Below are 72,089 nucleotides of genomic sequence, written 5' to 3' on the forward strand. Positions count from 1 at the left end.
AGTTTTGGTGAGTCATGGTTCAGCTAGTTATTATTTCACGATCTTTAATTTGAATTTCCTTCAACTTGAGCAGCCGTGTAGTTTGTTTGTGATCCCACGTTTAGATTACGTTAAACAAAAAAATTGTCTTGGAAGGAAAATCATCTTTTTTGTCATTATACAACTGAGATTTCAAGGTTAGATGGACGGAATCGAAACCCAGCACCACCTTGCTCTGAGGCAACAGTGCTAACCAGTGTGCCACCTGTGCCAAACACCTCCAGGCATGCACAGAAGTCCAGGTATTTTTGTTGAAAGGCGACAAAAGGCGACTGTTTGTCGGAACGGAAATGGACATAAAAGTTCCTGTGGACATTTTCCAGAATTTTTCCTCCAGGTTCCTCGTAAAATTTTACTATATTGACGGAGTGAGACCAAGTAAAAACAACAGGAAAAGCCTCTCAGACACTGTGATCTCTCGTGCTGCATCCGTTTCTCAATGTACGTCAAACTCTGGAAAGTGTCCACACCTAATTATCCCTGATTTTCTTTCATTCATTCATTCATTCATTCATTCATTCATCCATTGTCTACCTCTTTATCCTCCTCATGAGGTGTCCACACATTTTGTCCAAACGAGGGCCAGATTTCATAATGTGAAGATTTCCAGGAGCCAATGGTCCCTTCAGACCAGTAAAAGTTACGCACTGTTTTATAATATTTTAATTTTCATGGTCACAACATCATTTTTAAATGGCAATCTAACCAATTCTAAGTCACGCAGGAGTGGAACAAATGGAATTGGCCTTTCTTTCATATCTGGAGTCCAAATAACTTAACAGAACTTGAGGTGAATGCATGAATCTGTCTGTCGCAGTTGGGATTCAAACTCAGGACTGCGGGCCGTAAAAAATCTGACCGAGGGCCGCAATTGGTCCGCGGGCCAGACTTTTGGACATGCCGGGTTTAGAGTGTTCACTTGTGTGGACTGTGGGGAGGAAACTGCATGGCGAAAGACCCTCAGTTGGACCGGGATCACGAAACCTGGGTCTTTTTTGCTGTAAGGCAACAGCGTGAGCCACTATGCCAACGTGTGGCATATACCTGTGTGGATTTATACACAGGATACAAACATGGGTCAGAAAAGCTTCATGTTCTTGGTCAGAATTATTAACCGAAAAAAGGTGATTTAAATGTTATTTAACCATATTGTTTTTCCCCATTCATCCCAAACACGTAGTCTCTATACTCTTTTAATTCCTCAATTTGTCTTTTTTCAGCAGGAAAATCTCATAAAACCTGAGCGAGTTAATTCTTGACCTTGACAAAAAAGTTTCCAAAGTCGTTCATGTGGAAATGAAGGGGCGTAAATATCAAGTTTGTGGTTTTTATTTCTTTATTTACACAACGGCATTTTGTATCAATAAAAAACACACACACACTGTCATCTGAATACAACGACTTTTCAAGTCGCAGTAATCGATGAATATTTATACACATGACACTGGATCTCATGACTGTAGAGAATTGATGCGGGACACCTCTTAACCTCATTTAAACTTGTACTAGGATGATGTTTTAGGCTCCATTTTCACACATTTTTATGCAAACTTTTAATACTCAATCACTTTGATGAAATCAATCAACATTGCCTGTGCAAATAAAACAAAAACCATGTTAAAAGGTGGACAAAATTAAGTTTCTACATAAATTCAGCCTGTAAAACAACTCATCTGCGTTACCACGTCAAACCCGACCAAACTGTTCTTCTAAAAACCACTGCAGCACTTGCCCTTGTCCTCATCCATGTGGGGTGATCGATCGATGGATGCAGCTTCCTCTTCACCAACGCTGCTGCTGCTGCTGCTGCTGCTGCTGCTGCTGCTGTCGTCCCTGCTGCGGCTCCAATAGAACCTCATCTCCTGTTGTGGGCCGATCCAGACTCCACCAATGAGAGGCCAGCGTGACGCTCCTGCTCACGCACGGATGTGAATGTTTCATGATGTTATGATGCCGGGCGGGCGAGTGCGGTTGAAGGCGGGGGGTGGGACAGTTTCTTTTCCCCCCTCCCCGACTCCCACGGGTGTCCACGGCCCGGCACTAATGGGACCGTCCGTTGTCAGAAAGGCCGGATCGACTTACACAGCTGAGTGGAAGTGGTGCAGGAGACAGAAAAGGGAGCTACATTAATGTACGAGTGGCTATTAAACCACATTCAGCCTCGTTTCATCTCTACTTTTATAGAGGAGTTGTGTGTGTGTGCTTGTGTGTGTGTTGTTGTTGGTGCTAACGTGTGTTTTTGTTGAACATCATTAAAGTTGCCGACTGTCACGTAGAAAAGAGGCTCGTACCTGTTTCAACACGAACCTCACCTCAACCCATTCCAGCGCCTTTTGAAATGAACTGGAATTTTTAAAATGTGAGCCAGGCCGAGCTCGACCGAGCTCGACCACACTCAGTGGCGTCGCAACAGGGGCCCTGAGCTGAGAGTGCCCCCCCCCCCCCCCCGAACGTTAGAGCACAGCTACAACACGTGTTATGTTGTTATGATCATTATTTGGAGGAGATTGCAACAACACCGTTACACTATCTTGATTTGTTTGAGTTAAATGTAGGGCCCCATGTGTCCCAATTGTCTGGGGGCCCCTGTAGTCTCTTGGTACGCCCCTGTGTGGAGCAAAATCCTTCAACCAGGTTCCGACAATCTTGTGTAAATCCTCCAATAAGAGCAAAGGTTGTTTTAACAGTATAGCAACATGCTTTTAATTTGAAATTTGAAATACAGCTGCTGTATGAGTCTAACCTTCTAAATAATTAGGTTTAGAACATAAAAACTATGTCTTTAGTAAAGATATTTTTGACTTTTGTTTGTTTTAATCATTCGAAGGTTGTCCCACAACATCTTAGACCTTTATTTATCAGCATGACGTGGAGCAAATTGTCTTGTGAAATGGAAAAGTCAAGTTAATTTTAAGCATGTCTATTGTGAGACATGGTGTGTGTGTCACCCATACGTTGAACTAAACCCTATTTTTTTTTCCCGTCATAAGTCAGTCCGGGTTAAAGAAATTGAAATGTACAGTAAGGTGTTGGTGTTGATGATGTTGTTGTTGTTGTACTTCCTCTGGCAGGCAAAACAAAAATATTTATTTATTAGCTGTCACAGTAGTGATGCCAAGTTTCCTTTGGGTCTGTCAGCATCAGTGCTCACACACACACACACACACACACACACACACAGAGCAGACTACATCAGTAAACTGACACCAGATTCCAAAAGTGGCTCCTTAGAAGAGCCAAGACAACGGCCAAGGACATTTGTGAAGACGTAAGAGCAAGATGGCCGAAAGATCGCACAGGAAAAGTCTAACAGAAGCTTCTTTATTTATCTTTAAATGTATTAAACACACACACACACACACACACACGCACTCTGTGTGTGTTCCGCTCCCTGTGTCTGTCTGTGCATCTGTTGACGTGGGACCATCTGACAGTGGAGGCAGCTGGGTGACAGGATTTTGAGGCTAAGCCCCATCGTCCCCTTCAAACACACACACACACACACACACACACACACACACACACAGACTATATCACACGTACACAAACAAACGTGGTCCAAGCTGGCACACGCGGGTGGACAGCGGGCTGCAGCTGGCACTGCAGGCTGACCGAGGCAGGGAAACAAACACTGTGTTCACTGCAGCTCTGTTTTGCCACTGCACTAAACCCCACATGCACCCTCTGCACCGGGGGTGGGGGGAGGATACGGGAGGGCACTGAGTTGGCAGACATGAGGGAGCGTGTGTGTGTGTGTGTGTGTGTGTGTGTGTAGGGGGGAGTGAAACAGAGTGTGTTGCAGTGCCACAGCAGCTTTTCTGGGACAACTGTTTCTGTGTGTGTATGTGTGTGTGTGTGTGTGTCTCTTGTATTTATTTAGTGTAGTGTAGTCCTCATAGAGACCAGAACCTGGTCCTAATGAGGCAGAACCTAATTTCTGAGGAACTTGTTGAGATAGATAGATAGATAGATAGATAGATATAAAGAAGCTTATGGGTGTTATTTTTAAAATAGAAATTAAATTACATGTATATATACAGTTTTCAAGAAGTGTGCAAAGGCACGTACAAATTGACAAAACACTGGTACTGGATGCTGTCCAGGATTAAACACTGCTGCTCGGTAATGAAAGGTTATTTAAAAACAAATGTCGTGTGGAAACATTTGATTTTTTCTTGTATTATACAGTGGCAGAATCAGGGGAGATAAGATAAGTTAAGATAATATTAAGTTGTCACAGCAGCGAAGACAGTAAAGATAAAGGTAATAAATAATAAACCAAATGTGAAAGTACAATATAGAAAGATATTAACAATACGACTATAAAAAGTTAAAATAATACATTATAAACAGTTGGGCTTGATATTTTATTTATCTTATCTTATTTTAACATGAGATATTATATTGCACTTATGTAAAGTATATTATTATCAGGTAATTCATCCATTCATTCAGTCTTTTTTGGCAGTTACAATCATTGCTACACAGCTGTGTTTTCTCTCTTGTTATTCTCATAGTATCTTTGATGCACACATACATACAGTATATGTTGACACGTGAATACAGTTTGTCTATCTTGAAGAAGTACTTTGGTTCAAACCTGTTTGCTAATAACGTTCTAAATAAATCAATTACATTTGAAACTTGAAATTCCAAAAGGTCAGTGAAGGTCAAACAAGGTGTGAGCTCACTTCTGCTTCCATACCTCACTCAGGATCCCTCGCACACACACACACACACACATACTCATGCGCCCATATTCATGCAGGGTATACGTGATGTGTGCACTCGCTGTCGGTTGGAATATTCGCTGAGAATCTGGCCTTCGTTCAGCAATTAGTGGTTGGAAAACAAAGCCCCGGCCTAAATATCCAGAACATATACAGTACAACATACTGTACATAGCCCGTGTTTACATGAACGGACAGATGGTGCATTTGAGAGCGGTGCTTTTTTGAGATCCCCGTCTCTATGTTTGGTTACACATATTCCATGCGTGTCTGTTTGTACACGCTCGAGTGTGCAGTGTGCGGTGCAACCCAACACCCGGTACAGTGATATGCAAGGTCAATTTGCACCTCTCCCACTGCCCGAGTGACACTGGGGACTGTCGTGTGCCTCCACAAGCTTCTCTGAGGCGACTGCAGAATGTACACTTACTGCTAAATTAAAAGCTACATGTGCAGAGTTGAAGGCTGTCTTAATGAGCCCATATTTGGGGACGGAACGTAACGCTGCAAAATGACAATTCAGCATACACTTTATTTGTAGAAATGTTCCCGTAAGAGTATGTCTTCATCAACATGTGTGAAAACAAAAGGAAACGTAAGTATATTTCAATTTCAGGCCACATTACAGAGGTAATATTATACTTTTTTACTCTACTATGGTATTCAATTAGTATGTGATGTAAAATCAGGTGTTATTAATCACATTAATGAGGAACTTTGATTAATACCAATATTCTTATGTCAAGAAATGGAGATGATTAATAGGAGCGGGACACACACATAACCCCAATTTTATCTACTCTACACTGGCTACCAGTCCAATTTTGTATTGATTTTTAATTTTTTAGTTTTGACTTTTAGGAGCAATTCATGGACAAGCCCCACAATACATCTGTGATCTTTTAACCCCATACTCATCGGGTCGATCACGCAGGTCTTCAGGTCAGAATCTTCTGTCAGTTAAAAAATACGATATATAAAACCAGACGTGACCTTTTTGTTCTGTCGCTCGTTTGTGGAAGGATGTACCGGACAGACTCTTTTAAAAAAACGGCTGGAGACATTTCAGTTGACTTTTTATTATTTTAATGGTATGTTTTTATGTTTGTATTTCATCTGATGTCTTTGAATAGTTGTGTTATTTTCATTGTCTTGTCTTATGCCACTCTGCACTTTCATTGTTAAAGCACTTTATGATTTTATCTGTGAAAATGTGCTATATAGATAAAGTTTACTCACTTAATTACTTACTTAAAATAGCTGCTGTGAAGGTCTTCTATTGTTTAACTTAAATTAATCAATAGGGGTCGAGTGGCTCAGTGGTTAAGACGGGTACCCCTGTGTGCGAAAGACATCATAGTCGCAATGGTCGCAAGTTCGACTCCACCCCTGGCTGATTGTACTCAATTCCATTGTAAGTCGCTTTGGATAAAAGCGTCTGCTAAATGACATGTAATGTAAAAAAATTAACAAGCTGAAAAGAAGAGAATTATTTAAAAAAAAAATTATTTGGGGCGGTTTCTCTTTTATTTTTCTCTTTTATTTTTCCATTTAATAATTAATGCAAACTATGAAAATATAAAGTAGTAGTAAAAACTAGCTCCACCTATTGGTCAAACACGACATTAAAATTGTCGTGTCAGTAATAATGCTACATAAATGTAATTTTAATTTTGATACTTCAAGTTTGTTGGTAATATTCCAATAACTTTGACTAAATAGAATGGAATTTTACTTTAAATAGTCATGTTCTCGCCGTGTGATTTAAGTTATTTCACCACTTCCGCCATTTTGCAAGTGACAGTGAACACACCCTTTTAAAAATGGCCGGCCAGTTAAACTTTGCTACACCCACTGTTCGCTCTTAAGTTCTGCCACTTCCTGCTGCTACACACCTTATTATCTCATCTTCATGCCCTAATAATTAAATTAAAACGTGCTCCCAGCGTTTATGAAGCAATTTACTGTAAAAATAGTGGTTAAATAGCCAATTAGGAGACATGTTGCTTAAGGGCAGCTTTAGTGCAGTTGCTACACTTAGCGTGCTAGCTAGCTAGCGAGCTGTGAAAATAATAATTTTTTGGTGCTTGTCCTTGTTACATCTCTCCCCAAACATCTCTTCTTTCTGCTGGGATTCAGAGGAAAATCTTCTCTTTCTCTTCACCAACTGTAAGTACCTGCAGCTTGTGTCGACATGTCTGATCTAAGTTGGTGTTTTGGTTCTGTTCAGTCATGTTATTGGGGGCTACCTTTTTGTGCTGCCGGTTGTATGTGTGTGTGTGTGTGTGTTTGAAGTTTTGTTGCTAGTTTTGGGCGGTGTTTTGGTTTAACTTGTGAAATAATATTTAATTTGTGGAGACTTGGAGAACTTATTTATCTTCTGGCTATGGTTTCGTGTTCATTATTACACCATGGTTGTGGTTTTGCCTAGTGTTGCAAAATGAATATTAAGCTGCTACTTGTCTTTTCTTTCACATTGAGCACTCTGTAAACTTAAATTTGTAGAAATGTGAAGTAGGGCTGCAATAATTATTCGATTAATTGATTACTAAATTCATAATCAACTATTTTTTAATCAGTTTAAGGTGGACAAAATAAGACATCTGACCACATCGTTGCGAGGTTTGGAAAACACCAAGAAACGTTTTCTGTCATTTTATGGTCCAAACAAATACTCAAGATTAATTGATTATGAAAATAATCGTTAATTGCAGCCCTGCAAATAAACATCAGCGCTCACAGACTGGACAGTCAGGTCTCATGAACTAGTGCTACTATATGAATGAGATTTGCTTATGAGATTTGTTCTGTGGTAAAGACTTGCTTAAACTGTTCTGTTCCATTTTAGCAACAGAAACAGTTTGAACCACCTTTGAAAACATGGATCCAAGAGAAACTTCCAGTTTAATACGATTCATATTGCATGCTTTGAGAGTCTCCTTTTGATGTGATATCTATTGAGCTTCTTAAATGTCAAACTTGTTTTACACAGTGGTGCTATGGTTAATGTAGTAATACTGCAGTGCACAAATAATGTAATGTAATGGTGTGTGTGTTTGAGTCATTTTGGCAGAAATCAAATATACTTTTTTCAGTTTTTCAATCAATTTTTATGGACTTCAGGCAAAGGCCTTGCTTTACAGATGCCACCGTCTTGCAGCGACATGTTTCAGCAGCAGCACAAAATGGACTAGAGTTCTGAAATGGGAGCTTACTATGCAAATAAAGAAAAAGAAAATCCTTTCTGGTATTTGAAAGCCACTGTAGTTCCCTGATGTGCTTGGGTAATGGAGGGAATCTGTCGCCTGTTACAATCTGCATTCTCACCATGAGATAGCAGACGTTTTTGTACACATTACTGCACTTGTAGGGCTGTAAATCAATTGCCATTCATAATCTGTTAATCAACAGTGCATTTTTTTTCGGTGGTGATGTTTTTCTTATTTTTGTGGGATATTTGTGGCTCTCATCATTATGAAATCTAGGAAAACCCAAACATAGACATTTTAAAACCCAAATAACCAACCAAGTGTACAGGTGACACTAATTGCAACCACTTTAGTAATTAATAGTAATTTATCAATGCATATACATATACTTCTACATTAATTATTTTATTTGAAAAGTTGATACTACCTGTTAAATATTCAACACCACAGCCCAACAAATCTTTCAAATACATTTTATTGGGAACAGGACAATTCACATCCTTTTTATTGCACTTGGTGTGGTCTGAGGAAACAATTTGAGTTTTACACCTTTTCTTTTAGAACAGCTTGTACCTTAACACTGATTATAGCTTTACACCCCCTCCCTCTATATTGGCACTCCTTCTGTGACTCAACCTTGACTTACTTTCATGGTGAATAAGGAAATAATGGCTGAGTGATTTTGAAATATCACACATTCCTCGATTGGTTTGGGCATGTCACAGAAATATGTTGCCTTGAGTCATGTCAGGCGTAGGTGAGCCGGGCGGCGTGTTTGAGAAAGTGATTGAATTGATGAAACAAAAGGGGAAACTATGATCCATAGCTTAAAAATGTACGTGTACTGATCCTTTTATTCCAATGGAGCAGAGCGTATGGACACGTGTTTTACTGTAGAACCTTTCATCACACTTTTACGTTTTTAATGCGGACATTATATAATTTTTGAATGGGGTTTTATGCAATAACTTGAACCGTCAATCCAAAACTTAAGACTCCTGTTTTAAAAAGCAAGTGAGATTTCAGTTTCGGACGTTAACCGGTTGATCGATTAATGTTTAAGTGTCTCTCCTTACCGCATGGACGTAAATAAGGTGAAAGGGGCACAAAAATCAATTAATCAGAAACCCGTTCGATCCTTTTAATCGATTCTCTCAACTTGACACTCGACAGACGTGCGACCTTTACGGCAGCTGATCAGAGGTCAACTCCATCTGTGCTCAATCAATTCAATTACTACGACTGAATGAAAGGACAATTTATGCACTGGAAGATAATTAATTGCACTCTTTCAGGCCATTGATCCCTTTTCGATTATTAAGACGGTAAAATCATGTGCAGAAGCGACATTCGGCTGCGTCTGTTGTCATCCGTTCATGTAAGACAAGCATGGATGCACCATAATTAGACTTCCCCCCCCCACGCCCTTAACATTGATTAGTTAACATTTTTAGGTGTAGATGAGGAAAAGCTATTTGAACACATGTGTTATTAATGCTGGAGGTGGTGGAGGGGATGAGATTGTGGAGAAATATAATGAGGTTAGAAAAAGGAGGAGGTTGTGTGAGGTCATGCTAGGATCCGGCAGTTGGCGTAGAGAAATAAGGGCACAGCTGGGAATAGCAAGTGGATGGATGTGCCGCTTGGCAAGGTGCCCGATGTGACAGCTGACTTAATAAGGAGGGCCTTTTATCCTGCAGACGAACATGTCCCTGATGCTGCAGCAGCCTTTCTAACAGACGAGCGGGGACGGGGGTGGAGTCAGACCCACTTAAAGATCACTCCCTGTCAGTGAAGCTGATTGTGAAAAGAAAAAAAAAAAAAAAATCATTTCACACATTTTTATTCCAAAAGAAAAAAGGTGCTAATGATCAATCTGGTGGACTTTTTTCCCCTCTCAAGTAAGTCATTAATGCATTAGTCTAAGAAGTTTGTTTTGGCTTAACCTTAAATATATTCCAATTACTTTGAGTAATGACAGAGGAGACACCACATAATGGGTTTTCAGACAGGAATTATTTTAATATTTTAATGATTAGGTATTTTCCCAAATAATGGTGATTAAGTTTGTATCAGTCAAGTTAAGCTAATTATTTAAATCTCAATTAGGGCTGCAACGATTAATTGATTAGTAAATTAATCCTTTAGCAATTTTTAAAAGTGATTAATTAGTTTGAGTGTATTTTTTTAGTTATTGAATCTATAAAGTGTGAATCTTTTCTCGTTTATTTGCTCTATATAACAAAGAAATCATTCAAAGGGATTCATTTTGTTGTTTGGACAAAACAAGACATTCATCAATCATCGTTTTTGAAGTTTGGGAACCACCGATCAACATTTTTTCACATTTTCTGGTTCTGGAACAAATCGATTGATCGTGAAAATAATTGACAGATGAATTGATGTGAAAATAATTGTTAGCACCAGCCCTACTTTCAATTATTATTCAAAGCAAGGGTGAAGGTGAGAGCATCACAAAACAATAAAACCTCCACAAAATGTAATATTGATGTCCTGTTGATGTTTTCAAAGCAGTATTAAGTATTTCCCCCCCCCCATTAACCTCTTCATTACATTCATTTCCTTCACCCTTAATCAATTTCTTATTCACATCCTGTTTGTAAACATGAACTAGACCCATGACAATATGTGCATTTGCTGGCCCGACTAAAATCATTGCAATGTTATCGCAAATATTCAAAAAAATAAGCTTTAATATTAGATGAACATACTGTAAGTGGGCGGCTCCTACTGTCCATAATCTGCTTTAATTTGGTTTGTATCTGCTGATTTAGGTATGCATATGCACAAATACAGATACAAAGGAAACAGGTCAGGAACTGGTTGGAATTATAGTTTCCCCATTTGTGGTGGCACTTTATAGATTGGCTTACTTGAAGCACTTACTTACTTCTAGCACTTTTTTGTACCCAAATGTTTAAATGCACTTATTGTAAGTTGCTTTGGATAAAAGCGTCTGCCAAATGACATGTAACGTAATGTGATTCAAAATAAATCACCAAGACTGTATGTTGGCAAGCTGGACAACATTAAGTCACTCAAGTGAAATATTAACAATTTTCTCCATTCATTAATCCCAATTATCCATTCAGGATTATGCCAATAATGGTAATTCATTACTTATTCTGGGTGCTTTTTTTATTTTTTTATTTATTTTTTATTTATTTATTTAATTAATGTAATTTAATAAATAAAACCATGTATTATAAAGTCCTGGTCCCAAACAAGGTAATAAATAGATGAAGGCCGACTAAGTGTCCTCACTCAGGAGGATTTATCTCCTCTTTTTTTTATCATGAGGACAACAAACACACATGCAAACATCCTCCAGAGTCAAGTGAATTATCCACTCACCCTCTGTCTCCCCCTCCTCCCTCCGCTCCTCCCTCCCTCCCTCCTGTCTGTCTGTCTGAGTTCCCAGAGAGCCCTGGCCACTAGAGATGTAGAGAGGAGGAAAACACACTTTGTTTTTGACGACATTAAAGGCAGGCATCCTTGTCACAGCGTGGTTGTGTGTGTGTGTGTGTGTGTGTGTGTGTGTGTGCTACCTTGTTTCATAGGGAAATTGGATCTGGACTTGAGAGGGGGGAATGTAATGCGGTTAAAGGCATCATGAAAAGCCAGCTGTAACAGGATTTCACTCTCTGTGTGTGCGTGGAGCTCACACTGACTGCTGCCGTGAGGCGAGTCATTAGGGAGAATCCGTGTGTCGCATAATGTGTAAAGGGCTGTGCTGCGCGTGTTTGTGTGCAGATACTGTAAATAGGCTGGTGCATAATTCTCCCAGGAGTCGCGAGTAAAGCCCGGGGTCTGTTGTGCAGTTATTCAACCTTGGTCGTGGCAAAGGGTAAAAAATGTCAGAACAAGTCATATCACACCTGTACTGTGGTTGACGGGAGTCTGGGAATATGAATTATGAGCTGAATGATGGATGTTATATGAAAGGTATGACACACGGGTGAAAATTCATTAGAGTATGATATTATCTGGCTGATCACATTGCTGGAGGGTGTTCACGTTGTGATTATTTTCATCTCTCAATAATTTGCTTGTTTTTGTGTAGTGACTTTTTAATTACTTTTTTGGGTTATGACACTATATCACTTTCCTAAGGCCATGTCAACAAATGTCAAAGACCTACAGAAATGTTTAAATTAAAGCTGAAATACACACTTAAACTTGTCGTTATGGTACTAAAACTCAACACACGTCCCCGTTTACATTGGTGTCCATAAGTTAGCATAGAGTAACAGTATTATTGAGGGTTAGGGCTGTTTTCATACTCAATTAATCTAACTTTTCTTTTTTTTTTATCTTAATCAATTAGTTGTTTGGTCCATAAAGTGTTAGTGAATTTTAAAAAATGTCTTTGCGGTATGTCCCGAACCTCAAAATAGTGGTGTTCTCAAATGTCTTTGTTTTGTCTACAAACCAAAATTATTCAATTCCAATTATCTCTTTTTTTAGTGGAGTAAAGAAAACAGAAAATATTCTCATTTAATAATAATAAGCCCTAAAGGTTATATTAAATATTATAAAAACAAGTATATGTGTACTTACAAGCTTCTTGCTGCTGCAGCATTTTTATGACAGTGACTAAACATGAGCTTCAAGGGAGCCAAAAGTTGGTTGTTTATCTTTTGAAACAAAAAACATTAAAACCACATAAATGTGACAATTCTCGCATTAGATAAGCTGCAGGAAAGTCAAATATTCGGTCATTAAAACAGCTGCTAAACATCTTTCTGTCAAAACAACCAACCAATCAGTTAATTGACACTCTTGTTCTATAGATGATTGATTTTTTTTCCCCGTATGATTGATAATTGTGTTATTGGTACAAATGGATTATGTGGATCAATGCAGTGGATGAGATAACAAGTTAATACTAACATGATAGATATGATGAATATGGGCGGGGTCATCATAGTGGTTGCACGAAATCGCCGTGACATTGTTTTATACGCGTCCAGCTCTATGAGGATCCAAACACAGGAACGTCTGAGAAAGTATCTTTTATTTTGAAGGCTGTCTCTTGATACTGAATGAATACAGTACATTTCTGCTTTATGCTACACTGCTGCTTTAACTCGTATTTAAACTCACTTTTACTCCTTTGGCTTTTAACCTAGCGTGAGAATCGTGTTGTCACGGTCTTGTCTTTTCGTATCTTCTAATCTTTTTATGTCTTTTAGCGTATTTTAGTCTTCTATTTCTCCATCTATTCCTTTGGCAACCTTGTGTTTTTTCAAATGTGCTATATTAATAAAGTGGATTGGATTAGATTTAACCTTGTGAAAGATGAGGACACAAATTGCGGTGGTTCTGGTGCTCAGGAATGAAAGAATGAATGCAACTATAACTGCACATATTGAAGAACTAGAAAAATATTTGGCAACTTAAACATCAATGATTATTTTTTTCTGTGATTTATTTTTTAATAAAAAATGCCGACAGTGTGCAGTCATGGCAATGAAAAGCATGATACATGTGGTGTTACACGTACAGTTTTACTGTATTGTTTTGGATAAATTAAAGCACTTAAACAACAATGGCATGCTCTGGGGAATTACTGTGGCACTTGTCATTGTTTTCTGACATTCAGACAAAGCACTTGTCTGTTATTTGTGGAAGTACTGTAGCAGATAAATGAATGATGGAAAAATACTCTGTACTGCACTGTATATACCATAATGTGTTGCTGTAGGTCAAGGTGAGTGACAGAGGCATACGTACTGTACTATAGAAAATGTGCCTCTGCTGTCAGTCTTTCCACTGAAATTTGTTTTCAAAGCCGTTTAGTAAAACATGTTTTTCTTGTGTGTGTGTTTTTGTGAGCCAAGGTGAGCGCACATACGTGTGCTCAGTGGAGAACAATTTTAATAGCTCCTGTCCAAGGTCAGCGCCTCCGCCGTGCTATGTGCGGAATGAGCAAAGGCCTTCACTTGCAGTGCCTTCAGCTGACTCCAGAAAGTCGCGCTCATTGTGTGGCAGACGAGGGGGAACAAAGACATTTCCACTGGAGGAACTTTGGGTTCCTGTCGATAAGGAGGGCAGCGTTGTGCACCCAGGCCCTGTTTATGTGCTTGTGTACAGTGGGGATCTCGCTGCAGCAGAGGCTCGCACTTTCCAGACAACAAGTGTTGGCTGTATAAATAGTCACTCTTGGACAAACATCAAAGGGAGGGAGAAAATTCCACCCGATGATCAAGATTCCCGGTCGTGTTTATTGGAGTTTGGGAGCTTAGAATTGTTTTCTAACAAAACCTGCAGTCAAAGTTTCCTCTGAAACCTTTTTAAAACCTTCAATTATTCACAAGTTTTGCTGATATTGTTGAAGCTATTTGTTTGTTTTGGTGTTCAGTTGTTAGTAAATAGTGCTATTTTATTTAGGTTTTTACATTCTGTGAATAAATAAATAAATGGGATGTTTGATGTGTATTAGATCTGTATTTTTTTTTTTCGAAAAATATATAATATTTTTTGTTAATTTAATTGCTAGTTTAGTTTAGCAAGTTTTTTTATTTAGTATGAGGGGTTTGGGCATAGTGCGAACATCACGTAAGTTATCTACTGTAGGTCAGTCAGTAAGAATGCACCTGTTTGGGTCTGTTTTTTTTTTTGTTTGCCTACTTTTAAGATATTTTTTAGACTTTGAGCTGGAAATTAAATTTGCCTGCATAAGATTCATACCCATGATGCAGTGATGGTCTTTTGATTAAGTTTAGTCTGATTTAAATTTGGATTTAAGACACTACAGCGATGTCAAATCATCAATTACAGTATCTACAGGAATGCGAAACCAAATTAGGACTGCAGCGAAGCATCATTTTCATAATCTGTGTGTGGATTATTTTCTCAATTAATCAATGACTTGCTTTGTCCTTAAAATGTCACAAAATGTTGAAACATTCGATTTGTCAACCAACCAAAATCAGTTTTAATGTTTATATTGAAAAACCAATTAGTCGATTATAAAAGTAGTTGACAATTAATTAATTAAAAATCGGTTTATCATTGTGGCACTTAACCAAATCGATAAACTAGCCCATGTAGCAGGAAACTGAAATCACTGCCGTTACTGTTGGTTTGTAAATCTCTTCATCTTCCAGACCATCATGTTAAATCTTAGCCCTGTGACTGCATCCACACACTGTTCACACACTGCTGCTTTTCCTGTTCACTTATCAGCCACTAATTGCCAATAATGTGGAGGAGACAGCGTTGCATCGAAACTGTTCATTCACTTATCGTGGTGTTGAGCCACCAAGACTTTCATGTCTTGTGTTCCCACGGTCCAGACCGCACTCGGGACTTTCCGGAATTCTGCAGACGGGACATTCTGCACATTTTGCATTAGTGAAGCTCCGCTGTTGCTTCAAACGCATTGCAGTGTTTAGTTTCCGCTATAGCAGTGCTTTGTTTGTAAGGTTTTTTTTTTATCACAACTGTGAACTGAGATGCACATTTGTGCTCCATAAATTGATTAGCAGGTCAAATTCAGGACCTTCTCTTGCACGTCAGTCACGTGGCAAAAGTGGCAAAAGTGAGTGTGGGTACATATGTATGTGTTTTCATTGAGTCCAGTGTTTTCTTGAGTTGTTTTACTGCCTCAGTAGTCAATTATCCTATCATTTTAGTTATTGTTCATCTGTAAATGTTTTGCCGTTAGTTTCCTCAGGATCATTTAAATGATTAATCAACCATTAGTGCTTAACGCTCCATCATGATCCCAAACACTAGCCTCCAATTATCACTTCCCCTGCACTGGAAAGTGATGAGTGGCATGCCTTTGTTTGGTGACCGGCTCTGTGTAACAAAGCTCAAAAAAGCAGGGTGTGAAGGGAAATGGACAAGACCTCAGTGACACCAAAGCCACATCTGACACCTGATAAGGAGCCTGAGCGTGGGCATGGACACCAGAGCAGGCATGGAGCCAAAGATACTCCACCATGGTGGCAGGACAAATTCATGATGAGAGCCGAGAGTGCTGAGAGGTGACAGACGTGTGTTTGTGTGCTTGCATTTGTTGCTTTTCTGGCACAAACACGGATTTTTGTCAGGACCAGTTGGACCAAAACCTGGTTCTAATGAGGGTAGGACCTTGTTTCTGAGATACTGAGACTGTCCAAATGAAAATAAATCACTGTCGAGTCCTAAGAAGATTAGCTGTGTAAACCTGTGTGTGTATACTTGTATTTATATCTTTGTGAGGTCCAAAAATACTTATAAACCTATCTCTGTGAAGACATGTTGACCTTTGTAGGGACATTGCGTCTGGGCCCCTCAACTTTAATGGGCTTTTGCAGGGTTAGACACTTAGTTGTGATGGTAAAGTTAAGGGTAAGGGGTGAGTGAATGCATTATATCTATGATGTGTACTCACCAAGACATAAAAACAAGTTTCTGTGTGTCTGTGAGGACAAATTATGATTCAATCAGATTATTATGGAGATGTTTTGATCTTGCCTGGTCCTCGCAATTAAGGGTTTTTGAGGGTTAGGTTTAGGTTAAGGGTTAGACATTAATTTGTGATAGTTAGGGTCAGAGTAAGGGGCTAAGGAACGCATTATGTCCTCACTAAGAATGCTGTAGATGAATAAGGTTTGCATTTGTTACCTCTTTAGGACCTTTACTAGCATAAACACTGACCTTGTCAGGACCAGTAGTCCTCATGGAGACCAAAACGTGTCCTAATGTAATGATGCAGAACATCATCAAGGGCAAAGATTTGAACGGTGGTTAAGTTATGGTTAGGGTTAGGTATTAACTGGTAATACTGGTTAGATTAGGGTGTCCAAATGAATGGAAGACAATGCAGTGCTCTAAGAAAAAAAAGACCTTGTGACCTTGTGAGAACATCTTCGCTGGTCCTCACAACCTTTAAGATTTTTTTGAGGTTTTGGTTAAGGGTTGGGGTTAGACATTTAGGTGTGTTGGTCAAGGTAAGGGTAAGGGACTTTGGAACTCTTTTATATCTATGGGTATCCTTACTAAGAATACTGTACATCGATGCATGTGTGTGTACTTGTATTCATTACCTCTTTAGGACCTTTTGTGGCGTTAACACTGACCTTGTCAGGACCAGTAGACCAAAACCTGGTCCCTATGAGTAGGCATTGACTGGTTAAGGTTAGGGATAAGGCTGTTAACATTAATAATAGTCAACGTTAAGTCCTTAGAAGAATAGCTGTGCAGAACTGTGTGTGTTGGAAGGAGAAAAGTCTCATGTCTTCATGTCTTATCAGAGTTTGCGGATGTGTTTGAATCTGCAATGTTCAACATGTTTCTTAAGACTTTACTGTTTTTAATACTCAAAATAATAATAATCCTTATCATTTAAACTAACCCTGCAGGAAATCTGGCAGCTAATAGAAGAGAGAGCGAGTGTACATATAAACATTGTACAGAGATTAGAGTAGAAATGTGGACCATGGTTGCATCCTGGATAAATCCTGTGCTGATGGTTTTATAGTGTTACCAGTACTCTTTCCTTCAGTGGCTGTTTTGACCCGTGCTTATTGATTTTCTCCACAAAGGGAGTCGATGCGGAGATGAGCTCTACTGCTGCAGCAAAGAGGGTCAGTAAGTTTATTGCCGAAGGAGGGAGGGAAGGATTTCTACTTCACACACACACACACACACACGAAGAGGGAAGACAAGAAAGAAGAAGAAGAAGAAGTGGAGGGAGGAAGAAATGTTTGTCTTTCATGGAGATCTGGTTTATTTTTAAAATGTGGCCTGGGAAAACATTTTAGAATATGATAATATCAGTGCTTTTGGGTCGCAGCGAAGAAATCAATGTTGTGTTGTGCACAGCACATGTGATTAACACAAAAAGGCATTTAGACTTTCTCCTGTTGGTGGAAATGCACACTCTCACACACAGTGGATTAGTTACTGCCTTTTAGAGGGGAAAAGGCCATAAAAACTAAACGTAGGACAATAATTAGTCTTTAATTATCTCTTGTAGGTGTAGGATATATAGTTTGTGTGCAGAATTAAATCACTGTCTCTATACAGTTTGGCTTATTTGGACTGTACATGTGAATTATATTATATATGTGAAATGGAATTCACAATTTGATGCAGCATGTGTGGATTTATTTCAAGAAGCACATCGCTTCACATCTTGTAAGATGGAAGAAAAAACAGTAGTGTTACGGCCTACAGATTCATGAATTCATGAATTTGAACTGTGTTCCCTTAGACACACAGGAGTTTCTGTAATCTACTTCACACTATTTACATCAAATATTGCAGAATTATTTAGCAAAACTGTGTGACCTCCATTAATGCAGGACAATCACAGGGTGTGTTGTCGTAAAATAAACTGGCATCTGAGGCTACACTGACACTGATACTTGCCTTCCTTGCACAGAGAAGAGTGTGTAAATAAGATTTTAATGTATGACTCCGTGGGTGGAACTGATCATTCATTAATCACAAGGTTGTCAGCTCATTTCCCAGCACAACATGTGCCCACACGGTAATGAAAGAGTCTTTAGTCTGTAATTACATTTACTGTATAATCTCAATGTACAGATGCAGTACAGCCATTTAATCAAAGAAAACGGGTTAATAAAATTTGTTTTCCCCCTTTTACAATACATTTTCCCATGTATTTGTTTAGTTACTGTTACATACAGTATGAAGGTGCATGTGTTGAGGCTGATTAAGATTAATGAAGATTAAGAAAACAGATTAATGTGATGATAAAAAGCACTGCCAACACACAGACATGATGGTAATAATAAAACTAATAATAATGATGAAAGTGTTTGTAGAGGCATTAGATTACATGTATTATGGTCCTGTACCTGCACATGATTATACTGACCTCTACTGTTGGACTATGGCTCCTACAACTGCACAATGTTTTTAAATCGTCATGAGAAGCATTAGTTACAGGAGGTTATTCCTGAAAAATGAATGAAGAAGATAGTTTAATAATAGATGAGCTATGACTCATGTCATTGCATTATTTTGATGAAATAACTTGCTGAACTGACTATAAAGCAGTTCATATTTGCTCCATTTCTACTTGCTTTTACTTTGAAATTCAGGTTAGCCTGTTGTTTTAACTTCACCCTTTTTTCCAAATATTTTTCCCACCTAAACAACCTTGTTTAAAGGTACACTATGTTAAATTGAGCAGCATTTATTGGTGACATTCAATCTGAATATCCCTCAGAACCTTTAGTTAGAAAGATGGTTAGTTTGTCCACTGTGGGCTACCGTAAAAACTTTGTTTTCCAATATACATTTATATTAAATATAAAAGGCTCATTCATATAATCACTTGATTCTGCACATGTTTTATCTTAAAGTTCTGCCAAAATAAGATAATTTCACCCACTTTTTTACGCACTGAACCTTAATTTTGGATTTTTGAGTTAGATTCTAACCTCTTTCATTTCCTAGGAATCCACTGATAAGTATATTGTGTAAGATGCCGTGTCTCTGCAACACTTGTGCTTAATCATTACAACACACTGCCTAATTAATGGAGCGTTCAGCATTCCTGCCTTTTATACCGGACCACAAAGGCATCCCTTTCTGTGTCTGCAGCTATAAATCAGAGCCCGCAGTCAGTCAGTGACACACACACACACACACACACACACACAGACAATGTGAGCGTGATGTTTCTGCAGTGGCCACAGCCACGGAGGAGGCGTCTCCAGCAGCACACATTTTCTGACCTCTCTAGTGAATTTGCTATTTTTAGTAAATTGGCACTAACTATGAAATCGAGTGCGGAAAAGAGGTTAACTGTTAACCAGGAGCAGTTTACTCATCAAACAATCCAGAGAAGCCGTTTGCTCCTGGTTACTCCTGGTTACTCCTGGTGATTATTTTAGTTTTTGAGACACGTCAGACTCGCTGAATTCTGTTAATCTGTGTTTTGAAGCTATATTTAATTAGCTTTCAAGATAAGTGCACCTGCAGTTTAAGCCTCAGAGTCAGGCACATTCATGGACTCACTTTGTGCCAAATATGTCAACTCACTGAAAAGCAGAACAGGCAGCTGGTTAGAAACAGCGGATCAGGAAGGTTATGACAAATGTCAAATACATTCAAAGTCATAATAATTTATAAATGAGTGTTAATCAGATTTAATGTCATCTCCATTGCCTTAAATCTGTTGGCAGCTCAACCACCTGTTCACTATAATAAAAAATATAGTCAAAACATATGAATTACAAGATTAGGGCCACTAACAGCCAACAAGAATTCTGAGATTGAGAAGATGAATTAATAAATGCATGCACGAATGACAAGTCAGAATTCTGAGATTTAAAAGTCTGGATTCTGAGATTTAAAAGTCTGAATATTGAGATTAAAGAGTCTGAATTCTGAGATTTAAAAAAAGTCTGAATTCTGAAATTAAATAGTCTGAATTCTGAGATAAAAAAAATCTGAATTCTGAGATAAAAAAAAGTCTGAATTCTGAGATTAAAAAATCTGAATTCTGAAGGGAAAAAATTTCTGAATTCTGAGATTAAAAAGTCTACATTCTGAGGGAAAAAAATCTGGGGTTTTTCCCCTTTTTACTTGTGGCCCTAATCATCTTTGGTAGATAAGCAATTAGAGAGACATTTCAAAGAAAAGAACAGATACTAGATATTTATATTCTACTTTTACCCTCTTCTGAATACCTCTGTCCAAAAGAAGTAGCACTGTTGATATACACTAGGTTTCGTTTGGTTATTTATATATATGTAGCTTTTAGAAACAAGGTCTTTGGAGATTTTTATCAAGAATAAATGATTAATTAAAGATTTAGTGTAGCAGGATTTTTGGGGTAGTGAGGAGCAGCAGATGTGAGGGAGGAGGAGGAGGAGAAGGAGGCAGATGAAGATGAGTGCGGGTGTCTGGTGACAGAGTGCTGTTGTTTCCATCAGCCTCATTAGTTAATTATATTGTCAGGGATCCCATTAGTGTTTTCACAGTTCACCGAACTCCTTCCCTTTGTATCAACATCCAGCGTGTGCGTATGTGCGTCTATTTGAACATCTTATTTACAAGCTTCTTTTTTAAAATGTGATGGCTCTCTTTTCACAGTGAGATTGATTATCTGCCCTTCAGCTCTTTTCTGAGGTTTGTTTGTCTGTTTGTTTGTTTTTTTCACTAGTGTTACTCAGACACTACTGCGCAGATTTCCAAGAAATGTTGTGGAGAAAAACATGAATGCACGTGCATCTGTTTCTGTTCTTTCACCTGCCTGTACGTAAACATAAAAGCAGTGACTGAAAGTAGTAAATATTGAATTTAATCATTTACTTTACGTATCATGTAAAGGTGTATTGTCTATAAAATCACATCAAATCAGTCCAAAATGAAAACCACTTCACACAATTAATAATATTCACTACAAAACTGATAAATTAATTCATTTTTTTGAAGCAGAACACAGATATTCAGTCTACTTTTTAACCTCATCTGAATATATCAGTCCAAGTACGGCCTCGATCTGCAAAATTTGCATCTATAACATCTATTAAATGTCATTAATTAAATTATCATTAGAGTGGAATGATTTAAAGCAGCTTTTCCTCTTTAAATTTTAAAATAAAGTTCATTTATTAGGCTTCACAAACTATGTATACAATGTGTGTATATTACTTTCTGTATATATACAGTAGTGGGAAATAAGTAAGAGTTGAAAATTGAGACCTCCACATTATCGTGGCTTCGTTCTAGTGTATGTGTAGAAACAGACCACTAGGGGGCACTGTAGCCCCACATTACAAGTATGTGATTCCAGGAAAATAAACCATGCATGTACAGTAATAAACAGTATGTGTTCATGGGACTGAGCCACTCAAAACATCTGCGAAGGAAGTGAAACAAACACAAGCTCAAAACATTTCTTTTTTCTCTCTTTTTTTTTTAAATACTGTGACATAACAGACATGACATGCCCCCTTATACATCTTTTTTTTAAGGATATAAAATCATAGATTTGGTCATATTTAATATTTAAATAGACTAGAGGTTTCTCTCTGTACATTATTAATCAGCTCTTTGTCATTAACTGCTTTTTTGACAAACCCAGACATGCATACAAAACGCCAAAGACATAAAAGAACAAGACGTTAGAATCATTATTTTAAAGCAGAGTTTTAATACTGTCGTTAAGAATGTAATAAATAAGTACAAAAGGATGAATAATCACAGAGAATGTGTGCAAACTTAATAGCAAGTACTTGCAAATTGGTGAAATTAAAGATGTTTATTTTTTTAAATACTGTATTTTACCCCTTTTTTTCAAATTAAATAGAGAGTAGGAATGGGAGCAACTGCAAGACAGGAGCTGTGGAGACAGAGCAGGAGAATGACACAGCAAACTTAGGCCTTGCTTAGACTGCAGCCCAAATCAGATTTGTAAGCACATCCAATCAAAATCTGATCTTCCCGACCAACTGTGTACATTATATCGGCAAGTGATCAAATCCGATCTATGTGTGTGTCCATATTGACATTGTCTAGTCACATCTTCCACATGAGTTCTATAGTTACAGGCCACACCCCCTGGGAAAATCAAGTAGTCCAAACAAAATGGACTGCTCGTTTCTGTCCCAACTTTCTGTGGATTTTTAAACTATCGTCTTCCACTGTGTTGATCGTTTAGCGCGTCACCAGTTTACCTCAGCCTCTCTGGATCTACGATGTTGTCGTTGTTGTTGTTGGAGTCACGCTGCAAGAGACGCAGAAGACACTTTGGAAATACTATCTGAGTGACCGAGACGTTCAGATTGAAACGGATCTCTAAAATCTGATCAGTGGTTTGAATCAGCTTTGGAAAAAATCAGATCATGTGTCTTGTAGCTGTTCAGACTGCCAGAAACATCAAGCTTGATCCCTCAAGGACTGGTCTCACTGGGCTTTTTAAATGACTTCTTTAAGTGAAGAGCACCAGTGGCTAAACTTTAAGCACAATCTGGATAATCTGTAGTGTCTGTGCTTGTTGCTGGTGACCCGTCTCTCGCGGTCGGTCATGCAAGTATAAATTAAACTGTGGTCAACAAGCTTTTAGTCTGTCAAGGAGCAACAAATCATGAGAAGAAAATAAAATCACAAGCTCATCTCGACTCTTCTCTCACACTACTCCTCCTCCTCCTCGTTTGCCGGGAGTGTGGGATTCATTTGCAAAGTGAAACTCAACCAAATCATTAATACGGCTTTCAACAAAATCACTTTATTTGATTGCGTCTCATGGACGGCTTGTGTGTGTGGAGCAAATAAATCAGATCTTGTTGGTTAAATAACATGATTTTGTAACCAGATTTAATTAGAAATTCCTATTTCTGTCCGTTTGCTGGAGATTGTGAGTGCATGAAGTAAGTGGACAGATGTGACTTTGGAGACGAAGAGAGATGAGCTGTGTTTCGTCCTCTACAAAAAATGTCAACCGGGACCAATCTTTGTCCACCCAAGCCAGGAGACTTGCATTCAGATTTTTACAATTACGGAGACTCCTGTTTGGCTATAGTTTATTAAATCCACGGATGGTTTTTAATTTGCTCATCTAATTGAGCTCTCCAGATGTACATGACCTTTTCAGCCTGTTCCTGACCAACATCCAGGAAATGCCAAAACGCAACATTCTTACTGAGGACATTCATAGATGTAATGCATTCCCTAACCCTTTACCCTAACATTAACCCTCACAACTAAATGCTTTACCCTAACATTTAGCCTGAACCTGAACAAACCCAATTCTAACCATAACATGAGCTTCTATGCCTTTTATTTATTGTGTCTTTTATTTATTGGTCTGTACAGCACTTGGCGCAAGTGTGGTTGTTATGAAAACATGTTTTCATATCGCAGTGAGGACACACCATAGATGTAATGCATTCCCTAACCCCTTACCCTAACCTTAACCTTCACAACTGAGTGCCTAACCCTTACCCTTAACACTAAAGCCGAGTCTTACCCCTCTAGAAAGCACTTTACATTTGTGGGGCCCAGACAAAATGTCCTCCCAAAGATAGATTTGTACATTCCATATAAATATATGTGTACACACACACACACACACACACACCTGAGCCTCTTTCGCTCACAAAAAAACACATCCAGAATATTTCCCTCTCATATCATTACTTTCTTTGCCATTTTTCTCTGTAATCAAACCAAAGTAGTTCCTTTTCAGAATGACTTCTCGATGCTGCTGCCGCCACACTCATGTTTCTGCCGCTGTTAGCTGAGTGACATGGTTGATAATAGGATTTAGATAAATTGTTGTTTGTCCTTTTTGGGAATTCACAGCATCCAGAAACGTACATCAATGTTAGACATGTGGTGAATTAAATAAAAAAAGAAAACTTGTACAGTATAACAAAATACTGTAGTGAACTAAAAATGAAGTACTGTACAAACTTTGAGGGACAGGAATGTTTGATTATTCACTTGATTATAAAAAGTCGATCAGTGAATGTGACTATTCGTACTCATGTGAAGAGGATACAAAACAGACAAATATGAATGAAAATGAATAATCTTTCTACCCCCAATTATTGTAATTTGTGGTGCTAATTATCACCAGGTGGCAGCAGAAAGCATTTGGTTGGTGGACTACAGAAGAGATGAGATTTACGAGGTACATTGAATGCATCGCTTAGCTCATACACTAGAATATCCAAACATTTGATTAATCCAGCAATATTTAAATAGTAATCCCTAGTGGACACTCACCGGAGTCATTTGATGCTGTTCATATAAGCTGTTTTTCTTCAACTTATACACTATCTAAAATCAAAAGTTGTTCATGTTCCAATAAGATATATTCAATGAGGATATATTGATCAGATTCTCCTTCTTTTTCAACCACTGGTAGATGTCAGAGCTACAGTGGTAGCTTTCATCTCTGATGAAAACTATTAGCAAAGAAAAACCTTTTATTTTTGTTGTCCTTTTATGATAAGAAAACATGCCTTGTTATCCCATGGTAATGAGATAATTCATCCATGGATCTAGAGATAACAGAATTAATAATAAATGAATGACCATGATGACCCTTCAATGTGCTTCAAAGTGTCCTTTGTAAATGAAGTATTAAAACAGAAGCACTTCACTGTAATGCACAGTTTATACAGTTTATGTACAGCAGCCAGAGCATCATGATTTATTATGATTTATTCACCTCTAGATTTGTTTTCTTTTGTAATAAAGCACATTTATAGATTGGACCAAATATAGAAACATGCAAACAGTTAGGTATGAAAGTCTCCTCAGAGTCTGTGCTGGAGCTGTTGATTGCTTCACTTGATTATCCTCTGCAAATAGTCACTTTCCCATCTTCACCAATAATGAATGACTGGGTAAATTCCATCTGTGGGTAAAGATGATTAGATTTAATTAAAAATTTCACTTTTTTTTATCCATTTCATATTCTGAAAACGTACAAAAAAAGATGGTAGGAGATTTTCTGAGAGTCTCTCTTACAATCCTACAATGTGCATTATAATTTCTCAACATCATCTGTTTGCCGACTGATGACTAACTCTGACTCCTGCCCACCCATCATTAGTCAGCAACGATTTAGTTAATTAAGTGTAATAATATTCATTAAAAACAACTATGGTGATTTAAATAAACAGCTTTCAAAACCAGCCGAGTAAATAACAAGGTAAATTAGTAAAAAGGTGAAGTCCTAGTGTGATTATTTAAAAGATTCTCACAGTCCCAGATTTCTGTCAAGTTGTAGTCTGACTATGCGATTTAATTGGACCACTGTCCTCATCCCAGTGTACACGAACTTGTGGTGAATCCATTTATTGAATGAAGTGTGTCTCCCTCTGCTTTCTTCTTGTTAGTATTTGGGCATTTTTACAGTCCAGTTTACAGCACACACACATTGCAGCCCAAAACGACTGTCTGACAGCTAGTTTGTTTTAGCATCTTGAGCATTATCTCCTGTGTATGTCTCAAATTCCATCAAACTTCTAAATATTAAATTCTTCAAATCAGCTCTTTCTTGCGCTAGTGCAAAAATAAACTGTTTTTTCTTCTTTGTTTTTTGTACCAGGGGCTGGAACTGTGGATCTTGCACAGAGAGCTCAGGCCAGTTAGATTCAAGTTTGACTGGAAATCGACCCCCAACCAGCAATTATATTATCTAGTATTATCTGGGTGTGTTAGTGTGACAATTTCAGTCAAATTGAAAGGTTTTTAAGTGGGATTTTAGTCAGACTAATGCAATAATAATTTGTTTCTGAATGTAAGTCTGCAGGAAATTACAAGCAAAGCTATTGTCATCAAACTAAAACATAAACATCATCAAAAAAGCACTTTAAGCAAACGTCAGCAGAAGAGAAGTGAATACAAGTGTAACTCCACTTATAACCCGCTGAGTCTTTCCACGCTCGGCGTCACGCCCCCCTGCACCAATAAAATCACAGAAAAAATAAATATTTCCCACAGTGGTCGGCGTGTGAAAACATGCCACCCACAGTGGCCTCTGTGTTACCTCATGTGCCATAGGTTGCCACAATAAAGAGCAACAACTTCCCACTCTCACTTCTACAAAGCTGCCAGCATGTGATGCCTGTCCTGGCCTCGGCCTTCAGAGGTCAGTGTGAACCACTGACCTTGACAAGACCCTGTTAGCCTGGAGGTCAGGCAGTTTTGATTCCTTGTTTTGATGCTGGCTTCTTTAGTGCGTGGGTAAAACAGTGGGTAATTAATGCATTTGTTTATGACAATTTTTAACCTGTTTTTTGTTTTATTGTTTTGCACAAAGTGACACGATCCTGCAGATAATTCTCATCGATTTTGTGGAGTTTCTGGCCGCTGCGGCAGCTTATGCAACAGCTAATAAATAAACGGATGTGGCCATCGGCGAAACAGAGGGCAGCTTGTTGGGGTTACTAGTTTTGAAGGGGACATAACCTTCTGTTCCTCTTACTGATGGACCCATCTCTCCCAGGACACGGGGGACTTCTCCTTTCTCTGTGCCAGCTGTTTCCGCACTAACACACTTTATTAAAAATGTTTTTGACAAAAAAAAATCCTCTATCATGCACAGCATCACAGAGTTTATTGAAGTCCATCAACATTGGATCAGATGTTTATCATGTAGGGTCAGTCAGCAAATACAGGGGAGTGTGAGTATGAGGGCGACCGTAATGGAGAGGCAGTGGACCAACCAAGATGTGAAGGTGGCGATGCAGAGCTTTTTTGGAATTTGAGTGGAATTTGCTGGCATTCTGAGGCTTTCTCTTCTTGTATTTACCTTTTTGAAGGTGAGAGAATAAGTAAATAGCAAATAATACAACATTTTTACAGTGTTCCTGTGGGTCTTTGAAATCTTTGAAGGTTTTTGAAACCCCCACAGATAGACATTGGTCATTAAATTTGCTTGAATTTTGTGCAAGAAAGAAGCCAAGCCACCTACTGTTTTACGCCTGCGTTGCTTGATGTACGTTGACTAGGCCTACGCAGGACAAACGGCAAGTCGTTATTACAAGCAGTGTTGTGGACACTGCCCACTGTCTCTCTCTAAGCAAGAGGACAATCTCTGTGCTATTGATAAAGACCTGAAACTACTGATTGAGGCCATAAATTCAACCAGTGGAGTTGCCGTCTGGTGGCTAACTGCTACTTTGGTCCTTTTTACTGCTTCTACTTATTTCCATCACAGCGGCTCATCTGCCTCCATCTTGTCCTCTCCCATGTGTCCTCTCCCGTTACTTCAGCTGTCCTCGTATCTTCCTTCACAACATCCATGAACCTTCTCTGTGGTCTTCCTCTTTTCCTCCTGCCTGGCAGCTCCATCTTTAACATCCTTTTTTCCAGTATAATCACTAATCAAACCATCTCAACCTTGCCAGCTCTTACTTACAAACCTGAGCTGTCCCTCAAATATGCTAACTTCTAAACCCGTCTAATCCTGATCACTCTCAACCAAAATCTCAGCATCTTCAGCAATCTCAGTTCTACTTCCTAAGCTTAATTTTTCAAACCAGAAGTCCTTGAGCAATCGTTATTGTTAATGTTAAGGGAAAACCAATAAAACTATTTTTGTTGAAGTTGAAGTTATTCTCATTTGAGGTTTATAATACAATGGCCTGCTGGTGGATGCTGACGACAGCTCATATTTAGGGAACACTGACCATTTCCAGGTGACTACATTCAAAGTCTTCACTTTCAGGTCTGACTCAGAGAAAGGTGTTTGATTTGATTTGTGTGTCTCACCGCAGCTTCTCTGATAACTCCTCATTTCCTTGAATCTTGACAGCACGCTGACTATGGAGCAAAATCAGCTTGGCAGTTTTTGTTTAACCACCACAACCTCCTCCTCCACCTCATCCTTTGGTCCCGTTGCTGGAGAGTTATGATTTCTTTGTCCCTAGAATGTAAACATAAATCATTTTGGGCTATTTACTGGAATGAATGATGGTGTTGTTTTTCTTTCTTTCTTTCCAATCCAGACAGATTGTCTGTCCAAAGTTTTGACCAGGAGATAAAAATTAAGTTTCTTCTCATTTTTTGAGCTAAAAAGTAGGATTTCATATACATTTTGTTATTCATTTACTCCAGCGTGAACGCCAATGGAAAACCAAGCAGGTAAATGGAGTCAGGTTTGGCAAATAACAGGAGCTGATGGCTTGAGATCCTCTGAACCACATGCAGTGCCATCAAGGTGTGATCTCAGAAGAGATAATACACCATGGGTACAAGAAATAATAATTTCTTCTTGCATAAACGTAGTAGAAGATTGAAATGACTGGGAGCAAATCTGAGTAATGTTCATTAGTTATGTGCCATCATGACAACTGAAGGTTAAAAGCTCAATTTTGGTGGCAAATTGCTCCTCCAAGTCCCCAAATGACAAGAGAGAAGGGGAGAAGCACCTGCCACATCTGTGAGCACAATTTGCACCTTGCAGCCTGCGGTGCACTTATGTAGGGTTCGGTCAGAATGTAAAGACTGTAGTCCATTACCTGGCAACGTCAAATGAGCCCGCGAAGCACTGACACACACCGCACGGCCACAAAATGTAATCATGGAAATTGGATGTTGAGAGGTGAGAAATGAGCGCATCGTAATTCTGAATGATTATCTCGGCGGGTGTGACGCTGGGCTGCGAGTGGGAAAAGCTTTTCTCTCCCCACCGACCCCCCCCCCCCCCCCCCCACACACACACACCACACCACGCTTCTTCTTCTTCTTCTAAGAAAATTGTCAGGGCGAAAATGCATCTTAGACCCTGTGAGTTCTTAGAGAGCAGGTGTAGAAGGAGAACTGAACCCGGAGGAAGTATTCCTGCTGCAGAACTTTCTTTATTTTGTTTTACTTACAAACAAAGTGATATTGCACGAAGAACCCAGTAGAGAAACTGTATGTAAGCAAAGTAGTTTTGTCTGTGAGATGGGTCGTGACACAAATGTTGGGTTTCAATTAGCATTAGTTAGGGCAGCATTTTTCTGCACCCAGGGGAGTGATGAGGATTGGCGACCCTCTGCTTACAAGCCCAATTCCTTTCCTGCAGACCAGGGTCTGCAACCTGTGGCTCTAGAGCTTCAAAAACCTGACCCCTAACCTGACCAACTTGTATTCGAAATATGGAAAGCAATTTAAGCCAGCACTTAAATGAAGTCATGTGTACATGACGGAAGTCCACATTTACTTCCGTAACACACAAAATCTAAACAGTTTTATTTATTTTGGAGTAGTTCATTTTATGTTTTATAACAAATAGTCGAAAGACTCAAATAGATCTACAACCTACTGTGGTTTATTAATTTTTCCCCCCTTTGTTAACAGGTAAAAACTGCAGTTTCCTTTTTGTAGTTCTTAAATTTCATAAAGGCAACAAACTATAATTATTTTATGTCTCTATGTAAAATGTATTACGTGATGTCATGATTTTTTTTGTCAAATACGTTTTGCGACTCCAGAGAGTGTGCTTGCAGAAATGCTGAAATTTACGGGGTTTCTTGAATGCATCATAATTTTAAGTCTTGTCTCATAGGTTTGCCTGGAGAACTAATGCTTGAAGAAGCAGGTGATGGAGAACCTGAGGTTAACTGGCTATAAAACCCTCCCGCCTGCACAGTGGACTTAACTGAATAAATTGCCTTTGCATCATTTACCTGAAACAATGGAGTATCCATGGCGCTGTTTGTTTTTTCCGCAGGTATTTGTAACCTGCTCGTAGCCCTTGGGCGCACAGTCATTAGCCGTTTCCTCTCAGGAGTCTTTGCTAATGAGAATAACGAGGTCAGACTTCCTCTCTTCTGCTCAGTGAGTGGCCGTCATCTACCTCTTCTAAAACAGAGGTGGTCGATGAGACTTTAGGGATCCTGCTCCTGGAATCTGACCTCCAGTCATAAAAAAACAAGGAGTGTTATCAAATGAGGGGGTCTATACTCAGGCTAAAGTCAGGCTTTCTGTCTGCATATAGGCTTTACTCATGAAGACCAATGGATTACAGACGCAGGCTTAGGCCCCAACACCTAACATTGCGTGGTCTCTGCTCCTGGTTACATGTAGGGATTTTTAACAGCGTGGCTTCCTGCCAAAATCGCTTCTGAGGCTCGTTTCTGTTGCATGACGTCAGCTACGAGAACTCTGTAAAGGCTGCACACCCACAATCACAATCACAAGTTGGAGCCGGTGTGTCGTATTTTTTGTGGCTCACTTTTGAGAAAAGTCAACAAAAGGTGTTGAGTAACTGGCTGATGTTTTTTCCAGATGGCTTCATCCCTCATTGTTTCACTTTTAGATCAGCCCAAAAAAAAGTTGATGGATGGATATGTGTGTGAATTAGGCGATTTGTCTAAAATGACATCATGCGTGACTTTAAACAGGCCGAGTGCTCTCAGTCAGGATAGACGTGAACAGTGGTAATGCACATCCACTTAGAAGGTGTGGTTTATTCTGATGTCACTTGATGATTTTCCCCTGAGCAGATTCAAGTTCACGGAGCAAGAGTAAACAGGAACTAGGATGAAGTCCTTCATATTAAAAGCTTATAAAAGTCAGCCACAGGACAAGAGAAACAGACTGATTGTGACCTCTACTAATAACTGAAACTGGGTCTAGACCAACTTGCAATTATTTTTCAATTTATTTGAAAATATGCGTTTAAGGATAAACCTTATGCAGTGCACTTGACCCAGATTTTATACTAATACCCTATTTTTAAACATATTGGAAGGAAAATTGCATATTTAACTTGCTGCAAATAATGTTTATAATCAATGTGTCACATTACTTTTTTGTCCATAAAATGTCAGGAAAATGTTGAATGTGTTTGCCAAACCATGAAATGATGACGTCCTCACGTCTTGTTTTGTCCACATACTAAAATCATTACATTTTAAAGAGGACATAGCCCGGAAGTGCCAATTAGCGCTGCGTTTTTGTGTGTATCTGCGTCATTACCTCGTTTATGAAGCCCTAAAAGTCCATAACAATCAGTTCAGCCACTGCTGAACAGAGTGCAGGGTTTGATTGTTTTCTTGAGCTTTACGAAGCGGAACGGCACTTCCGTTGACTAGTTATGTCACTGGCGAATGTCACCACTCCTCTAAACAGCAGCGCCTCCTAGTGGCCAATCACAAGACAGTGGGAAAGCTCTCGTTGGCTGGCCAATCAAAAGACAGTCTGTGTTCTGTGGGTGTGGTTTTGGTCTAAAACAGCACGGCTGACGAGAGCGTCAGTGATGAGACATTTACATCAGCTTGTTTGTAGCGACTAGGATGTTTTTGACCATAAAAACCACTTCATGTTTGTAAGTACACCTCCATATCTCACATATAAGTGGGATAGGACCATGCTATGGCCTCTTTAATGATGCTTTGTTTACAATCATATGGGACTTGCATAATTTGCCCACTTCAAGCTCATGCCCATTTAAGCTGTTTCCATCTGGATATGGTTACGCATGCACAGATCTGAACTTCCACCCTTATACTTATACTAGGTGGAGTATAAGCCCCGCTCACCAAGCAGAACATTTTTTTTGACAACTGAAGAGGTAGTCGCCAATGATAGTCATCTGAGCCCTGACCTGGCGACCCGGCTGACACCCCTGACTCCCCTGCCCGAAGGGCCTTTCAGCAGCTGTAAGCTGCTTGAACCAGGCGTGTCCGAGGGAGCTGTAGCATCCTTCTCTTCTTCTTTGGTAGGAATGTGTCCTATGCCCTGTGTCCCCACTTGTACCGCCACCTGATGGGAAATTGGGGGATACTACAGACACCGAGGCTGGAGCATACCAGTGTCCGGGATATACCACATGATATGCGACATGCAATGAGATTATGCATTTTGTGTGGAGGTACACCACGTGGGCATGGTCTTAAAGTGGACAAACCCACTTGGGCCCCATATTGACAGCCCAAATATAATCCTCATGGACTCTGCTGGCTGGTAATTTTACACACTGTTCCCTTAAAAATGATATTGCAAACAGTAGTTGTAATATTTGACAGAAAGATCTCATCTCAGTTGTACACTTTAGCTCCCCAAAACTATGAAGGACTACTCTGTAATGAAAAAAAGTTACATGTCGTGGAAGGCTTTTATTGTGAAGGGTTGCGTGCACCTCACTGGCTCTCACTTGACATCATTTCCCTAAACGCAGCTGGTCGTTTGGCTCCGGGCGGAACGTAACTGCCGCGTCCTATAACAACGCCACCAGAGAGTCGCTGAAGTTATTCGGCGCTCGACCTTCCCGTGGATCACCGCGCTCGCCGCTCCACTTCCCCCGACGCGTGACGCCACACCTGGCAACTTTGTCCCCTGCTGCTGCTGCTGTCTCTGGTAAGAAGACTCATTAGTCTGTCCCCTCTCAGCATGTTTACTATTGCAACATGTTCGTGTTTAAAGCCGCTGTAGGCGACGTGCAGGAGCGCAGGCTCCAACTGTCCCGCTCACTCATGCGCTGCAGGGCAAAATGATTCAAAGCTGGCTGGAAGCAACAAGTGGACATTTAGAAGAAGAAGAAGCGACGAGAAGGCCTGCTGCAAGTGAAGTGCGTGTGCCAGGAATCAGATGAGCTGCATGGTTTTATTTTAGTGTTGAGGCTGTTAAACAGGTGACAGATTCATTAAATGTGAGACTTAAATCTAAAATAATATAAAGGAGGCAAATGTGGTGTTTTAATGTGATCGTCTTTACATTTCTATAACATTTAAAAGTCCTTTTGCATCTGCTAGACTTGGATATTTCTGTAAATGAGCATATACAGGAGGCAAATGTGACTTTACCAAGATTTCTACATCATTTAAAAGCCTCTAAATATCAGCTTGAATTAAATGTATCTTCAAAAACACCAGGAGACATGTAATAAAACTAAAATGAGCACATGGAAGAGGAAAATGTGTCATTTTAAATTGATAATTCCAAGATTTCTGCTTGATTTAAAAACTACTTGTATTAAATATATCTGTAAATGGCATAAAAAGGAGGCACATTTTTTTAATGATAATTCCAAGATTTCTACATGATTTAGAATCATTTGAAGATGAGCTTGAATTGAATTTTTCTGCAAAAACACCAGGAGACATGTAATAAAACATAAATGAGCACATGGAAGAGGAAAATGTGTCATTTTAAATTGGTAATTCCAAGATTTCTACATGATTCAACAGCCTTTGAAGATCAGTTTGAGTAACATTTATCAGCAAAAATATCAGGAGAAGGAGAGACAGGAGAATAAAATTGAAATGAGCACATGAAATACGGCACATGGCAAATGTGACTTCAAAATGATAATTCCAAGATTCCTGCAGGATTTAATAGCATTTGAAGATGAGCTTGAATTGAATTTGAATGCAAAAAATGTCAGGAGGCGTGTAATAAAACTACAATATATATCTGCACAAACACCAGGGGACATGGAATAACTGTGAATTTAGCACATGAAATAGGCAAATGTGGCATTTTAAATGAATAATTCCTAGATTTCTAAAGGTTTTAACAGCCACATGAATTAAACATGTTTGCAAATCAAACAAATTTGCCTCACATCTATGTCCTTAAACGTAACACGTGGATAATTTGGCACCATTCAAATATAGGGCTGAACATTTAAAGTTGCATTTTCTAATCTAAACTGTAATGTAATGAGCCAATCAATGACATTCTCGATTGTTCTGTGATTTGTGCAAGTGTAGAAAACAATCCTGTGCTCTTAAGTCCTTGAAAGTGCCCCCTTCACGTTTTCACATCTGTCTCAGGATCAATATTGAACTGAAGCTTCCACCGAATCATTAAGCTCTACTTTTCTTCTTCGTTGTAACTCTGTGTGTGTGTGTCTTTTAATGTGGTTTGAGAATCGGGTGTCCTGATGTGAACATTAGCCCACTTCAGAAAGCACTTATCGCTGTGTAAACATGCGGCCGGCTGGCCGGCTACTATCAGCCAGCTCCTGGAACACAGATGAGCCCCGGCTTCATTTGTCGTCCTCCCTGACTGAACTCTGTGTCCAAATGTGTTGTCGTCTGCAGCCATTGACTCACTTACAGTTTAGAGTCACCAAAAAGTAAAAAAACAACAACACAGAGATGGTTTAAAATCATGTTTTTCACTGATAAATCTCTTGCAGATTTAGTAAATGTCCTCTTTTTCCTATTTGCTTCTTACTGTGGACACAAACAGATGCAGTGTCTCTCAAGAGAGCATCTGCTGCCTCCTCTAGATCGCGGTGTCTCACCCGCCTTTGTTAGATGGTGGATTTACAACACTAGTTCGAGCCCCGTGTGTGCGTGGTTTCTCCACGTTCTCCGGCTTCCTCCCACAGTCAAAAAACATGCAATATGGGGATTAGGTAAATTGGTCGCTCTAAATTGACCATAGAGAGTGAATGATTGTTTGTCTCTATGTGTGGTCCTGCGATGGACTGGTGGACTGTCCAGGGTGTGACCCCGCCTGACTATGTCAGTTGAGAAGTTGAGTTTGGCACAGCACCCCTCGCGACCCTCCGGTGGAGGATAAAGTGGTAGATAATGGATGGATGGCTTTTCATTGATATTCAGAGAGGAGTGCAGCTACGTATGTTGGTCTTTTTGCAGCTATAACATGCACTAATGCACTATGCACTAATAATGCATAAATGGTGGGGTGGCTGTCTGATACCGATATCACAAACTCCAGTGTGTCTACCATTACTATTCCGATACAGTCATTTAGAGCGTTTATGAAGCTGTTAACAACAGTTTTATGCCGAGTCATTTCAAAGACACAACTCTCCAACTGTGTAACAATTATTTTTGTAATAAAAAGCCCAAACATGACTCACTGATTTTTTTTATTTACATTTTTACAGGCTGTGCACAGTGAAGCATTTTTGGATTGTATGGGATTTTACATTTTTCTCTGTCCGATATCCGATCCAGTGATTTTGACCAGTATCGGCCACCGATACCGGTACTGACCGATAGTGATTCCAATCCCTAATGTTGGAGTTTCACTCGATGCGCACCAAAGAATCGAACTCTGGTCCGTCTAAAAAACGTAGGTCTCGGTTCGCTCCGAGTTAACCAAACGCAGGGCATTGTGGGTACAACGCAACCAAAACATACATGATCATAGACGGGAGTAATGGCTGAGCCCGTATGTTGCAGTGTATGTGTGTGATAGGATTTCCATGTTTTTGATTTTATGTGGCAGATGAGTGAGTTTTCTTGTTTTTCTTGATGCAGCGCCACCTCAGGCGAGGAGGGGAATACGTTATTCAAAAAGGTTCGTTCCACTAAAAAAGTGTGAAAGCAAACTCAGACCGGCTGAATGTTGCCACCCCTAATCCGTACCGACTCTTACGGACTATGAGGTGTGAAAACGACCTAATATTTACACATTTTAATAAAGTGTTCCCTTTACTATACGACAATGAAAGTATTCAAATAGACCTTGTGGTTGCAGAGATGTACATTTCATTATGGGTGTGTAATTTTCAAGCAGAGACCTAAAAAACTGGCATGTCTGTCTGTATTTGTGCGAATGATACAGATTATTTGTTGTCGTTGATTGAAAGTATTGTGAAAGTTTTCTCCAGGACAACTGTGGACCAGACAAGAGGCTGTGGTTGCGGTAGTAAAAAGATTTATCAGCCACAGTGTCCATGTTCTGGCCAGTGAATGATTCCCTCAGGCTGACATTGTAATTTTCCCTCCAAGAGGATAAACTGCTTTTCCAAATCCTTCTTTCTTCCTTTCTTTCTGCCATCATAACGCCAATTTAAATCACTTTTATCATATTTTTGTGCTTGTTCCTTTGCTCTTGATGCCGTTATGTTGACCAATATGTACAATTCAATGCCAGTGAATGACATAAGTGTGAGATGACAATGACTTCTGACTCTGAACGTCATTTGTTCAAAAGCAGTTTCTTTTTTTCTTTTTTTTTTTGCCGAAGGACGGAACAATTCAATAGGATGTTTCACATTCTTTGGCGCTGACCAGCACCGCCGTCTCTCCTCGCACTCCCTTACTCTATATAGAAAGGTACAGCTTCTCTTCTCTTTGCGGTTTCACATCCGTTTCCGCCTGTTTTTTTTGTTTTTTTTAGGGAGGCAGTCAGTCAGATTTTAGGATGGGAACGAGACACGGCCTTGAGCTTTTGTGAAACAGGCATGCACTTCTGGCTAAAGGCCGACCAACGCTCGCTTTAGATTTGGCTTTATTTAGCTTTGTTTATAGTTTTGAAGATTAGAGGAAGGGGTTTTGTGTGAATGTGACATGTTATCTACATGGTTGCTTGTGAGTCGTACAAATAATGCCAAAGAAAGCTGTCACTGCACATTTGCTAGACGAATGTTTCCAGTGTCAGGCTTTAAGTTTTGTTTTACACAAATGGAATTTTGTGAAAATGGCAACTGATTTGCAGGCTTTTTTCCTTTTTGCCTTTTAATTGGCAAATAAAATGGACCCAAATTACAACATATTTTGCGATTGTGTCAATTATTAAATCCCGTAGAAATTCAGGACAATTTTTTTCCCAATAAGTTTTTTGATTTTTAACACTGAGTCATCAAAACAAGACATTGGAGAACATCATCATTTCCAGGTTTGAATAAAACAATTATCAGCATTTCCTGGCATTTTATGAACAAAGCGATTGCGTTATTTATCGAGATTATGAAAATTATGGTTAGTTGCAACCAGAGGTTGCGCTAGACTTTTTCGTTGTCTGTCATTTTGACTGACAGGGTCATAAAAATCCCGTCATAATCAATTTTTACCGGTCACTTTAAATGATAATAATGACATATTCAATTGCATTGTTCATATTGCAGTGGAATATGAACAGTTCACCTGTGGCCTAAACGCACAGTCTCACACCTTCCTCCTGGTCCACATGGACTTAAATCGCGTGCCTGCTTGCGCGTAGTTGCGCGTGGTAGGAAATCCCGCAACATGCGCTCCTTCTGCACCAGTGGATCAGCTGCACCGGTCACAGACGCGCTCCAAAGCCTCCTGTCCATAGCTCTTTAACACGCTGTCAGCACTACAAGGATAGCGAGATGCATTGAGTACGGTGTCCAGGTCAGAAATTATGCTCAGATGCTCCAATGGGAATCTTTATTTTGTCGCACAACATTTTTCTATCCTCCCTCCTCAGCCAGGAGAACTCCCGCTCCCACTGAACTCGCCTAACCTCCTTACTGCCGCTTCCTCGCTCCGCTGAGGCCAAGGGCTGAGTTTGTCCTTCATCTGCATCTATCCCTCTTTTTTTCACCTCTTTTATCAACATAGTTTTTAGGGGTGTGAATTGCAATCTGTCAAAATGACGGATGGCTCTCAGATTTTTCCGTCACCGTTTTAAAAAAACGGTCAATGACGGAAAATATTCGGTTAACGCGACCCCTGGTTGCAACGACTAATCATGTCAGTAAAACCTAATATCCTTTTAAAATGGTAAAGAGATGTTTGGTAAACTAATTACAACTGTATTTTAAACCTATACAAAAAATTCAGCACATTTGGGGACCCAAAAAACTCTCCCGTGACCCATCTGTGGGACCCAACCCAGTCTTTGGGAACCACTGAATAGACAAAAATGAACTATGGCATGTATATTATGTGATATACAGCTAGAAGTGTCCGTTACTTACCTGGTGGAGCAGGTGTAGGTGGACGAGCGGTAGGCGAACCCTCCGTTACTTCTTACACGGTGCCAAACTCGACAGTTTATAAAACCAAACGGATCATTCCGCCTCCACCTGCTTCAGCCTCTGATTAAATCCTGGACCTTTGCTAACCTTCAAACGTCATTGTTAAACATTGAATAATTAAAGCGGCTCATTGGTTAAGCATTAGAAGGTTTCCTATGTACGACTTCAGTGTCTTCATCTTCTTCAAGGTTAGCTGTATAATTATTTTTACCTGCCTGTGACTGTGCGTAGCATAACTGAAAAATTCAAGGACAGATGAGGAGGTTATGACCCGCGGAAGAATTTATTACATTTTGTTAGTGACATCGATCTACATCAATTGAACCACTCAAAAACAATTAACTTTGCAAATACAGCCACTTAATAGTTTAAGTGTCGTATTATTCACTTTTAAAAAAAATATTTATCTCCCATAGTCGCAGCATATTGTGGAGAAATTGAAAATAGGTTTTAAAATCTGACCTAGAGAGCTGAATTACACAATATATTATATCAGATGTGCTCAAATAAAGTTAATAATTGCTTTCTACAGTAAAATTATTGTCGACTATTGACTATTGTCGACAAAATTCAGTAATTCTGGGTCATAAGACGTGGTAGAAAACCCAAGGTTAGCTTTCGCCGTCCAGACCACAGCTGCTCTGCTTCCACCTGAAAAGAATGGTCATGGTGTTTGGGTGTTACTGCTCTGTAAAGCTCTAATGGAAGCAATGTAACCGTGTGCCGGTGTCCACGAATAACACTCCCCACCTGTTGTTGTGCCCTTGAACTGAACCTTGGCCCTTTTTGAAACTCCATTTTTGCAAAAGAACGCTGGGTTTGTTTGTGGTGTTGTGCGAGCGCGCGGCAGAATGAGCAGCGTTTTTGGGGAGGATCTGGTGTGGTTTCTCCCACAGTGAGCTTGCCAGCTGCTGGTGAGTGACACAGAAGAGGAGGAGGAGGATGCTTGGAGGCAAGGTTAAATCTTCAAAGGAAACAAAAAAAATAAACCTCTTCTTCCACATCTGCTTTTTTACCCCTAAAATGGTAATTAAAGAAGCGAAAACCGTGCTACAACTCTTCTTCTTGTCACTTAAAATGACTCATCCGTTCATTGGCTGCAGAGACAAGGTCAATGGAAACTTGATGCTGAAGAACAACGTGATCTATGTTTTTAAAACGTCTTTAATGCCCTCTGCCAGTATTCTGTTTATTTAATGCAACAGAGAGAAAAAAATATTAAAAAAAAAATATTAACATGTAATATTTTTACAGCAGTTTTTGGGAAAGTGACTTTTTCTGCCGCAAGGAACTAACTAGTCAGGAAAGGAACTCTTAACGGTTAATATCAAGTTATAATGACTTATTTCTGTATTTTTTTTATTAATTGATTAATTTTGCATCATTAATACGTACAGGTGGGTAAAAAATACCGATTTTATGATTATATTGTCGTCTTTCATTGCTACACCAGGGCAAATATCGATATTTTAATTAATAAATTCTGGTGCTCTTAAGTAAGCAACACTACTTGATGTCTCCTCATTTGTGCAGTCAAAAGCAAGACTTGGGTGGAAGTTACCTGGCAGAAGAGTTTACAGCGAGATAATGGTGGAGAGATCTACTTTAAGAGATGCTCCATCCATGTTCAATACAAAGACTTTATGCACTTTGTTCTCTATGTTGTGAATAAATAGAGAAATCCTGCACTTTTAACTTTTCACGTTAACGTGTTTGTTTTCTTCAGTTAAGACAGATATCACGATGTATCGCGTATCGCGTGTTATACTCTTCTCAAAATGTTGGATCTTGTTTTCACTTGACTGGTCGTCTACAGACCACACGAGACACTCAGTGGCCTTCAGGTCATTTGAGTTTAAGAACCCTTAGAGTCTAAACTGACCTTCAGTGTGAATGAGAGAGTGAACGGTTGTTTGGATTCTAGGCTCTAGTTCCCCCTGTTGACCCTCATATGGAGGATAAAGGTGGACAGTGAGTAAGTCAAAGTTACTGTACTTGACTATCATAAAGTTTTAGAGGTAAAAAGTACTAAAGTGAGGAGTTATGATTGAGCCATGGTGGCTCAGTGGTAGGGCAAGTTGTCTTTCAACTGGAAGGTTGTGGGTTCGATTCCTGGCTCTGCTTGAGCAAGACACTTAGAAAAAGCTCTATATAAATACAGACCATTACCAACTCTTCTTCTTCTGATTGTATTTGGTAGTAACAAAGTATTTGTGCTTTGTTATATTACAACACTGGAATTGTTGATGAAAGGGTTTCTTCTTTTGAAACTCTGGAGCCTTTAATTTCTCACCATCAATCACTTTATTGTGATTTAATCTGGAACAGATGAGCTGGCAACCAGTGCAATTAAACTCCACAGAGAGACTCACCCAGACTCCTATGATTTCCTGGCATTTCATCAGTCCAGATGTCAGATAAGAATTAATAAAAAACCAATAGAAGTCTGGGGCGTCCTCCCTCTACCAAAAAATGCACCGTTTGTCAGAGGGAATGTCATCGAAAAAGCATAAATATCCTGAGAGGGGGCTCTGTTGTTGCCTGAACATCACCGAGGACCGCGACGTCATCATTAATTAAATTAAAACCCATGTTTGGCTCGGTGAAGTTAGTGTTGGAGAGGTCGGTGAAATACAATACTTACAAAGCACCCGGAGCTTTTCCATGAAAATAGAAGCAAGAAATAACAGAATTACCCAATGTTTATTTTTGGCATCTTTGTTGCTGTGAAACCAACACTTACACATTATTGTGTTATACAGTAGATGAAGACCGGACTGCTGAGTCCACACGGCTGCTTTATGGAGCCGTTTATTTAGCGTCCACCTTTTTAGTCCTCGGCTGTTCTCCTTCACAAGTTCGTGCTCCGTCAACTGTGGATTAGTGGAGCTTCTGTTGTTGGAAAACATCTGTCTGGAAACGACGCTGACGAGAGAGAATAAACCGGTGTCAAGAAATTCAACGTTGGAGATGTTATTTTGTTTGGATTCAGTGATCGTCTGATTTTTGATTGCAAAGTTCTGGTGGACTTGTGCTCTTAATGTCCCACAGCAGGTGCTTTTTGAGCCGAAGCTGTGGGTGTATTTTTAGTTTTTGCTCCGTCAAACTTCACACAGGCAGAAAGTGATATTTTTTTTATATTCAAATAGTCTCCTGTCTTTCAGGTTTTTGTCAGTAACACAAATCAGGGCTTTCTCAGGGCTTATAAGGAGAAATAAAGTGAAAACAAGGCACTATGAAGTCGATATTGGGTTGACATTAGAAGGAAAGGAACGCAAAGGCCTAGAAACCAGTACAGTGTTTCTGTTCATGTCTTTACAGCGGCGACAGAGTCAGATGGAAAAGTAACACCTCAGCCTAACGTCTCCACTTTTTTACTCTCCTCATAAAGTCAGTGTTAAGTAACTTCACAGCTGCGACGGCGGTTTTTCCACTCGTGATTTTAATTCGACACCATAAAAAGGAAGCGGTCTTTAGCACCTCGCATAATTAACGGTAACCTGGTCGTGGTTGCAAGTTTGTACATTTAAATTTTTCCTCTACAGAGCTCCTTTTACACTTAAAGCACACAGGACTCTCCAGCTTTACTCCTCCCACGGATTATCAAGTTTTGTTGGCGGCTGAAACCAAAGCTTGGCAAGATTAATGACCGACCTCCTCCTCTTTCTCCCTGAAAAACAACTTTTTGGTGGTGAACTTTATGCCAGAAACCCGGAGACGATGTGTACCAACTGTGACTGGAGTCAGACTCCTGCCACCCAGGAATGATTAACTCCGCTGGACTCGCTGCTGTAAAAAGGAAACCGACACTAACGTGCGCTCGGACGTTCCCGCGGCGTGTTTGTGTTGCGTTTATTGATCCTCCAGCTGTGTGCATCTAAAGTACAGTGTAAATCTCAAACTCTACTCCTGTCTCATTTTATCAGACTCGGAACACCTTCTGAAAGGAGATGAATATTTTTTCCTAATGCAGCCGTTGTAACTCCGGATTTTCACTTTCAGCAGTGTGATACGTGTGTCTAACAAACATAAACGGATTCACTTTTAACCTGTGATTACATAAAACATCATTATCCTATGATATTACAGGAACAATATTAAAATAATCAACAATTTCTTAAGGTTTCAGACTGTTATACATGACGTGCCCTGATGAAACCCCGCTCTGCTGATCTAAAAATTAGTCGAAGTACAAAAAAATGGAAAACTTGATTTAAGAAAACACTTAATAGACAAAAAACTGTCAGGTTTACATCTAAAATGTTGAAATAAGATTAAAACCTTTAAACATTTGGATCGAAAACAATCGTAAAAACAAAAAAAAGACCTTATTCTTCAGGAATGTTGCAGGTTGTTGATTTTTGCTTGTTTTGTGGGCCGCTGTGGTTCAGTGGGTAGAGCTGATTGTCTTTCAACTGTGATGTTGTGGGTTTGATCCCCAGCTCTGCTCCTCCTCAACATGCTGATGAGTCCCTGGGTAACACCCTAGATTCTCAGGTTGCTCTTCATGGCTGTGCTGGCTGTGTGTTTGTGTGACCAGGTATGAAAGATGTGAGAAAATGTGCTAAATGAACGTGTGAGTGAATGAATGAAAGGGTGAATCAAACAAAATTGTGTCGCTCTCTATTAAGTTTTCAGAAAAAGTTAGGCCAAAGTTAGCCTTAAAGCTTTGGCCTATTCCTTTTTTTTAAGTCAGTGATTTTGAGAAATTGTATGTGAAACTCTTTTGGAAACAAACTGAAATAAAAATCATTAATTCATAGTGTTCATCAAGATTAGAAATGTGCTACACAGTACAAATACAGACCGTTTCCCATTTGTTCAGCCCCCTTTGTCACATTTTAAACATTTTATTGCTTAAAGCTCTTATGACTTGTCATGATATTCAGGCCGCCTGGATTTATTTTGATTTTATGGCTGTAGAATTGTCAAATGTTCAATGAGTGAGTGCTTCGGTCCCTTTTTTCCAAGATAACTTTCACTTATCTCGCGTATCTGGCAGTTATTCAACCGTTTAGCAATTACAGTACTGAGAAACTAAATTTATATTTTCACCCTCTCTCTCTCTTTGTCTTTTCAGCTTTTCAGCTTGTCCTTTTTAATGATGTGAGACTCATGGCTGGTGGAGGACTGAGCCCTGAACATCCAACATCCACTCTGACGTTTTCTGGATTCTTTCAAGTCTTTACATTAACGTTCCACACTGAGGAGAATCAGACACATCCATCACTCTGTGGATTCGACATTAATCTACACCAGTAAATGTGCTGCTGCTGTTTTTGAGATTTCCACAGTGAACTTGATTCCAGGAGAAGAAAATGCTGCGTTCTCTGGCTCATATTCTGTGCAGATGATGTAGTGAATCTCATAAACCCTGAGGGTTGTCTGTAGTTGCGATGGCCGCCATCTCTGCAGAGAAGGAGCAGCCCCTGCTGCATCGGCAGGAGGTGGACTCCAGCCGAGTCCGGAGCTGCGTCCTCTCCCCGATCCTCGGCTCGTCCTCTCCCGCTCTGTCCATCGACACCAGCCAGCCCATCTGCATCCCGTCGCCTTACACCGACCTCGGCCACGACTTCCCCACCATCCCGTTCTACAGCCCCACAATCTACAGCTATGCCAGTCCCGGCATTCCGGACTGTCCCTCCGTCCACCAGTCACTGAGTCCGTCCTTATTCTGGCCCGGGCACGGACACATGGGTCCGACCGTGCCGCTGCACCGCTCCCAGGCCCGACTTCAGCACAGCCAGCCAATCCAGAGTCAGTGGGTGGAGTTGACGCCTCGGGACAGCGTCTTAATGAGCAGGTAGGACGGTGCTTCACTCTGTTTACTCGTTTAATGTTTTCATTGAGTTGATACATTTAGATTTAAATTCAACATCATCGAGAGAAGAGAAACCCAACAGTTCACACAATGAGCAAGCACTATAGGCATCGGTGGAGAGAAAAAACTGGAAAACAGGACGAAATCTCTGACAACCAGACTCAAAGATTTGCAGCTGTCTGCCTAGACAGGTTGGGGTGAAAGGAAAAAATGGGGGACAGAAAGGGTGGGAGAGAAAGGACAAGTGGGAGGTGAGGTAGAGACAGCTGTAAGAGACCAGGAGCAGATATACAATGAAATGTCTTCATTTTGATAAAAGACAGTTAACATTGTTGTGTTAAGTGTCGCAGCAGGGCAACACTGTTGTTGTTTTTGTAAGTAACTGGCGATTATTTTCGTGATCGATTTAATCGAGTACTCATTTGGTCTGTAAAATGTCAGAAGATGTCGAAAAATGTCTTTATTTGGTCCACAAATCAAAATGATTTGTCAGTCGTGATTTCTTTGTTAAATATAGGCAGTTCTGTATATTAAAGTACCTTAAAGATAAAAGTACAAGTATCTTAGCAGAAAATGACTTTGATAGAAGAGATTTTTACAATATTACTTAAGTACAGTCAATGTCATATACTTTAAGACTTTTACTTAAGTATCAAAAGTCATTTTCTGATATAAAATGCACTCAAGTTTTGGAAGAGTTAGGATTGAGCTATGGTGGATCAGTGGTAGGGCGAGTTGTTTTTCAACTGGAAGGTTGCGGGTTAAATTCCTGGCTTTGCCAGTCTATATGTATCCTTGCGCAAGACACTTTAACCCCATGTTGATGTGTGAATGGGTGTAAAGCAGCTCATCAAGACTAGAAAAGCTCTCTATAAATACAGACCATAATACCAACTCTTCTTCTTATTATTGAGTAACAAAGATAGTTAGAGTTAAATGTATTGGACTAAATGTTGCTAGAAATACAAATAACAAAGTAAAGTACAGATAGGTGGATTTTGTACATAAAAATCAGAACTTGTTTTAATTACAGGGGGAAAAAAACACTCAAAACTGATGAGTGTTGAGTGTTTATTCAATTTGAATAAAAATGTAAGAATTTAATAATAAAAAAAAAGAAGAAGATAAAATTCATTACTTGCCCTTGAAAAATATAAAAAGTTTGTCAATTTTGTCTCATCACTGTGTTGATTTATCAGTTATTGTGTTGTTGAATTTCCATCAGTTTCTCATCTATTTTTCTAGCCTTATTTAGTTTTCAGAGGAAAAAGCAGGACCAGAATTATAATTGTCATCATGGATAAGTGGAATTTTGCCTCACAATTTCACGTCGGTCATACAGAAACATGATTAATAGTAATTGTGTTTTTGTGCGCTCACCTGCTGCAGCTTCAACTGCAGCAGTAACAATATTAAAACACTCCTGTAGATGGAACACACTGTTTACTTCATGAGTTCATGATTCTTTATTGTCATGTACTAAGTGACAAAAGTTTTATCATTTTATGTCAATATTTTCAAACCACACTTTTTAAGAAGAAAACAGCACTTTATGAATTGAGCAAACAAAAATCCACCACATTTAATTGAAAATTAAATTTAATCACTTTAAAATTATTGTCTTTTATTTGTTTGAAAATACACTTTTTGTTTTGCAATGATCGTAATTCTTTTGGCTCCAACTCTTTTGTGCTCCCTCACTCATTCTTTGCGCCATGGTTTTTTGTTTGTGATTCTGACCATGGGCGGAGCTTAGGAAGCTGCCTGCTGATTGGCTACTGACTTTTGGAGCGACGGCTCAAAGTCACAGGCTTCACATAGTCGCTGTCCGTCTTAATTCTAAGTATCTAACGTTTGTCAGATTATAAACATTAGATACATTTTACAATTGCAGCTTCATAAGCTCCACCCATGGTCAGAATCGCAAACAACAAGTGAAAATGAACACAAGTGTATTGACAGATTCAGATTGACGATGCGTCACAATTTTTTTTTTTTTTTTTTTTTTTTATCTGTCAGCAAGAGTGTGAGGAGGCGTTCCCAGGAGAGCGATGAGGGCGTGGTGTCGTCCGCCGTCAAAGCGGACCACCACTACTGCGCCGTGTGTCACGACTACGCCTCGGGATACCATTACGGAGTGTGGTCGTGTGAGGGCTGCAAGGCCTTTTTCAAGAGGAGCATCCAAGGTAGAGGAGAACACATTTTTGTGACATCGTTATTTTTTAAAGTAATCAATATTCAGGGATTACGCATTTACCTTAAGATATCATTAAAAAGATGTTTATGACTACACTTTGCCAGAATCAGAAGTTAAAGAGCTCAACTCCAACCAACCAAAAGTATTTAAAAGTATGTTACAAGAAAAGGACTTAGAAGGGTAGAAGTTGAAGTCACTTTTTTTAATAATATTACTTAAGTAAAAGTCTTAAAGTTTATGACTGTACTTAAGTATCAAAAGTAATGTTCTGATATAAAATGTACTTTGTAAGTTTTTGAAGTAAAAGTATTAAAAAAAAGTGAGGAGTTAGGATTGGACCATGGTGGCTCAGTGGTAGGGCGAGTTGACGTTCAACTGGAATGTTGTGTGTTTGATTCCTGCCCTATATGTGTCCTTGAGCAAGACACTTAACCCACTATGCATTATGTGTGAAGGGTTGAAAACTGTCGTGTAAAGCAGCTCATCGAGACTAGAACTCTTCTTCCTCTGATTTTATTTGGTAGTAACAAGTTCAAAGACAGTTCGAGGAAATGTGTAAAAGCAAAAGTTACTAGAAATATAAATAATAATGTAAAGTGCAGATACATGAATTTTGTACAGTAACACGGTATTTGTACACTTACGTAGATATAAAATCGAATCATATAATAACAAGCATTAAAATACTACAGAATCAGTGGAGACCCTGGAGTTTGTTTCTCTACAATGAGATGGTGATGAGAGATAATGACACCTGAAGTGTTTTTCTTACGTCCAGTCTTCTCTGCAGAAAACCCTGCTTCACAAAGAGAGGATGTTGGGAATGGAAGCAGTGTTAGCAGTGTTAGCAGTGTTTTCACTGCTTTTTGTGGCGTTCTCTGAATATTCTCCCCTTAACTTTAATCCACAATGCTGGCAGACTTGACTCTAACACGTTTTCAGCTACAGTATGTTGTGGGATTGATTTTTATTTTTAGTATAGCATGACTGAAACAGGTACATGTGAAGAGGAACAGATGGACGATATTAAAAGATAATCAGTATTTTCAAAATAAAACATCTTTCAGCGTCTGTGAGTCTCCAGTCCGTGGCCCGGTGCCACTGCTCTATTTATTACAGTTGTAATCTAAGGTCAGACACAAAGACTGTGGATTGTTGGTCCAACATTTAAGTTAAATTTCTAAACTATTGTTTTCATTGTCATGAAATATCAAAGATGTTGATGATTTCCTGGTGATGGATCTTGTTCATCTAGTGTCACCATGAGGTGGATATTGGGTGTTGTCAGCTACTACTAGAGTTTTCTTGAGTCTTAAATTCATATTCACATTATATTCACATTTCTGCAAATGCACTTCCTGCAGTGAAGAGTCTTAAATCTTAATTTTCTGCTCTTTCTTCTTCTTCTCCTTCTTCTTCTCCTTCTTCTTCTTCTTCTTCTTCTTCTCTCCAGGACACAATGACTACATCTGTCCAGCAACGAATCAGTGCACTATAGACAAGAATCGTCGCAAGAGCTGCCAGGCCTGTCGCCTCCGAAAGTGCTATGAAGTTGGAATGACCAAGTGTGGTCAGTGTCGTCTTTACTCCCGGGGTCATGCTGGGTTGTTTGAGGTCACCTGTCATGTTATATTCGGCTGTTGCTGATTGTAACGGACAAACAGTTTTTTACTTATAATGAAGCGACTGAGTCCAGACCGCCTTACAGCGGTGAACGTGGGATTAGAACACTAAGGGAGAATCTGGTCATGATTTATACTTAGTAACCGAAGTGTAATATCATGAACACTTGTTCAGATGTTCTTATTTTGGTCATTTGAATCGTGTTTCTACTTTTTATATCCAGATCAAAAAAATCTAGTTCTTATAAATGCCACAAACACTGACTCACCTCCTCCATCAAACAAGGTCGTCAGCGTCTTTCAGCTTTAAGAGGTTTTTAAAGGAGGAAACACAAAGAGATCCTGGAGCATGTTTTAGATCACAATGGGCTGAAAGCTGGCTGTCTGTGTTTGTCAGGTATGAGGAAAGAGCACGGGAGCTACAGGAACCCCAAGACGAGGCGACTGACCCGTCTGTCCACGCAGGGCAGGGTGAACGGACCAAAGGTTCTGACCGGACCCGCCGCGGGTCTGACGAGCGAGCCGCAGCCTCCCGCCGCGCTGACGCCCGAGCAGCTGATCGAGCGCATCATGGAGGCGGAGCCGCCGGACATATACCTCATGAAGGACACGAGTGGACCGCTGACCGAGGCCAACGTCATGATGTCGCTCACCAACCTGGCCGATAAGGAGCTGGTCCACATGATCAGCTGGGCCAAGAAGATCCCTGGTATGTTCATTAAAGAAAATGCAGTCCAAACATCACATGTATCACATGTATGTGTATCACATGCATCACTGTGCACAGACTGTGACAATATAAGTCATAGAGCTGCTGCCTCATGGAGAAAACATGACTCATTGACAGTGGCCCCTAAAGGCCCTAAAATATCTTAAAACAATAATATAATCAACAGCAGCATTTTAGCCGAGTCATGTTGTTGTTGAACTCTTCTGTATAAGAACAGAATATTTGTTACACAGCTGGAGAATTATCTCTTTGTCTTCTTTTTCTTTTCTTTTATTAATTTTCTTTTACTTTTCTATCCTATCTTTCTTTTCTTATCTTAACTTTTTGGTTTCTTATCTTATCTTTTTCTTTTTTTATCTGACTTATCCTTTATCTTATCTTAACTTATCTTTTTCTTTTCTTATGTTATTTTCCTACTTTTTTCTTATGTTATCCTATCTCTTTTATCTTTTCTTTTCTTCTTTTTTTAATTTTATACTTTTCTTATACCTTTCTACTTATCTTTTTATTTTCTTTTTTATCTTTATCTTATAGCTTTCTTTTATTTGTTTTATCTTTATCTTATCTCTTTCTTTAGTTTATATTTTTCGTTTCTTATCATTTTTTTCTTATCTTATCTTTTTTATTTTATACTTTTCTTATCTTGTAACACATTGACAGATATTAGGTTTGACTTGACTGCACTTAGTAACATTGTGTCAAACAGTGCTTTATATAAATAAAGTTTATTATTATTGTCACCGCCCTCTCAAACAGCACACATGTGCATAATCAATCACTCTTTATTTAAGTCGCACTTTACATACAGATAAAATATAACACAGTCCTTTTTACTTTTTTAATTTATCCACGAGAAAAAACTACACTGCGATATTTTTCTTGTATAATCCTCTTAGTCATATTGTATCTATATTTAGAATCTTTCATTAATAAAAAACAGATTCATTATTCCATCTAAATCACAGCTAAAAAAAAAACCCAGAATGTCAAATTACTTTCTGAAAGATTCATGATTTTGTTCAAGTCAGCAGAAAAAAGGTACGTTTGTGATTGATGTCTCACTCAGAGCGAGACAAAAGAAAAATGCCCAACACCAATGAGTTATGAACACATGTCAGCTGTAATTCACCCTGTCATAGAGTCAGGAGTTTCATGTCTTTCTCTCTCTCTTTTCACATACCAGTTCTCCCTCAGAACCTGACAACTTCTACACTTTTATCTGAATTTTTGAGATTATTAAACATTGGCAGTTTTTTTTTTTTAAATTAAATGTATTCATTTGTTTATTTATTTACCCCCAATTTGTTTGTTTGGGAGTGGGGGGGGGGGGGGATTTTTAAGTAAATGCAATTTTGATTATTTCCTTGATTAATTGTGTAATAATTCGGTTTTCGGGTCAGAAAATATTGAACAATGATAATTAACAAAACAAATTTGTGAGTCTTGATTTTTTTTGGCGGATTTTTCTTGATTTTGGAGGGGAAAAAAATCCCAGTCATAAAAATAAATGTATATATTACCCCATTAATTCAATAAAGCAGAACCAGAAAAGAAAAAAAAAACATTTAAATAAACAAATGAATACATTATTTTGAGAAGAAAAAGCAGATTCTTTTCTCAAAAATTCAGAAAAGCAGAGACTATTTCTTTTTTCTTTTTTTAAAGTAAATACAGTTCACCTCTGTAGGTGCACGTTACAAATCACCTGCCAAGTTTGACCTGATCAACAGTTCGGACGTGAACAAACATTTATAGATTATGAATGTTCCGTATAGTCATGTGATAATAAAATAGTGCAGTATATTCAGGCCTTAAATCCAGCCTGAGTTCATCTTACTCCCGTCTGTGCACAGGTGAAGGTTATTTACCTAATTAAATGTGTATTAAATTGTTATGATCTTCTCAATTTATTGTAATAATAATGATGATGATGATGATGATGATGATGATGATGGTGGTGGTGGTGTGGCCTCCTCAGGTTTTGTGGAGCTCAGCCTCTTGGACCAGGTCCATCTGCTGGAGTGCTGCTGGCTGGAGGTTCTGATGATGGGACTGATGTGGAGGTCAGTGGATCATCCAGGGAAACTCATCTTCTCCCCTGACCTCAGCCTCAGCAGGTAAATCTCACCTCTCCACAACTCTCTTTTCTTTCTTTTTTTTGCTCCATATTAACAAAGTAAAACTTTAACAGTTTGTCAACAAAACAAGACGTCATTATTTCAACATTTTCTGAACCAAACAACTAAACCAAATAATAAGAAATGGTGAAAACAATCGTTAGTTTCAGTTTTTAATGTTTTTCACTGTCTGTAACATGAGCCTAGCGTCATTTCTCTCCTTCAAAATAAAAGCTCATGTGCTCGTAAGTATTAGAAGTAGCAGAAGTTATTTGTTGACAAATAATGAAGCTGTTTATTATTTGTTTGTTTGTTAGAGAAGAGGGCAACTGTGTGCAGGGCTTCGTGGAGATCTTCGACATGCTCATCGCTGCCACGTCCAGAGTCAGAGAGCTCAAGCTGCAGAGGGAGGAGTACGTCTGCCTCAAGGCCATGATCCTCCTCAACTCCAGTGAGTCAACACACATGTGTGTGTCTGTGTGTGTGTGTTTGTCTGCATGTCTTACATAAGCTGTGTGGACCAATTGTCAAACAAATCTATCTTTGTGAGGACATTTTGGCTGCTACACGCAATTGAAATGGGCTTTTTAGAGGTTTAAGAGCTGGTTTTAAGGCTAGGGTTAAGATTTGGCACTTAGTTGTGATGGGTAAGGTAAGGTAAGGGTCTAGGGAATGTATTCCATAAGGAAGTTTGTGTCACTTTGTGTAAAGCCTTCACTCCCCTGCACCAAATCCCATAGAGAAAACCGTCGATTTTACACCACAGCTCACTGGAGTTGTCGACCCACTGCTGCCTCCCGTCAGTAAGTTCAAGCGTGTTATTTTGTGAGTTTTACTTTGGAAAAACTCATGTTGGATTTAACTAAATGACACAAACTTACCAACCGAGACAGTAATAGGCCGGCAATGCTCATGTCTCTGTGAGTTACAAACACAGATTTTCTCTACGGGCTTTGGTGCAGGAGAGCGAGGAGTTTCCAAACTTCACTTAGCTGTTAGAAAATAGGTGAGATCTACCAGATTAAGACCTGGTTTTAGGGTTAGGGTTAAGATTATGCACTTAGTTGTGATGGTTAAGGTTAGGGTAAGGGACTAGAGATGTCTTATGTCTATCTTATGAGTGTCCACAATCACTTATCAGCCCTGTTTGTGTGAGTCTGCACAGTTTTGGCACATGTGGGAAAATAAAAAAACAAACCCCTCTAAAGGGAACATGGTGTTGGTTGTGTGGAGAGTAACAAGCAGTACCTTCTGAAGAAGAACACACTCTGATCCTCTAATCTGTGACTAAAGCTTTTCCTTCACTTATGATCACCCCAGCGTAGTTTATCAGGTTCATGTTTCTGCTCCAGCTTCTCTTTAAATGAAGAATGTAGTAAAAGGAACACAATCTGGGATTGTGAGCAGCTTTTTTTGTTTCCGTTGAGGTAGAAATACCTGGCGTGTTTTCACACACTCCTGTGTTTGTGCCGGCAGACATGTGCCTCAGCTCGGCAGACGGCAGCGAGGAGCTGCAGAGTCGCTCCAAGCTGCTGCATCTTCTGGACGCCGTGACGGACGCTCTGGTGTGGGCCATCGCCAAGACCGGCCTCACCTTCCGCCAGCAGTACACTCGCCTCGCTCACCTGCTCATGCTGCTCTCACACATCCGCCATGTCAGGTACAATGATTACATTCATGAACATGGAAGGGGCGGAGTCTATCGCTAATACCAAAGTCGGCCACACGGGGGGGGTTATCGGTTATCGAGATGTTTAGGCTTCATTTTGAAGATTTTACGGGAAGGCCAGCGTAGTTTCAGAGGAGTTCTCTATTTGTTGCAGTATGTCGTCTCACCACTGGGTGTCACTAATTCTTACACGACTTGACTTTTCACGTCATCAGAAAATGAAAGAAATGAGCAACAGTAAAGTGATAATACTGTATTTAAAGGTCAAACACATGGCTGCTAATACCACAGCCAGCCAGCAGGGGGTTATTCAATTGTTGTGGCTTCATGTTGTATGGACTCCAAGAGCGTCGTGTTAATTATAAAGAATTATTTTAAAGAGGTTTGGGTGCCACTGATTGACCTTTCACGTGTGAATATAATGGTTCAGTTGCAGCTGTAAACACACTTTGTGACAGTAAAGGTTACAAACTGGAGCTTTTTTAAATATTATTTTTGCTTCCTTTACGCTAACTGTGAAGGAGCTTTTAAAACTTTGGTTCAAATTTGAAAGTGGCTGTTTTTACAGATTAATATATATATATATGATCATTTGTGCGCTTATAGTAATGCATGAAAATAGCAGAGGGCAAGTTAAGTAGCAACTTAAATAGATTTTTGACTCTTTTTGTTAACAAAATGAGTGATTTTTGTCTTGTTTGAACTCCGCTGCTTTAGTTTGTGTTATTACCCTTATTGTGCGACTTTCACTGTTGTCAGAAATATTCTGATGTTTCACTGGTTTCCTATCGTGGAAGAGTCGAGCACACATATGGCCGCAAAGTTTTTACATCATTTTTTGTACCGTGAGAGGAAGTGGAAATGCATCGTCCATCTTTATGTAGCTTTGTAGGTTTCTTTGCATCATAGGAACAAAGAAATCATTAAAAACTGAATCAATCTTTCTACTATATATATATATATATATATATATATATATATATATATATATATATATATGTATATATATATATATATATATACCTTTTTGTGTCTTTTTTTAATTATTGAATTTTTTATTTATTTAATTTTTTTATTTTTTTTTCATTGGCAGCAACAAAGGCATGGACCACCTGCACTGCATGAAGATGAAGAACATGGTTCCTCTGTACGACCTGTTGCTGGAGATGCTCGACGCCCACATCATGCACAGCTCCCGTCTGCCTCGCTGCGCCACAGCCTCCACCACCACCACCACCACCACCACCACCGCTCCTCCTCCTCCTCCTCCTCGTCATCATCAGCAGGAGTTCACAGAGCAGAGGGCGACTGCGACTCGACCCCCGACTTGTGGTAAAAGCTCGCCAAACACTTGGACTCCCGGCAGCAACAGAGACGCGGGAGAAGCCCAGTAAGAAGAAAAAAACAAACCACACATTGTTTCACTGCTTTGCACAGAAGAATCCGCAGGACTGATGTGGATTCTCTTCATTTTATGTTGAGGCAACGAGAGGACTAACAAACTCGTGTCATTTCATTGGCCAGTTTGCTTTAAACGTTCATACTGTGGCCAAATGTTTTTATATCAGATAATGAAAGCGTTGGTTTCCTGTGCAAAGACTGTGACGGTTAACGCGACAGGATGTAGCTGAGATGTTCTGAAAGCAGGTAGACCTGGAAGCTGCCATGAACTGAACATGAGGTTTCGTTAAACCACATATTTTGTCAGATTAGAGTCATTGGATTACCAGCAGATCCTTCACCTCTGTGTCACTCCACGGGCGCTTTCGTAAGCTTTTAAATGGGAGTTTCTTTCTTTACTTCAAAAACAAAAGGGTCATTGAGGCAAAGCGGATCATTTCTATGATCTACAAGTTCACCATGAGTTCAACCTTCGCGTTTACTTTGACTGTTGAGCGCAGTCGCTTTGAAGGAGGGGAGTTTTTCAGAGCGCGTGGAGGAGGAAACGCGACACTGTCCGACAATTGCACTTGTTTAGTTGTGTGTTGTTTTTCCTGTGTTCTCTATCTACAGAGCGTCAGGATATGGTGTAGAACAGTGTTTCAATGTAAGATTTCAACCTTCAGATACATGAAGTTACAGCAGCCTGAGCAGGTCTGCATCTGCTGTTTCACCATGATGGAACTTCTGCTTTCAGTTTCCTTTACGACATATTTGAAACCCGAATTACAGACGTCAACTCACAAATTGTCTCCAAGAGATGTTTGGGAAACGTGTTATTTGAAATAAATACTCAGAACCCCCTGCGACCCACGTGTGGGTCTCGACCCCAGTGTTTAGGAAAGCAGAAAAATATTCTGGCCTTTTTAAACGTTGTGAGGTTGGGAAACAAATGTATAAATAAAATAAAAATGAATTGATTTAAGCTTCAGAGAGGCTGAAGAACACTAGTTTACTGTTTTTATACGAATGTTAGAGCACTTACAATAAAATGATTGCTTAAATGAAGGCCTTTTTAAACCAGCAGTGTCACAGTGTGGTTTTGGTGTAACGTTAATAGATTTCTCTCTTTATTTGACAGAGAAACTACAGTTTTAGTTGCTACGCTCAGACTACAATTAACTAAATTAGATTTTAGATTAGATTTTTATTATTGTGTTGAAAGAAATATTTTGTCAAAACTTTGTCACCAGAACAAAATGGCGGCAAATGTATCTGGCAAAGTTTTTTTTTGCTTTTGCTTAATTTATTTTGTACAATGAGAGGACGTGAAAATGCAGAAACTAAATTGATAATAAATAAAATTAGTTTCAAAGGAAAATGGATGAACAATTCATTAAAAGGTCCAGGTTGTTTTTATGTTTGCATAGAAACGAACAAAAAAAGTTCACAAAAAAGGCTAATTCTAAAACCAAATAATTATTATTTTTAACACGATTACACATTTATACAAACATTAATGTTACACTCTGGACCTTAAGGCCTTTTTTGGACAATGCAAACCTTTCATAGACCACTAGAGGGAACTTTACAGCACCCCCTAACTCCACATTATCGTCGCTGTTGAAACTTTTTACTTTTTTTTTAACGTTTTCTGTGAAAAATCATAACCACTGTTTCACTAAACCCGTCTTATCTTATGGAGGCAAGCGTAAGAAAGAAGAAAAAAAAAAGAACATTTTTGTACGTGACTTTTTGCTACGGTCGCTATCGTTGTGACGCAGTTTTTTTCCGACAATCAGATTCACCGCTGAAGGTCAACAAAGGTCATGAACCACACTGTGGACTCTGAAAACTATCCTGTCTGCTTCTCCTCACGCTGTCATCACCGTGTTCAGAACATTCAAAAAACAAAACTTTCACACCGGCTTTGTTATAATAAACATGTAAAGGTTTAAGTGTAATTACTTTTGTCAACTATGTAAAACATGCAAATCATCACTAACAGTATAGTCAGTGTCGCCTCCTTTCTTTTATTCTTTGTTTAATTCTTTAGTTTATTACTTTTGTTGATTGTTGAGTCACTCGTTCTGGTTTGCAACATAAAAAGAAAAAGATGTTGTGCAAATATGACTGTGGCAGAGTGAAATGTGGTTTAAAAAATGCAAATAAAAAAACTAAATACTTACTTTTGTTTGTGTTTTCTTGTGTTGTCTTGTGTTGTGTCACTGGCAAGTGTATTTCAACGTCATGGTTTCCCACACTTGATAAGGGAAGAAAATAGACCAGACTCAGGATTTCACTCTCTTTCTTGAGTTTATTGACCAGTAACGAAGTGGTGGTCGTTGTAGGTGAAAAACCTTTAAACATACAAAATAAAACAATTTCATTAAATAAATAAAGTTCTATTGAAGTACAGTATTTAAATAAACAATTCAAATGAATATTCCCACATTTAATTCAAACATTTAAATTAGGCAAATACTGTATAAATAAATTAAATAAACTAGTTCCACTTTTTAGAACCATTGCCCTTAATCAACCTGACATTTTATATTTTAACCAAGATTATTGGACATATTTATCATGACATTTTCAATTACCATTAACCGAAATTAAAACAATCCAGGCGATTTTAATATAAACATAATTATTCTTTTTTATACAAACAATAGGCGCACAGCGCATCAACATCAGTCCATCTCTGTCCGGAAAAGAGCTGCGAGCTTACCGGTAGCCTCCTTGATCCTTTCTGCTTCCATGCGTGTTTTACTCCTGTGGTTATTCAGCTTTCGTTTCTTCTGCTGCCGTTTGTTGCGTTGCAAGCTACTGACTGAATGCTCACTCCTTATTTTGTTCCGGGGTTTCTGCCGTGCGTTCCTAATGAGTGCGATTGTGATCACCTGTTGATGCGCTGCGGAGCCGTGCGCTGCGGAGCCGTGCGCTCGCTGTTGCGCGCATGCAGTTGCGAGCCCGTCGTCACATGCACCCGCTCGTAGGCAATACCCGGCAGATCGGCGAAACACCTCCCACTCGATCTTTGCGTCATGGCGTGACATGGAAAGATCGCACTTCTCAGGCGAGCTGGTGCTAGTCGACTTGATCCTCTGTTGGGATGAGGACGATGAGACGCCGCACGTCCCGATGCAGTATGGTACCCTGGCAATCCTTTTCCTTCGATCCGGACACAGGTTTCGGAGTCTTTACCTGGACACACCCACTCGGAGAGACCTTCACGTGGACATCCCGGACGATGCCTTTGGGATCTGCATTCACACTGATGACTCTTGCTAGCTTGAATTGCCCTCTCAGTGCATTCTGGTCGCAGAGCCAGACGATGTCTCCAATGGCAACGTTCCTTTTTTCAGTATGCCACTTGTTGCGGATGAACAGGTTGGGACCTGCAAGTTGGCTCCAGGACTTCCAAAAGTGGCTCACTTGCATTTGCATTTCTTGTAGCCTTTTGAAGGGGTAAGTGGTGTAGTCAAATGCCTTGAAATCTCCACTCTGTGTGGCTCGACCAAGCAACAGGGTGTTCGGAGTGATGTATCGTACACGGTCTTCACGGCTCTGGACTCTGGCATCGATGGGCCTTTCGTTGGCAAGGTTGGCAGCTAGCTTGAGCACTGTCAGGAATTCACTGAAGGTAAGGCCTTCTCCTTTACCAAGACTTTGGAGAGCTCGTTTAGTGATCTTTACAGCAGCTTCAGCAGCGCCATTTCGGTGAGGTGAATCGGCTGGAAGGATTCTCCACATCCAGTCGGTACCATTCTTGCCAGCATATTCTTCAAGTGAGTCGTTGTTTTGTTGTCTCAGGTAAGTATACATCTCTTCCAGGACAGGTTTTGCTCCAATAAAGTTCGTACCTGGATCGGACCAGATCTTTTGAGGATGCCCTCGGACAGAAGTGAACCTCTGGTAAGCAAGAAGAAAGCTCTCTGTTGATAGCGTGTTTGCCAGTTCGACATGGATAGCTCGACTCGACATACAGCAGAAGAGTACGCCCCATACTTTCATGCTCACTCTCCTCTTGACATCATCTTTTACTAGGTATGGTCCGAACAGGTCGACAGACGTGAATTGAAATGGTGCAGCCGGATTCGTCCTCTCTTCAGGTAAGTCTCCCATTATTTGCTGACAGGTTCTTGCTTTAGCTTTCTTGCAAACGATACACTTGTCAACGACTCTTTGGGCAATAATTCTTCCTCTGATGACCCATGCTTTGTTTCGCATCCGCAGCAAAGTTCCTGCCACTCCTTCATGCCCCTCACTGTGTGCTTCTCGGGCTAGGAGAGTGGAGATCCAGGCCTGGAAAGGTAACAGGGGAACAGCTCTATCGTCCTCTTTGAATGTCTGGATCCTGCCACCACACATCAGGAGTCCGCTTGCTTGGTCCTTGTAAACGACCAGTCTGTCAGTTGTTGTGTTTGGAAAGTGTACGCCCTCTTGTGCTGCAAGGCATAGAGTCCGGAAGACATCTTCTCTTTCCTTGGCCGTGATGACGCCAGATGAATGTTCTGCCTCCCACTTTTCTTGATCTCCAACCTTTGCACACAGGAACCTCTCCACTGCTCTCCAAGTCCATGCTATTGCACCGACCAGCTGCCTTAGACTGCTGAAGCGCTTTTCATCCAATAGCTTTTGGACTGCTGCTACTGCCGTTGGTCTTCTGGACTTGGACTCTGTCTCCTGGATTGTGATTTGATCTTGTGCTTTCAGTTGACTTCGGGTGAGTGCTGCGACAAAAGTTTTCTTCTGTATTTTTGTGATATTGTCTCTTGCTTGTGCGGCAACATCTCTTGCTGATTTTTTCGGCCACTCACTCCCAGGAAGCTGAAGGAACTTCGGACCCGACTGCCACTCGGATTCCTCAGTTAGGTCATCAGGACTGGCCCCTCTGGTGATGATGTCTGCAATGTTCACCGACCCTGGGATCCACCACCAATCTCGAACGTCAGTGCTGCTCTGGATTTCGCCAACTCGGTTTGCGAAGAAGGTCTGGTAGCCATAACTTTTTTGCTGTATTGCGCCCAAGATGGTTTGGCTGTCGACAAGATGGTACCACCTCTCCACATCGATTCGGCAGTGTTTCTGGAAGTAGTTCTTCAGCCGAGCTGCAAAGACCGCTCCACACATCTCTGCCTTCACAGGGTCACCCTTGTGGTCAAGAGGAGTCAGCTTGGCCTTAGACTCAACTAGTCTCACGACGACATCATGGTTGCGACTCCATCTTAGGTACAGCACAGCGCCATAAGCATGCTCACTGCCGTCAGAGAATGTGATGGCACATGGTCTTCCTCCTGGATCTGGTGGCGTGAGAGCTCTGGTGAATCGGAGTAGGCTCAGATCAGCATACTCTTGGAGGAGCTTTATGGCATCTTCTTTGAGTTCTTTGGACAAGGCAGCATCCCAGGTGTCTTCTATGTTGTACATCACTTTTGCTTCTTGAAAAGCTCTTCGGATCAGGATGGCTCCCTTCTGTTTCGCTGGAGCCACAAGACCGAGTGGATCATAAAGACCAGAGACTTGGCTTAACAGTTCTCTTCTAGTGAGTGGGTCTGGGGTTTGTTCTCTCACTTCTTCTCTCAGTAAGTCCTGGCCGAGGCGCATTTTTCTCCTCCTCTTGGAGAAGTTCACTGCAACCATGACATGTAGCTTGTCGTCTTCAATGGTATAACCGAGGCCTAGGGCTTTGTTATCCTCTTCGGTGAGCTGGTTCGGCAGAATCATGGTCTTTGACTCCATTTTCTCACCTCTTCTCCCTTTCCTCCCACTTTGATCCGAGTAGACCCAGGGCTTCATGAAAAATCCTCCTGCTTTAAGGATCTGCTCAATGTTGGATGTGAGACGCTTCAGGTGGTTGAGGTCATTGTGAGAAGTCAGAAGATCATCGACATAGGCGTCCTCCTCCAGCACACGTTTCTCCTCTTTGAAATGGCTGAACGAAGGCAAGTTGGCGGTCTCTCGCATGGCGACTTGGGCTATACAACCAGCAGGCTTGTCTCCAATGTTGACTCTTGTTATGGCAAAATCTTCGATCTCAGCATCTTCAGTGTCACGCCACAGAAACCGGTGCAGGTGGACCTCTCTTTCCTCCAGCCAGACAGAGTTGTACATCTTGCGGATGTCACCAAGGGCAGCAAAGATACCAGTTCGGAACCTCAGCAGGACACCTCTGATCGGATTCAGGACGTCGGGACCTTTGATCAGCATATCGTTCAAGCTCAGGCCTCTGTACTTCTGGCTGCTGTTCCATACTAGCCTCACTGGGGTGGAGACTGAATGTGGATTTGGTGCGACCAGGTGACTTATGTACCACACTGGCCCAGTCCAGCTTTGCAGAACTTCTTGGGACAGCTTCACTGCTGCTTTGCGATTCAGCATTTCATGGACTTGTGAAGCGTAGGCCATCTTCCATTCTGGTTCCTTCGCCAGCTGCTTCTCCATTCTGTAGAATGTGGCTTCGACCGCTCTCTTATTGTTCGGTATAGATGCTGGATCTTCAGTCCATGGATACTTAGTGTGCCAGTGTGGTTCAGAGCTGTGATGGTCTCCGTTCACGTATGTCAAGCCATCTCTCACCATCTCCATCTCTCTTTCTTCCGCCAGCGTCATTTCTTTCCCTCCGGGTTGGCAATTTCCGCAACGACATCCTCCGCATCTCGGCTCACAAGCGGCTCCAATGCTTTCCCATTTCCACCACTTCAGGAAGTCTCTGCTGCTAGTGGCTGTATTGGACTGGGTCAGATGTTTGGGAGACTGACAGGAGACTGGATCCTTAAAGGTGAATTCAGTATATTTGACTGCTGCAGTTCTCATGGATCTTGCAAAGTGCGTCTTTGACGTATGGGCCATTAGGGTGACTTTTTCAAAGAGGTCCGGGTGCGTGCCTCCAACGGTCTTGCCAAGCGGGCCGTCCCAGAGCACCAGGTCACCGATAGAACAAACCTTCTGGGGTACCAGCTGCCCTTCTTTGTGGCTGATCAGAAGTTGTATTTCCCTCGGTCTTACAAGGTCCTGGAGAGCAACATCTGGGAAGATTTTTTGCAACTTGGCGGCTGGAACATGTCTGTGAACTTCAGCAATTGTATCAAGTCCATAGCAGATTAGTTGATGTGACTTGAGGGTCCCTCTTGGTGTGCTGACACGTATCCTGAGGAGGTAGCGCTTTGTTGCGACCGACACCTTCATCCCTCCAACACCGTAAACCACCAGCGTCACGTCTTCATTTCTCAGGTTCAGCTTGCTCGCAGCTTTGTGTGTTATGTAGTTCGTGTCTGATGCCAGGTCAATGAGGGTCCCGATCTTTTGTCCATCGTTGGCAGTGACGTCGAGGAGCATTAGGATTACTGGGTACTCGCTTAAGAAGTTCTCCTCCAGAAGGCCTCGCTCTGCTGCAGTGGAGTTGTATGCCCTGGACGCTATATTGCAGAAGGCGTCTTGACACTGCTGCGCCAGCTCTGGTGTAAGTTTGGAGAGGAACTTTTCTTGAGTCTCTGTGTATCTTTTGCCCTCGGCTCTCACTGGACTTGATTTGGGTGTTCGTTGGAGCTGGGATCTGGCAACTGGACAGAGAAGGTAATGGTGTTGGTCTTTGCACTCAGAATTCCCACACAGGTAAGTTGTTTTCTTGCAGTAGTCGTCGTTGTGGACTTCAAGGCATCGCTTGCAAGCACCAAGTTGTTGTGCTGCGTCCCTCTTCTCCGATGGCTTGAGGTTGGTCCTAAACTTTCTGCAGAAGTATAATTTCTTTCTGTGCTTTGGGTCACCACAAATGATGCAGCCTACTGTTTCATTGCTGGACTTGGTAGCTTTTGTTCTGGCGTGCTTTAGGAACTTGGTCTTCTCCTTGGCGGGTTCGACGACATCTTTTAACTGATCTAATTGTTCATATATGGACTTCTGTGATTTCAGATACGTGATAAGCTTGTCAAAGCGGTTGTGGCGGTTAACACCATTTCCTTCAACAGCAGCATAGGTGAGCCAGTCTTTTTTTAAAGTCTCTGGGAGCTTGCCCTCAATGGATTTGGTCACCATTGGGTTCTTTATGGCATCTGCATTGTCCAGTTCACTTAGATCATAAAGGGCTTTTTCCACAGTTTGGATGAGCTCTATGACCTTTCTTGGCTGACCACTCCTGACTGACGGGGTTGCTTGAAGCTCTTCAACAATCTCGAGAGCGATGTTGGCTTGATTCCCAAACCGGTTCTCCAGGATTTGGAAGATATCGTCTGATGAGTTGTATGTTGACAGGCATAGATCTTTGGTCATCTTCTCATCGAGGCTATCAAGCAGTTGAAATTTCTTCACTTCTTTAGAGCCAGTCGGTTCACCTTGCTTCTGTAGAGCCTCCCATTCTTGCCTCCATCTGTAGTAGCTTCGCTGGTTGCCAGCAAACTTCGGTAGGGCTGTGGCTTTTAGCTTTATTGCTGCAACTGCACGGCGGCCTGGGGGTTCCTCTTCAGTGTCCACTTTTATCTTTGCTGCTTTGATGAAGGCGGCCTTCCGCGACACCAGCTGGGGAAGGTGCATCTCAAGCTCTCTTAGACGGGCATTGAAGTCTCTTTGCTCTGCAGACGGAGCCCAGCGGTTCCAGTTTTGGTGCGCTTCTTTTGCCTTCTGCACCAACTTTTCAAAGTGAGTCAGCATGAACTCATATGCTTCCAAAGTCACATCTAGCTGGGTGGAGGAGACATTCTTGCACTCAACTTCAGCAACATGTAGAGCTAAGGACAGTTCTTTTTCTCCATAAACATCCCAGAGTGTCTTTTGAATGAGGAGTTTAACTTCCTTCGTCTTCTGCTCACAAAGCTGCTCCGTTTGTTCCAGGTCGGCTTTCAATGGGTCGCTCAGCTCCTGTGCAGTAGTTACATCGGACTCTGCTATGTAGGCCGCCTCCATTTCTTCATTCGCCTCCATGACTCTGGAGCTCTCCAATGTGAGCTTCTTGAAGTTTTCTTTTAACTCCTCCATGGACATCTCTGCGTGGTTCCTCGTAATGCTGTTAGCAAGACGGGAGAAAAGTCTCTTAGCTGTGGTCCTCTCCACTTTCAGATCATCTAGTGACTTTGCCATTTTGTTTCCTTCAGCTGACAGACAGCAGGCTCGATCCTCCAGGCCCCTAGGTGGAGTATTTTCCCTCTCGGTTGTGGCCGCAGGTGGAGTCTTCACTGGTCACTGGTCACAGGCGGTTTTTCACTGGCAAGTGTATTTCAACGTCATGGTTTCCCACACTTGATAAGGGAAGAAAATAGACCAGACTCAGGATTTCACTCTCTTTCTTGAGTTTATTGACCAGTAACGAAGTGGTGGTCGTTGTAGGTGAAAAACCTTTAAACATACAAAATAAAACAATTTCATTAAATAAATAAAGTTCTATTGAAGTACAGTATTTAAATAAACAATTCAAATGAATATTCCCACATTTAATTCAAACATTTAAATTAGGCAAATACTGTATAAATAAATTAAATAAACTAGTTCCACTTTTTAGAACCATTGCCCTTAATCAACCTGACATTTTATATTTTAACCAAGATTATTGGACATATTTATCATGACATTTTCAATTACCATTAACCGAAATTAAAACAATCCAGGCGATTTTAATATAAACATAATTATTCTTTTTTATACAAACAATAGGCGCACAGCGCATCAACATCAGTCCATCTCTGTCCGGAAAAGAGCTGCGAGCTTACCGGTAGCCTCCTTGATCCTTTCTGCTTCCATGCGTGTTTTACTCCTGTGGTTATTCAGCTTTCGTTTCTTCTGCTGCCGTTTGTTGCGTTGCAAGCTACTGACTGAATGCTCACTCCTTATTTTGTTCCGGGGTTTCTGCCGTGCGTTCCTAATGAGTGCGATTGTGATCACCTGTTGATGCGCTGCGGAGCCGTGCGCTGCGGAGCCGTGCGCTCGCTGTTGCGCGCATGCAGTTGCGAGCCCGTCGTCACATGCACCCGCTCGTAGGCAATACCCGGCAGATCGGCGAAACAGTCACTGTTTAGTAAATTAATTACATTACATGTAATTTAAAAGACGCTTTTATCCAAAGTGACTTACAAGGGAATTGAGTACAATCAGCCAGGGGTGGAGTTGAACTTGCGACCATGATGTCTTTTGCACACAGGGTACCAGTCTTATCCACTGAGCCACTCCACCAAGGTCTTTGATTTTCCAGCTACTTCTGTGCGAAAGTTTTCTGGTTTGTTTGCTCTATATAATCATGTTTAATGATATAATTATTTGTGATGTTTAATTGGCTGAGTGGTCTAAAAGGCTACTTTTGGGTCTCAGCCTCTCCTGAATTCTTGTGGTTACTTTTTGTCAGTTTGGCAGAGGAATATTTGAATCCCAGGCATAAAATTATCTTGGCCAAATGGTCAATGACCCTTCCTTTTGGGTGTCAGCCTACACCGAGGGGTCAGTCAGTCAGTCATCATCTACCGCTTTATCCTCAACCAGAGGGTCGCGGGGGGTGCTGTGCCAATCTCAGCTACATCGGGCGATAGGCGGGGTACACCCTGGACAGTTCGCCAGTCCATCGCAGGGCCACACCTATTCAAATTCCCATCAATAACTAAGACTTTCTAAGGGATTTTGGATGACATACTATAACTTTTTTGACCGATTTTGGACGATTTATTATACTATAACTTTTTTGACGGATTTTGGACTCAAAAATACATATATACATACTATACTATGACTTTTTTGACCGATTTGGGACGACATACTATACTATGACTTCTTTGACCGATTTTGGACGACATACTATACTATGACTTTTTTGATGGATTTTGGACTCAAAAATACATATATACATACTATACTATGACTTTTTTGACCGATTTGGGACGACATACTATACTATGACTTCTTTGACCGATTTTGGACGACATACTATACTATGACTTTTTTGATGGATTTTGGACTCAAAAATACATATATACATACTATACTATGACTTTTTTGACCGATTTGGGACGACATACTATACTATGACTTTTTTGACCGATTTTGGGCGACATACTAAACTGACTTTTTTTGATTGATTTTGGACGACATACTATACTATGACTTTTTTAGGTGATTTTGGACGACATACTATAGTATCACTTGTTTGAGTGATTTTGGACGATTTATTATACTATAACTTTTTTGACGGATTTTGGTTGACATACTATACTATGACTTTTTTGAGTGATTTTGGATGACATACTATACTATGACTTTTTTCACCGATTTTGGACAACATACTATACTATGACTTTTTTGTCACATTTTGTACGACATACTATACTATGACTTTTTTCACCGATTTTGGACAACATACTATACTATGACTTTTTTGACCGATTTTGGACGACATACTATACTATGACTTTTTTGAGTGATTTTGGACGACATACTATACTATGACTTTTTTGACCGATTTTGGACGACATACTATACTATGACTTTTTTCACCGATTTTGGACAACATACTATACTATGACTTTTTTGACCGATTTTGGACGACATACTATACTATGACTTTTTTGAGTGATTTTGGACGACATACTATATTATGACTTTTTTGAGTGATTTAGGACGACATACTATACTATGACTTTTTTGAGTGATTTAGGACGACATACTATACTATGACTTTTTTGAGTGATTTTGGACGACATACTTTACTATGACTTTTTTGAGTGATTTTGGACGATTTATTATACTATAACTTTTTTGACTGATTTTGGACGATTTATTATACTATGACTTTTTTGAGTGATTTTGGACGACATACTATACTATGACTTTTTTGAGTGATTTAGGACGACATACTATACTATGACTTTTTCGAGTGATTTAGGACGACATACTATACTATGACTTTTTTGAGTGATTTTGGACGACATACTATACTATGACTTTTTTTCACCGATTTTGGACGACATACTATACTATGACTTTTTTGACCGATTTTGGACGACATACTATACTATGACTTTTTTGATGGATTTTGGACTCAAAAATACTATATACATACACATACATATATACATACTATACTATGACTTTTTTGACCGATTTTGGACGACATACTCTACTATGACTTTTTTCACCGATTTAGGACGACATACTATACTATGACTTTTTTGATGGATTTTGGACGACATACTATACTATGACTTTTTTGACCGATTTTGGGCGACATACTAAACTGACTTTTTTTGATTGATTTTGGACGACATACTATACTATGACTTTTTTAGGTGATTTTGGACGACATACTATAGTATCACTTGTTTGAGTGATTTAGGACGACATACTATACTATGACTTTTTTGAGTGATTTTGGACGACATACTATACTATGACTTTTTTGACCGATTTTGGACGATTTATTATACTATAACTTTTTTGTCGGATTTTGGACAATTTATTATACTATAACTTTTTTGACTGATTTTGGACGATTTATTATACTATAACTTTTTTGACGGATTTTGGTTGACATACTATACTATGACTTTTTTGACCGATTTTGGACGACATACTATACTATGACTTTTTTGAGTGATTTAGGACGACATACTATACTATGACTTTTTTGACCGATTTTGGACGACATACTATACTATGACTTTTTTGAGTGATTTTGGACGACATACTATACTATGACTTTTTTGACCGATTTTGGACGACATACTACACTATGACTTTTTTGATGGATTTTGGACTCAAAAATACTATATACATACACATACATATATACATACTATACTATGACTTTTTTCACCGATTTTGGACGACATACTATACTATGACTTTTTTGATGGATTTTGGACGACATACTATACTATGACTTTTTTGACCGATTTTGGACGACATACTATACTATGACTTTTTTGATGGATTTTGGACGACATACTATACTATGACTTTTTTGACCGATTTTGGGCGACATACTAAACTGACTTTTTTTGATTGATTTTGGACGACATACTATACTATGACTTTTTTAGGTGATTTTGGACGACATACTATAGTATCACTTTTTTGAGTGATTTAGGACGACATACTATACTATGACTTTTTTGAGTGATTTTGTACGACATACTATACTATGACTTTTTTGACCGATTTTGGACGACATACTATACTATGACTTTTTTGAGCGATTTTGGACGACATACTATACTATGACTTTTTTGACCGATTTTGGACGACATACTATACTATGACTTTTTGATGGATTTTGGACTCAAAAATACTATATACATACACATACATATATACATACTATACTATGACTTTTTTCACCGATTTTGGACGACATACTATACTATGACTTTTTTGACCGATTTTGGGCGACATACTAAACTGACTTTTTTTGATTGATTTTGGATGACATACTATACTATGACTTTTTTGATGGATTTTGTACGACATACTTTACTATGAATTTTTTGATTGATTTTGTACGACATACTATACTATGACTTTTTTAGGTGATTTTGGACGACATACTATAGTATCACTTTTTTGAGCGATTTTGGACGACATACTATATATACTATGACTTTTTTGACATATTTTGGATGACATACTATACTATGACTTTTTTGACCGATTTTGGATGACATACTATACTATGACTTTTTTGACCGATTTTGGATGACATACTATACTATGACTTTTTTGATTGATTTTGTACGACATACTATACTATGACTTTTTTAGGTGATTTTGGACGACATACTATACTATTACTTTTTTCACCGATTTTGGACGACATACTATACTATGACTTTTTTGACCGATTTTGGGCGACATACTAAACTGACTTTTTTTGATTGATTTTGGACGACATACTATACTATGACTTTTTTGACCGATTTTGGACGACATACTAAACTATGACTTCTATGATTGATTTTGGACGACATACTATACTATGACTTTATCGACCGATTTTGGACGACATACCATACTATGACTTTTCAGCTTCTTAAATGTGAATATTCTCTAGTTTATTGGCTCCATATCACAAAAGTAGACATGGTTTATTCAACACTGATCAATATTTTTTAACATTTTATGGCCCAAACAACAAATCTACAGATGAATCAGTTAAGAATATGAATGTTAGCTTAAATCCTATGAATTCAGAATGAACTAAGATAGATAGATACTAAGATAAGCTTCTTAAAAAAAAAAAAAAAACAGATTACAACAATTAAAAGCAAAAATGTTTGTACATTTTTTATTTTCCTGTCTTTATTACCTTTGGAAAAAATACTTTTGGTCATTTATGGAAGCACAAACAAAGGGCTGAAATAAAGGCATTTCTCTTGTCACAAATACAATTAGATTTGTATTTTACTGCTTCAAATCTTGTGCTGTTTTAACTTTTCTTCTTTCATTTTGTTTGTCAAAACATTATACTCTCACAGGGTCGATTTGTTAATTTATCACGATTTCAGACAAAACTTAAAAAATAAAGCAGTCAGTGCTTACCATCAAAGAATCAGGACAATAATTCCACCATTTTCATCTCATAAATATGCATTATATTATTACATTATGTACAAAAACACCAATCTGCTAATCTGTGTGCAGGAGGCAAATATATGTCAGATTATAATCTATTCAATACAAAGTATCTAAAAAAACATTGTATGTGTTTAAAACTACTTTCCTTTTCTTTTTTCACATTCAGATGAAATCACAACAGTTCGGATTATGATAATTGTAATATTAAACATATGAATATTAACATTATTGTGTAAAATTTGTTGAAATATTTAAAAATCTAACAGAGGCTTGTTTAGTTCACAATATTTTAACTTCAGATGAGAGTTAAATATTGTGATTTTTTATAGTAATTTATTTAAACTTGGAACAAGGGCTCTTGAAGTTTCAGTATTTTTTTATAATAACCTCAAATATTGAAATTTCCTGAAAGAGACGTAGTCAAATGAGTACGGAAGAGTATTAGGGCCACATGGGAAAAAAAATATTCCAACTTTCTGACTTTTTTCCCCTCATAATTCCACTTTACCTAAGCCTATTTGAGCCTATTTTTTAGGTCTCTGAACTCATAATAAAATGAGTATATCTCTGCAACCGCAAGGCCTATTTTAAGTGTAAGTATTACTGGTGAAGAGTAAATTAAGATAGAACACTAAAATAATTCAGCTTCGCCAGAAAAAAAAACCAAAATAAAGATGAATATCTCAGAATTCCAAATTTTTTAAATCAGAATGTATTGACTTTTTCCCAGAATTCCAACATTTTTCTCAGAATTCCAACTTTTTGACTTTAATTTCAGAATTCAAGATTTACTTTCTTTGAAAACATTGTCAAACATGTGGCCCTAATACTCTCATGTAAATGAGTTCTGGAATACATGAAATGTTTTTCAAAAAGAAAACATGGGGCCATTTTGGTCGTGTGTGTGTGTGTGTGTGGATGATCAGGTGGGCGGGGGCCCGTTGGTGTAGCGTAACATGGGGTAGAAGGAGCGGGCAAAGTTGTTGACCACAGTGCAGCTAGTGTCGCTCTCCGACTGCGGGATGAGACACGGCAGCAACAGGAGGAGCAGCAGGAGGAGGTGCAGGGGAAACGCGGCGCGGAGGACTCGGTAGAAGAAAGAGCGAGGAGGAGACGACTCCCTCGTCCCTCTGTGAGACACAGGGAAAAACAAATGTTATTAAAAAGGTCCAGTTTGTAAGATTTAGGCTGGTTTTGTCTGACAAAAAAAAGTCAACAAAACTCTTTGGATTGTAAGGAAATTAAAAGGGTTTAATACACAATAGATGTTATCGTTTAATTTAAAGGGGACATACGTAATATAAGCAACCAGACATGTTGACCGACAGATCGAGACTTTATGTTATATGAATAAAAGGGAACATTTTCATACCTGTGTGTGGAGGAAATGTTCTTCTCCTGCGGAGGTTCTGCAGAGGAACTTTGACCTTGGACAGCTGACGCAGTGTCACTGTTCTAAAATCGAGCACAAACAAATCTAAATATAACATTTTATTTTACATGAAAGTGTGAACCAAATTTTACATTTTAAATACCAGTCGCTGTTGTACGACGCTCAGATCTCGGTCCACGTCTCTCAACAGAGACTTCAGTTTGCTGCCCGTGACGTGGAGCTTCTCCTGAGCCTCTGCTTGGTCCTCGGCGGTGGTGGCGGCGGCGGCGGCGGCGGCGTCCTCGTCCTCGGGCTGGAGCTGTGACCACAGAGTCTGCAGTGCAGTCTGCTGCCTCTGTCTGCTCTGCAGCTCCTCCTGCAGATGCTGGTCATCGCACCACACGCAAGAAAACAATAGGACATTGATGATGAAGACGAAGAAGAATCTGACCAATAAACAACACCATATTCAGAGGTGACTCAGTCATATATAAGACGTGTGCGCTCACTGTGAGTGTGTTGCAATGTTGTTGCAGGACTTGGACGCACGTGTCCGGGTCACTGATGTCCACTGCGTAGCGTGTGCTCTCAGCGTGGGCCAGCCACAGTAGCAGAGAGTGGAGAGTCCCGTGAAACTCCTGCAGGTAGAAAGATTCATAATGATGCTTAAATGTCTTGTTGTGGGGAGACTGGGGGCTGTCTCCACTGCCCCCTACTGTCTGTTAGTGGAAAACCTGCCTCGCAAGACCGCCGATCCAGAGTCCTCAGAATCAGGGGGTCTCACGAGAAAAACGTATTGATTTACAAATAGTTCTCTCGTGGCCATAAGATCAAGGCCGCGGTCGCGTTATTTTAGACGTTTAGAGGGAGCATCAGCAGTGAGTTTTAAGACAGTGGATGGATGTTTACGGTGTTGTCATAAATGTCGTATTGTACTCCGAAACTGTAGGGGGAGCTCCGCAGAGAAAAAAGAGTGACAAATCAACCAGACTTGCAAAGTTCCTGCTTTAACATCACACTACATTTCTCCTACACAAGGTAACTTTTGATGGATGTGCAGTCGCTTTAGCAAACATGAGTTCTTCATCTTTTTCAGTGACCTCAGTTGAACCAAAATGCCTTGAGACAAGTTTTCAACATTCCGAAGGCAAATGTTTTTTGTGGTGAAACACTGGAACTTTAACCTCTGTGAAAAGTGGTCGGAACAACAGTTAGTTCCTGAAGAAATGATTTGAAAAAAAGTCCAGTTGTTAGTGACTCAGTGGACGACTATGACCTGGATGGATGAGAATCTACACAACATTGACATCTTGAACTTGAGTCTGGTTCTGGAAGTATGACATTACATTTCCAGTGTAAAAGGTTAAAAAGAGTTTATTGGCAGAAATTCAATATACTACCAATGATTATGTTTGCAAAAGTGAGTCATTTTTGCTTTAGAATATAAATTGTGGCCTTAGAATAATCCTTTTCTATGTGTTTTAGACTAATGGGCATTGTGTTTTACTGACGTCATCTTGTTCCGTCGTGTTTCTACAACAGCCTGACAAAACCCAGAGGGTTTAGAAGCTGAACCTTACTATGCAAACAACAAAGAACAACATCCTTTCTGACACATGTAGGCCACTGTAGTTCCCCGATGTGCTTGGGAACATGATGGCACAAAATGGCTGCCTCTTAAAGAAAGGCCCTTCCCCAAAGTAGCCATTATACACTTATACACACAAGTATAATTATATGTAGTATAATATTCCATTTGGCCAATACACTCCAAACAAATGTTATACACTGAACTTTTGGGGTAAAACAAAGTTGTTGTTTTAAGTAAGTTAGTTTGAAAGTAAAGTTTCACTCATGTATTGTAACATAATTTAAACAAACTGCAGCATTGACTCAGAACTCAGCTCCTGGTTCCTCAGCCCCACAACATAAGGCCTTATTTCCTGAACAAAACTGAGAGAATAGCAAATGTTTTGCATTAAATAATAAATTCACACTGTAGCTGCTCTTGATGTGAAGGAAACTCTTTCCTCTGTGAAGATACAAGTTGAAAACATGCAGGGGAAAAAACAGCAGTGGCGTGAACGAGGCCAAAGATTTTACATTTCTTAAATTCATTCTTAATTCAAAGCAGCAGCAGAAGCAGATCTTGGGCCGAGCTGTTGTGTCTGGTCTCTTGCAGCTCAGTACACTTGATAATTCCTCTCACCTGGCAGCGCATCAGAGTCTTCCTCAGTCCAGCGTCCCACTGCTGCAGACCTGTGCACACTCTGCTCCAGTCTCTGTTCATACTCAACAGTCTTTGCTGAAGCTCTGGAGCCTCCTGAGCTCTCAGGTTAACAGACAGCATGATGGACTTGTAGTGAGTAAACATTCTCTGCATCTCCTGCGAAAAACAAAAAGCAAACAAATCCATGAGTGTAAACAAACTGAAACACTTATCAGACGTGTTGTACTTGGTCTGAAAGTTTACCTTTAGCTCTCTGGCTCTGGCCTCCATGT

The 72,089-nt window shown here is 39.8% G+C and overlaps 3 protein-coding genes across 7 annotated transcripts in view; 1 reads left to right on the top strand and 2 right to left on the bottom strand.

Moving 5' to 3' along the window:
- Positions 1-6,615: 6,615 nt before the first annotated feature.
- LOC131443724 (estrogen receptor beta-like) lies at positions 6,616-55,859 on the top strand. 2 transcript variants are annotated; one of them, XM_058613618.1, is made up of 10 exons: positions 6,616-6,938; positions 32,604-32,782; positions 43,216-43,938; positions 45,976-46,142; positions 47,607-47,723; positions 48,173-48,484; positions 50,484-50,622; positions 50,940-51,073; positions 52,099-52,282; positions 53,385-55,859. In XM_058613618.1, the coding sequence occupies exons 3-10, from the start codon at positions 43,532-43,534 to the stop codon at positions 53,683-53,685; spliced, it is 1,761 nt and encodes a 586-aa protein (XP_058469601.1). In that variant the 5' UTR covers positions 6,616-6,938; positions 32,604-32,782; positions 43,216-43,531; the 3' UTR covers positions 53,686-55,859. The 2 variants fall into 2 exon arrangements, with proteins under 2 accessions (XP_058469601.1, XP_058469602.1); XM_058613619.1 differs by lacking the exon at positions 32,604-32,782.
- A 54-nt stretch (positions 55,860-55,913) lies between these two features.
- Positions 55,914-57,845, bottom strand: LOC131443236 (uncharacterized). Its single transcript, XM_058612676.1, has 2 exons — positions 56,403-57,845; positions 55,914-56,031 (listed from the first exon to the last, which is right to left on the bottom strand). The coding sequence occupies exon 1, from the start codon at positions 57,797-57,799 to the stop codon at positions 56,762-56,764; it is 1,038 nt and encodes a 345-aa protein (XP_058468659.1). The 5' UTR covers positions 57,800-57,845; the 3' UTR covers positions 55,914-56,031; positions 56,403-56,761.
- A 10,064-nt stretch (positions 57,846-67,909) lies between these two features.
- Positions 67,910-72,089, bottom strand: part of LOC131443253 (nesprin-2-like) — a 97,570-nt gene continuing 93,390 nt past the window's right edge. For all 4 annotated transcript variants that reach the window (XM_058612700.1, XM_058612701.1, XM_058612699.1 and 1 more), the window contains 6 exons: positions 72,061-72,089; positions 71,797-71,973; positions 70,097-70,225; positions 69,751-69,972; positions 69,588-69,670; positions 67,910-69,345 (listed from right to left, as the gene is read on the bottom strand). The exon at positions 72,061-72,089 is cut by the window's right edge and continues 177 nt beyond it. In XM_058612700.1, the coding sequence (XP_058468683.1) occupies positions 69,138-69,345; positions 69,588-69,670; positions 69,751-69,972; positions 70,097-70,225; positions 71,797-71,973; positions 72,061-72,089 (848 nt within the window). In that variant the 3' untranslated portion in view covers positions 67,910-69,137. The remainder of the gene's footprint in view (positions 69,346-69,587; positions 69,671-69,750; positions 69,973-70,096; positions 70,226-71,796; positions 71,974-72,060) is intronic.

The sequence above is a fragment of the Solea solea genome, chromosome 17 (assembly GCF_958295425.1).
Source record: "Solea solea chromosome 17, fSolSol10.1, whole genome shotgun sequence".
NCBI classification, from domain to species: domain Eukaryota; kingdom Metazoa; phylum Chordata; class Actinopteri; order Pleuronectiformes; family Soleidae; genus Solea; species Solea solea.

Excerpts from the sequence above, each read along its gene's own strand:
- LOC131443724 (XM_058613618.1), top strand. The coding sequence starts at position 43,532 with ATGGCCGCCATCTCTGCAGAGAAGGAGCAGCCCCTGCTGCATCGGCAG. Across the intron at positions 43,939-45,975 it reads GACAGCGTCTTAATGAGCAG|CAAGAGTGTGAGGAGGCGTT; the intron begins GTAGGACGGTGC and ends TTTATCTGTCAG. Across the intron at positions 52,283-53,384 it reads TCACACATCCGCCATGTCAG|CAACAAAGGCATGGACCACC; the intron begins GTACAATGATTA and ends TTTCATTGGCAG.
- LOC131443236 (XM_058612676.1), bottom strand. The coding sequence starts at position 57,799 with ATGGGAGACTTACCTGAAGAGAGGACGAATCCGGCTGCACCATTTCAA.